The sequence below is a fragment of the Trachurus trachurus genome, assembly GCF_905171665.1.
Source record: "Trachurus trachurus genome assembly, chromosome: 10".
Classification (NCBI taxonomy): Eukaryota; Metazoa; Chordata; class Actinopteri; order Carangiformes; family Carangidae; genus Trachurus; species Trachurus trachurus.
This window is the reverse complement of record NC_139894.1, coordinates 1128699-1195571: the sequence shown is the minus strand read 5'-3', so window position 1 is coordinate 1195571 and position 66873 is coordinate 1128699. Positions and strand designations below refer to the sequence as shown.

The window sequence follows — 66873 nt, the reverse complement described above, 5'->3', positions numbered from 1 at the left end:
GTGTGTGTGTGTGTGTGTGTGTGTGTGTGTGTGTGTGTGTGTGTGTGTGCAGCCCATGAAGGTGCAGCCCGACTCGTTCGAGGAGCGCCCTGAGTCTCCAGACCTCCCTGAGCCGCTGTACGAGGAGGTGGGGGACTTCGGCCTGCAGGTCCTCAAGTCTCTGGAGACCAGCTTCCTGTCCAGCAGCGCCGCCGAGACCCAGGAGGTCCTCGACGACGACCCGCGGCTCCGACTGGTTCCCCTGGAAACGGACCATCTGGACGCCACGCTGGTCCGTAGTGACGACGATCAGACCGGCTGCAGCGCCGTGGAGACCGTGGAGCAGGGAGTCTGCACGCCGTCGTCGCAGGAGCTGCTGCTGCAGGAGCTGTCGTCCGCCTTCACCAAGAAGAGTCCGGGGGAGGGGGAGGGGGAGGGGGAGGGGGAGGAGAGGCCGTATGATGTCTGAGGCCCTGTTGACACGGCAACGGAGCTTCACCCAAAAGAAACCACCTTTTTCTTCCTGTAAACGTTCCAGAATGTGGGTTGTGCCGTAACGCTGCAGTACGTCCACCATAGATAACAGTATAGGACGAATCTCCTTGTTGTTTACAACTACTTCCTGGTAGAAAACCAGCATGAGAACAATAGTGACGGACGAGAGTTTCTCTATATATATCTAATTTTTCATGTCACTATATCACCGTTTAGACTAATCTGATGTTTGTAAAGTTTATAAAACCAATGATTGGACAAACATTACTATTTCTGTGTGCACATTTTTGTAATTAGTCATGGTTATCATAGATTAGCCGGGCTAACGGTTAGCTACCTGTTTAACTTTAATAACTCAGTGACTCAATAAACGCTCCATGAAAAAATATTTTCTCCAGCGGATATCTGAGTTCCAACATGACTGAGCTAACTGGAGTAGTTTCATGTCGTGTCCCACAACGGGAGGGTTTTAACAGCTGACGTCCTGCTGTTAGCTTAGCTACCGCCGTTAGCTTAGCTACCGTTAGCTTAGCTACCGTTAGCTGTCCCTGTCAGCTGCAGCCACTGATGCTTTCTAGACACCGTGATTCCCCCAAACTGAATAAATACAACACATAGCAACACAAAACACAAATAGTAATGTTTCTTCAATCATTTCAGATTTGTCTAAACGGTGATAGGGCGTGAAAAATATGATATATAGCTAAACTCTCGTTCGTTACTATTGATCTCATTCAAATTACAGCTGGTTTTCTACCCGGAAGTAGAATGTAAACAACAAGGAGATTCGGTCTATATACTGACTAGATGCCGCGCTCCCAGGCAGCTCTATTGAGTGGAATACGTCAACGTGGCGGCCATCTTGGTAGGGGGGAAGCCGTGTCTACTTCCTGCACTAGTCAACAGAGGCAGACGTCTATCAACCATTAAAGGGACAACAAGGAGTTTCTCCATCGGCAGAACGAAAAATTCCGCGACAATAAAAAAATACGTCTCATATTAACCCTTTAGGCAGCATGGTTGGATAAAACAGCCCATAGCTTTAAATCTACTGCCCTATATTGTTACTGCTTGGTACCACTAGGTGGCGAACACGTGCAGCTTCAATCCTGACGTCATTTGTGGGTGTGTTTTTCTACAAAATATCAGAGAAAAAAAAGTTTGATTGGTGCACAGGCGCTCCGGATGGGGGGGGGGGACTGTAAATGCTCCAATCAGACCCCTGTTCCTTTACTTTGAGGATTAGATGTCAATATTTTTTTTTTTCTGTGTAAATATGTTCAAAATTCAGTTTTACTGGAAGTCACGTAATCCAATGGGGCTGCCACCCGGTGACGTCACAATGTGCAAATTAGATGAGTACATTTACTCCCATCACAAACTTTAGGTCATTATGAATATTTTTCTCATTTACACCATAGATTTATCTCTCACCACTTAAAAGCTACAGCCTTGTGAAATCCTGAAATCCAAATTTAATATTTTCCTAAATAGGGCTCATAAATGTAGTGTGAAAACGCTTCGCTTTTCCAAAACTCCTGGTTGTCCCTTTAACATCACCATAACTCACTGAATATTCAACCGATTTTCAAGTCGTTTGGTTTATTATAGATGTCAGACACATATTATGATACAACAACATTTTTTTTTTTTTTATAATTTTTTATAATTTTCTTTTTATGTATTAAACATACACTTACATAGATTACTCAGACACACACACACATGCATAAATACACTGAAACTTGTTCTACGAGGGTCTGACCGGGTCTGACTGCTGGTCAGACGTTTATGTGTCTTTGGTCAGAAACCCCGGACCAAGATGGTGGCGCTATTGACGTACGCTGAGAAGCAGAAGGTGGCATCTAGTCAGTATATATAAATCTATGTACATCCACCAGGCCCGTGTGTGTGGCGCCGTAACGCTGCCACACATCAACACCAGAAACAGAGAAGAAGACAGAACGTTTTGGGCGTCTACACGTCGTCAACTCTGCAACAGCGTTTTCAGATTTTCCAGCTCTTCTGGGACCCGTTTCCAAAAAAAATACAGTTTTCACCTCCTGAAAACGCCGTTTCTGTCTGGACGAGACGCTGAAATTATAAAATACTTATGCACATTCCCCTAAACCCGTATCCCTATAGACCAGAGCGGCATTTTTATGCAAATGAGAATGACTGATGCATCCTGGGTAATTTAGGGGCAGCGCCCGGCATCCCTCCATTGAAAAGTTCAGCCTAACTGGCTTAACAAACTAACTAACAAAAAGTTGTCTATTAACAGGTTATTAACAGACAACACTGAGCCAAAACCTCCCGGTGATTCCACCAAATACGTGTAGATGTCTGGGTCAGACATTTCTGGCCACTGTGTGGAGTCATTGATCACTGTGGGAGGCTAAAGGAGCATACCGCTAGATTCATTCATTGTAGTTTTTCAAGATAGCGTGAACGGTGGGTTTCAAAGAGGGTGTCAAAATAATGATGAGACATAGTGCTACAAAAGAAACACAAAATAAAACATTCAAATTGATTGTTAGTTAGTCTACGCTCCATCAAAACACAAAAAGCCACTGAGTGCAATGTAAAAATGCCGGGCGCTGCCCCTAAATTACCCAGGATGCATCAGTCATTCTCATTTGCATAAAATGCCGCTCTGGTCTATCACAGTTGTTGGTTCTGAACTGGATCAAACTGGACTCAGGTGGATTTGGGGGAGGAGAAGGGAAGGGGGGGGGTTGTTGTATCAGTCATAACTCACATATCTGTGTAGCCACATGTACATACGATGATGTCACTGTGATGTCACTGTGACGTCACCGGACCAGTTTCTCTCTGTGACATCACTCATTTATTGATTATTAATACTTTTTGTTTCAGCTTCTTTATGTTAATTTATTTTAAAACAATTAATGTTTTGAAACTGTGATGTAACCATGGAGACCGGTCCAGTCCCCCCATAGCGCTGACTGGACCGGTCCTCATCTGAGTCTGGGTCAGACACTGATGATGATGATGATGATGATGATGATGATGATGATGATGATGATGATGATGATGATGATCATGTGTCAGTTATTTTGTTCTTCTGGAAGTTTTAATGTAAACGAAGGATGAAATTAAAATATATTTTCATTCATCTGTTTTTTGACCTAATTGTCTTTGTGAGTGAGAAACGCGTCGACTCGACTTCCTCTGGTTTGGGTTCTGTTCTGGTCAAATAAAAGGCTGCAATAAAAAACAAAAACCTCCTAAATCTGAATGAAAGGGAGCAGAAAGAAGAAGAAGAAGAATCGTATTTATTTATGCTGCGTTCAAAACAACTCGGAAGTCGGAAAAAAAACGAGCTCCGAGTTGTAAAAAATGAATTGAACGGCAACGTGGAACTGGTTCAGACCTGGTTCCAGTGGCGTAGATGACGTAGGGTTGGTGGGTTTTGTAAACCCATGGGCCCTCTTGTGGTGAAATCCTGCGGCCCCCCCCCCACACTGCCGAGGATTTTTTTTTTTTTTTGGTTTAAATCGGGGCGGGCTGGTCATAGGGAGGTTCGGGACGCGGTTGACCGCGGCTGCCTTCTGTCGCAGCGGCAGGTAGCACAGAGTGTAACATCAGACTGGGTCACTGCATTATGTTGCATATTAAGGGGGGATACGAGCGGGCGCGGCCCCTCCCAATTTGAGCTGATCCATGCGTCTATTACATCAAATTAAACAACAGAAGCTGGGCTACAACGTGTAAAAAACATGTTTTTATGACCCAAACACAGCCCAAACACTACTCAAATAAACAACTAAACATCAAACTTGGGGGGGGGGCGAATATTAATATGTATTTATTTATTTTTCCCGTGTGCCATCTTCATTTACTCTTCACCAGTAGGCTAACATATACTGAAATTTACACATCTCAGCAATTTCAGATGTTTTTCTAATCACTGTCATGGTTCATTCTTGATGCACTTTTTTTGGCTTTTTTTCTGTCCTCTATTTGTGTGTGCAATGTGGCCCGCTGCGCATGCGGGCCCCTTGGACCTCAAAACCCATGTGGAATACAGCCCAGCTACGCCACTGCCTGGTTCACATGGACATGACGGTCTGACTGGCTCGACACCGGAGAGAACAGAAGCGAAGCAGGAGGAAACACAACAGCAGGTTTCATAAGAACAGATTTAATCTTCATCAGTGTGGAGTAGGGATGTCACAATTACTTGTTTTCACAATTAATCGTGGTATTAAACGCCTCAATTAATTGATCGTAAAGATTCCTAAATACCGTCACTTTCCAAAAAAGATGATGTTGGAACCGTATCCAAGTAAAGGTAAATGCACTGATACTGGTCCATTTTTAAGTAACACTGAATTGGTTAAATGTTAGCGTGTCATTTATATTGTAAAAAAATTGTTAAAATAAACGTAAACATTTGGTATAGATGACAATTAAAGACTTGGATATTTCAAACACTTTCCCTGGCTGATTAATAACTGGTCCTTTATTAACTCATTGGGTCTCATTCATGAAACGTGAGCAGCACGGATTTGCGTGTAAACCCTGAGCAGCGCAAATTTACGTGGATTTCCGCATTCATCAATCTTTTAGTAGTGCTGATTTTTTCGTAGCTACTCACAAAATCTACACCTGCTCCGGACTGTGTGTAGCGCTTGTGTAAATGTAGGAATGCACATAAATACTGCTTGTCACTGTTGAAAATTACAATTTTAATCCGTATTACTCTCTCTCATGTTCAAAATACGCCGACGCCTTTGAAACACGTAATTTAAACATGACAAACAATTAGAAATATTTGGAGAGAGAGACGTTTTAGGGATCGGACACGCACAAACACGTCAAGGCTCCATCTTATGATGATAATAATCTGATATAAAACCGGAAAAAACTTTTTTGTGTTGCTACAGTATACGCTCGGTGGGCGCACACTTCACCCTGCGCAGCAGCGCAGTCAGCACCGGTTTGGATGGAGCTGTGACAGACGGCTGGTTCTGTAACAATATAACCTGCCTATATAACTTCATGTGTTGATACAACCATGTTCCTCTACAGCTGTGAAGAGCCTCCTCGTCGCTGCTGTAGCTCTGTAGTTATGTGTATTTTTTTTTTTTTTTTTTTTTTTCATGTTTCATATCAAACTATTCTGGCTTTACTTCTTAAACGGTTCTTTAATCAACCAAGGATAGGCCTACTTAATTCACTAAATCTGTTTCTTCCCTCCAAGCCTTTGACCTGTCCCAGTCACACCACCACTAACAGAAGAGAATTAAATATTTTTTCTGGACTCCACTTCACCCAAAATGACTTCGATCCGTGATCTCTCTTTTTTTTCTCTCTCTCTCCCTCTTTCCTCGTTTGCGTCATGGCCGCAGGTGAGCAGGATGCACCTACCTCCTTATATGGTGGTCAGGATCTCCTTATATGGCTATTCATGTATGGAGATCTATGCTAATTGCTGATCACCGGGGGCGTGTTGTTAGTTTACGATGGGTTGGCATTCATGAAGTTACACACGTGTTTACGATCAAATCTGAGTTTCCCGCACCGTTCATGAATCCGGAGTAGAGTTTTAGTAGAGTGAACTTTTATGTGCAAATCTACACACAGATTTACTCACGTTTCATGAATGAGACCCAGTGAGTGCCAACCACGTAATTTCTCGTTTTTCGTTCCCATGCGTTGAGTGCCAAAAACGAGATTTTACGTTTTTTGCTTTTTTTTTTTAATGATGAAGATAGACACTTTAACACACCTTTATGTGTAGAGCACCTTTCATTAAAGACGCTCTATCTCCTTTTCTAGAAAAAAAGGAGGGATTTTGGTGAAACCCAGCCATGTTTAGCTTGACTTTTCTCAGGAACGGAGGCACGTAGAAACAAACGGTTTGTGGTCATTTGAAGCATAAAGTTAAACCTTTCACTTGAGCTACAGTATGTGTTGGTGGCAATAATAATGAATACACTATGGCTCTACAAAAATCGTCAAAAATGGTCTAAATTGCCGGTACACTTGACTAAAACTTTGGAAAGGAGCGCGGCACTCAATGAGTTAAGAGATCAGTAATGTAATTATATTTTGACTATATTTGGTTTTACACATTCATAGTGTTGTGAAATTAATTGATGTATAATAATCGTGATAATCGTAATATCGTGATTATTTCTCTGACAATAATCGTACCAAGAAAATCTTTAGTCGTGACATCCCTAGTGTGGAGGTAGTGGACAGACGAGGTGTGTGTTAGGAGCGTTTACCAACAACAACAACAACAACAACATGAGCTGTTTAACATTTCACAACTAAGTTTTAATAGAAGTGTAGTCATGGAAACAAAAGGGACAACACTTTGTCTCTGGCTCCTTCATGTTGGTCCAATGAGACGATGCTGCGTCTGTGAACTAAACAGTGACGTAGTTTGATCAACTGTCTGTGTGAGAGATGCATTCTGGGATACCGTGTTCCGATGAGTACCCTTAGCAGTAGGCCTATACAGTACTTGAAGTTCCAGGCAACCCACTCGTGTTTCTCCGACCTGTTTTACCTGTGAAAGTCACTATAACGGCCACTCGTAACTTCCGACCCGTGAACTCGTACCAGATTGAACTGGTACCACTTCACAGGTCGGAAAAACACGAGTTACGAGTTGCCTTGAACGCACCATAACGTCTTGTCAGCAGATGGAGTTAGCAGCCCCCGCCCTCGTCATGGATCTATTGGTCCTCGTCCCTACGTCACCACATTCACGGCGTCCCTTGGCTGCACACACAGAGAGGACTGCCCCTTAATGCCGTTCTCTCTCCTCATTGGATAAAGGTTGTAGGATACAAGGAAAGTTTTCTCCTGGGCTCAGAGCAGAGCAGAGTGACTGAGAGACCCGTGTTTCAGACCAAACACTCTATAGAAGTGATTGCTGTCGGAAGATACAACTATTTAAGACTTATATTAACACAAAAATATCGCTTTAAGTTTACAAAAGTAAGTAAGTCTGCCATCCAGTCCTCCCATGAAGCTGCTCTGCTCTCCCTGCCTCCCTTGCCGTCCAGAAGCTTCCTCCTTCAGCTGTTGTTAACATTTGCATGTTTCTCACATTCTCTGTTATAAACAGTTTTCTTGTTTCTGTATACAACATCTCTGTCCCGACTGTCCGTCCTGGGTGATGATCCCTCCTCTGTTGCTCACCCTGAGCTTTCTCCTGGTTTTCCCTGTTAAAAGGGTTTTCCATGGAGTTTTTCCTCAGTCGATGTGAGGGTCTAAGGACAGAGGATGTTGCTACGATGCCATGTAAAGCCCTTTGAGACAAACTGTTTGTAAAAACGGGCTATACAAATAAAATTGCCTTGCCTTGCCTTGCCTCCTCTGTTGCTCACCCTGAGCTTTCTCCTGGTTTTCCCTGTGAAAAGGGTTTTCTACAGGGCCGGTTCTAGGCGGCATATCTGAGGGGGCAGTCAGAAATGTGAAGGGGGCATCATGTGAACACATCAAGCTCCAGCACTTTTTTTTCTCCATGCTTATAGTAACTTCATTGAATTGGGTTGTTGACTATGTGTCCAACCCCAACCTGGAGAAGTGGATTGCACTTTGTCAGGCCTCTACCTTCAGACCTGTCCAACTAGGGGCCGGGGGGGCCAACCAGGGTCTTAGGCCTCTACCTTCAGACCTGTCCAACTAGGGGCCGGGGGGGCCAACCAGGGTCTTAGGCCTCTACCTTCAGACCTGTCTAACTAGGGGCCGGGGGGGCCAACCAGGGTCTTAGGCCTCTACCTTCAGACCTGTCTAACTAGGGGCCGGGGGGCCAACCAGGGTCTTAGGCCTCTACCTTCAGACCTGTCCAACTAGGGGCCGGGGGGCCAACCAGGGTCTTAGGCCTCTACCTTCAGACCTGTCCAACTAGGGGCCGGGGGGGCCAACCAGGGTCTTAGGCCTCTACCTTCAGACCTGTCCAACTAGGGGCCGGGGGGGCCAACCAGGGTCTTAGGCCTCTACCTTCAGACCTGTCCAACTAGGGGCCGGGGGGGCCAACCAGGGTCTTGGGCCTCTACCTTCAGACCTGTCCAACTAGGGGCCGGGGGGGCCAACCAGGGTCTTAGGCCTCTACCTTCAGACCTGTCCAACTAGGGGCCGGGGGGCCAACCAGGGTCTTAGGCCTCTACCTTCAGACCTGTCCAACTAGGGGCCGGGGGGGCCAACCAGGGTCTCAGAGCCCAAATTTGTTACTGTCGTAATGCAAAGAGCCACATTATATGGGGGGGGGGGGGGGGGGGGGTAGGGGTGCATGTACCTAAAGATGCATTGCAAACCCAGAGGGGGTGAAAAAGGTGAGTAGCTAAATCCCTGTAGGGGGGTCTGGGGGCATCCCCCCCCAGAAATCTTTTGTGATTTTAAAATGTGAGGGAAGCATTCTGGTGTACTCTGAGCAGAGATGGGGGGGGGGGGGGGGGGGGGGGGGGGTCTACTATGGTCAAGATTTACAAAACTGAAAGGTAGTCAGTAGGTGGATTTTTGTGCTACTGCAGATCATTTTGTCAACTTGTAATATACACATTTTTGAGTATATTAAAATGTGCTTTCTCAACTTCTAAAATTTGGATTTGAGGGGGCAAGACATTTATTTGAGGGGGGGCTGCCCCCTCTTGCCCCTGCGTAGAGCCGGCCCTGGTTTTCTATGGAGTTTTTTCTCAGTGGATGTGAGGGTCTAAGGACAGAGGATGTTGTTATGATGCCATGTAAAGCCCTTTGAGACAAACTGTTGGTAAAAACCAGCTATACAAATAAAATTGCCTTGCCTTGCCTACACTTCCAAGTAGGCTATACTGCCTCAGTTTTAGTATAAAATGAGTATTGTACACTTTAATAAAGTACTTGTTGCTAAGGGCAGACAGAACGGGACGACTTCAGGTGTCCTGAATGTGGACAGAACCTCCTTGTTCCGTCCTCTGGCTGGACACGGACAGCAGAGTGACCTTTGACCTCAGGCCCGAGGAGGACGAGGCGTAGGACACCTTGTTTCCCAGGGCGGAGGAGTCACTGTTGCCCCCGGAGACGCCGCCATCACCACGGCGACACCGCAGGATGCTCACGGCCTTTTCCCTGAACTCCACCGACACGTAGTAGTAGATGAAGGGGTCGATGACGCTGTTGAAGGTGCTAACGGCTAAGCTAACCATGTAGGGGACGTACAGGTCCTCGCCGTCGCCGTCCGTCAGGGCGTCGGCGTAGGTGAGGAGGAGGAGGAGGTTGCTAGGCAGCAGGCAGCCGACGAAGACCAGCAGCACCAGCGCCGTCACCCGGACGGCGTGGCGGTAGCGCTTCCCCTCGGCCAGCAGCGTGCGCAGGACGGCGCCGTGGCAGAACAGGACGGCGGCCAGCGGCAGCAGGAAGCAGGCGGCGAACAGCGTGGCGAAGTACGGCAGGAAGTAGTTCTGCTGCTCCTCCTCCGGCAGCGCGTCGTGGCACGTGGTGATGCGCGGCTCGTCCAGCGCGTACGTCTGCCGCGACGCCAGCAGCGGCAGCGCGGCGGCCAGCACCGCCGTCCACACCGCCGCCGTCATGTACAGCGACGTCCGCCGGCCGCGCAGCGTCTTGGCGCCGAACGGGTGAACCAGCGCGACGTAGCGGTCCAGAGCCACGAGCGCCAGGCACAGCACCGAGCCGTACGTGTTGCCGTAGAACACCGCCATGACCACGCGGCAGAACGGCTCGCCCAGCCGCCAGTCGTTGCCGTTGAAGTGGTAGGCGATGCGGAAGGGCAGCGCCAGCAGCAGCAGCGTGTCGGCCACCGTGAGGTTGATGAGCAGCACGGTGGAGGGCAGCGGCGCCGTGCGGAACAGCAGGATGAACAGCGCCAGCAGGTTGGAGGGCAGACCCAGGACCAGCGCCGCCGTGTACAGCGCCGGCACCAGCACCGTGGTGGTCGCAGCCTGGAGCTCATTCAGCTGCTTCTCCTTCAGCGTCACCCTGGTGAAGTTACAGCTGGCCGTCAGCTTGAAGGCCCGCAGACCTGCACAGACCACAACACAGACCAGAACAGAGACTTTAGACCGGGAGCGTACTTATGTTCCCCGGGTCCTTATGTTCACTGCAAAAACTCAAATTTTTCCCAGAATATTTGTCTTATTTCTTGTCAAAATGTCTCATTTCTAGTCTAAACTAATCTCTTTCTGCTTAAAATAAGACTCATCACCTAAAAATGAACTTGTTTTTAGATCATTTTCACTTGTTTCAAACTAATTTTCACTTGAAATAAGTAGAAAAATCTGCCAGTGAAAGTAAGTTCTTTGTGCTTGTAATAAGAAAGAAAAACTTGCTCCACTATCAGATTTTTCTACTTATTTCAAGTGAAAATCTGCTTGAAAGAAGTAAAAAGTGTCTAAAAACAAGCTGCTTTTAATGTGATGAGTCTTATTTTGAGTAGGCTATAATTTGATTTGTTTTGACTAGAAATAAGACAAATATTCTTGGTAAGACTTTGAGTTTTTGCAGTGCATTAGACCTGCAGAGACCTGGACCTGTCAGGCAGGAACATCATTCTGGTTTCTGGTCTAAACACAAGAAAAAAAGAACTTACACATACACATTAATATGACCATCCATGTTATTATGTAGAAATAAATATGATAGTTTGTTTTGGGAGGCTAAACTTAAAGAATGTATCATGGAGGCTGCATGTAAACTACTGTCTACTGATCAGTAAAGTTGTAGAGTAGTTATTTACTATGAAACTAATTTGTAATGAATGAGGAGCTAACTATTAATTAATGGTGAGTACTTCAGTAACTCCTAATCAAATTACTGAGGAACTAACTATTACTCAATCATCAGTTAGTTACCCTTTCTGTGTAAAGTGAGACATCAGAATGAGGTAGGTAGGTACTAAACAGGAAGTAAATATTTAGAACAGTCGGGCCACCACAGCTGCCCCACCACGGGTTTGATGCTAAATATTGCTTTTATTTGTCACGTCCCCTGTGTGAAAGGGCCTTTAGACCCACAGAGACCAGAACATGTTAGAGCCTCTGGTTAACAAATCATCTTGACACATCAACCATGATTCTGAGCTGTAATAATGACAGAGAGAGACAATTTAACATATTACACAGACTCCACTATACACCTCTGATGACAGGCAGCTCGGTTTCACTTCCTAGGTCCATATCAACTAAAACAACCCGGTTCAAAAACAGCTTTTGTCCCACTGCCATCAGGTCACTGAACTCCACTCATCTCCAAACTCCATCTATATTAAGTGTATTATAGTCTGTATGTAAAATGTGTGATGTTGATGTAGCTGATGTATGTTAGATGTACAGTATGTGTGTGTAGTGTTTGATGATGTTTGGTGCCACTATGCTGTGCCGAAAGCAAATTCTGTTGTAATGTAATACTGTTCTGTAATACTTGTTGTGCAGTCCTTAAAGGGATAGTAGCATTTTTTTTAAAGTGGGGTTGTATGATCTACAAATAGCCCCTAAGTACTTTAATTGCAGTAGAAGACTCTCTGTACTCCTCCCGTTAGCAACGCCAGCCCATAATAGTCCTGCCCAGAGATTTACAACATACAGTGTTGTGAACAGACCCAAAGAAACGGCCTATTTTCACGGCCTAAAAGAGGTTTTACCTGGAAAATAATACACAGTTCCATTGTTCACTATAATATAATTTTTTCCAGCCCTTCAAAGTGCAGGAAAAACACAGTTTTTATTTGGACCTAACCAACTCACGTATCCCTCCGCCCAGGGTTAGCGCCCGCCGATCAGCAGTTGGTTAGGTCCAAATAAAAACTGTGTTTTTCCTGAACTTTGAAGGGCTGGAAAAAATTATATTATAGTGAACAATGGAACTGTGTATTATTTTTCAGGTAAAACCTCTTTTAGGCCGTGAAAATAGGCCGTTTCTTTGGGTCTGTTCACAACACTGTATGTTGTAAATCTCTGGGCAGGGCTATTATGGGCTGGCGTTGCTAACGGGAGGAGTGCAGAGAGTCTTCTACTGCAATTAAAGTACTTAGGGGCTATTTGTAGATCATACAACCCCACTTTAAAAAAATGCTACTATCCCTTTAATAAATGAACTGAAATGAACAGACCATAGATCTAGATTGATTATGTTCATTTTGTCTTCTCGTATATTGGTCGGCTGGTCGGTACCGGCCAGCTGATAAATGACACGTCAGCAGCACGTCGATGAGGCTTCTGATGAAGACTGGAGTCACAGTCCAAACTGTCAAGCAGGAAACTCAAATCATTCTGGTTTTTTGTCTGAACACAATAAAAAAAAAAGAACTTACACATGCACATTAATTTGACCATCCATGTTATTATGTAGAAATAAATATGATAGTTTGTTTTGGTCGGCTAAACTTAAAGAATGTATCATGGGGGCTGCATGTAAACTACTGTATACTGATCAGTAAAGTTGTAGAGTAGTTATTTACTATGAAACTAATTTGTAATGAATGAGGAACTAACTATTAGTTAAAGGGATAGTTCAACATTTTGGCAAATTGGCCCATTGCCATAATCCCTATAGTCATAGCAGTAGGTTCGTTACCTTTAATTGTCGGTGCAAGCTGTTTTTAGAACGGCGGAGCAGAGCCGTGAGCTGCTCAGAGCTACGCTACGGAGGCTAAGGGAATTTCTTGGTTTCCCTCATCAAACTCATCAAATACACAACCCAACAACTCCACAACGCTCTGGTGGACAAGTTGTGAGCTGCACATTCACCACGCTATGAGATAATAACACAACGTTACCACACAGAGTTGTTTTAGAGGGAAATTCATGTAAAACCACTGATGCACGTTGCCTTCAGGGACAGTTTTTCATCATCAGTCTCTGTATTTCCCTCTAAAACAACTCTGTCTGGTAACGTTGTGTTATTATCTCATAGCGTGGTGAATGTGCAGGTCACAACTTGTCCACCAGAGCGTTGTGGAGTTGTTGGATTGTGTATTTGATGAGTTTGATGAGGGAAACCAAGAAATCCCATAATGAGCCTCCGTAGCGTAGCTCTGAGCAGCTCACGGCTCTGCTCCGCCGTTCTAAAAACAGCTTGCACCGACAATTAAAGGAAACAAACCTACTGCTATGACTATAGGGATTATGGCAATGGGCCAATTTGCTATCCCTGTGTGAACTATCCCTTTAACGGTGAGTACTTCAGTAACTCCTAATCAAATTACTGAGGAACTAACTATTACTCAATCATCAGTTAGTTACCCTGTCTGTACCCTACAGTAAAGTGAGACATCAGAATGAGGTAGGTACTAAACAGGAAGTAAATATTTAGGACAGTCGGGCCACCACAGCTGCCCCACCACGGTTTTGATGCTAAATATTGCTTTTATTTGTCACGTCCGCTGTGTGAAAGGGCCTTTAGACCCACAGAGACCAGAACATGTTAGAGCCTCTGGTTAACAAATCATCTTGACACATCAACCATGATTCTGAGCTGTAATAATGACAGAGAGAGACAATTTAACACATTACACAGACTCCACTATACACCTCTGATGACAGGCAGCTCGGTTTCACTTCCTCTAACTGTAATAAATGTGGCAGAGAAATTGGTACCAATGCACATGGGAAATGCTCGAAGATACAAATGTTTTGGAATGAGGTAAAGAATGAACTGGACGCTTTGACTGGACATGACTTGGACCTATCACCTCTCCAGTGTGTTCTGGCAGCCAAGGTTTCGAGCGCAAGGGACAATCACAACGGAAAACGTTTGTATATGGCAAGAAAAACTATTCTTAAGTTCTGGATTCATAAAGACATTCCATTGGATGATTGGTACAAGGAGGTAATGAGTATAGAGTTCCTTTGGAAAAATTGACTTATAGCCTTCAAGATAACATGGAGGGTTTTACATGGGTATGGCAACCAGTTTTAGATGCTGTGGATTCCTCTAGAGTAGACTGAGCTACATATCCCTCACTGAGTGACATAACATGGATGATTCTGGTGGTGAATTTGTGTGTTTATGTATGTTTGTACACTGCAAAAACTTAAAATCTTTCCAAGAATATTTGTCTTATTTCTTGTCAAAATGTCTCATTTCTAGTCAAAACTAATCGCTTTTCTCTTAAAATAAGACTCATCACCTAAAAATGAACTTGTTTTGAGATCATTTTCATTTGTTTCAAACTAATTTTCACTTGAAATAAGTAGAAAAATCTGCCAGTGAAAGCAGTTTTTTGTGCTTGTAAAAGAAAAACTTGCTCCACTATCAGATTTTTCTACTTATTTCAAGTGAAAATCTGCTTGAAAGAAGTAAAAAGTGTCTAAAAACAAGCTGCTTTTTAATGTGATGAATCTTATTTTAAGTAGAATGAGATAAGTTTTGACCAGAAATGACATTTTGACTAGAAATAAGACAAATATTCTTGGTAAGATTTTGAGTTTTTGCAGTGTAAGCTGTGTTACTCGTAACTTTGTTATGTTTATTCATAAAAGGTAAAAATGCATGGTTCTGTGGAAATGATATGTAAAGGATAATATGTGGTCTGCTTGAACCTTAATAAAAAGAGAGAGAAAAAAAAAACAAAAAAACAAATCATCTTGAAGAGAACGGGGGTTCTCACAAGGAAGATAAATGTGAATACACATACACTGCAAAAACTCAAAATCTTACCAAGAATATTTGTCTTATTTCTAGTCAAAACTAATCTCATTCTACTTAAAATAAGACTCATCACATTAAAAGCAGCTTGTTTTTAGACACTTTTTACTTCTTTCAAACAGATTTTCACTTGAAATAAGTAGAAAAATCTGATAGTGGAGCAAGTTTTTCTTCCTTATTACAAGCACAAAAAACTTACTTTCACTGGCAGATTTTTCTACTTATTTCAAGTGAAAATTAGTTTGAAAGAAGTGAAAATGATCTAAAAACAAGTTAATTTTTAGGTGATGAGTCTTATTTTAAGTGGAAAGAGATTAGTTTTGACTAGAAATGAGACATTTTGACAAGAAATAAGACAAATATTCTTGGAAAGATGTAGAGTTTTTGCAGTGTACAATCTAACAGGTTGACCAATAAAAACCTTGATGTGACCTGTCTGTATAGCGACCTTGGTTATTATTGTTAGTCTCAGACTTACGGACGGACATGCCGGAGCATTCCTGAGGCGTCTGGGCCGAGTTAGAGACGCTGCAGCCGGCCGACAGCAGGAAGACCAGGACCAACGTCCAGGGGAATTCCTTCATCTTCATCTGTTGTTCCTTCTTTCTTTCTTTCTGTTTCTGTCCAACACCTTCGTCCCGTCACTGAGCGCCCGCGTCTCTCCTTCTTTGTCTTCTTGTGGCTTCACAACTGACCTCAGAGCTGTGAGTGGAGTCTTGGCTGCCTCTGATGTGAGCCAGATGTGTGTGTATGTGTGTGTGTGTGTGTGTGTGTGTGTGTGTGTGTGTGTGTGTGTGAGGACCCGGTGAATGCAGTGTGTCCTCTGACGTGTGGAAGTTCCACTTTGGATGGAAAAGTTAGAAGAGGAGCGTCATCCAACAGGAAGTATGAGCAACGCTGATCTTTACATTGATTGATGAACAGACAGCGTGTGGAGGAGTGGGGCCCCTTCCTGTCTGCGCTGCAGCTGATAAACAGCTTCCCCTTCCTGAACCAACCAATCAACTGACGGGTACTATTGCCATGACAACAGAAACAGACGGGACAGGAAAGGAAAGGAAGCTCCTGACTGATGGAGTGATCAAACCGAGGTCGGGTCATTATTATTTATGTAGCTAAATGATTTATATCTGGTTTCAAAAAGCATGTACAGTTTTTGGTCAATTTTGCTGATGATACGAATATGTTTATGTCGAATCGAAGTTATGAAGATCTAATTACTCAAACAAATGCTGAACTTACAAAAGTTAATCTCTGGTTCCAAAAAAATAAATGATCTCTAAATATTAAAAAAAAAACATACTACATACATGTTCAGGGCCGTTGCTAGGAATTCTGGGCCCCCTGAAAGAATACTAAAGTGGGCCCCTCCCCCTAACTTTTCCTTTTTTTTTCTTAGACTACGTATGTATTATCATTTTTTATTTAGCCTACTTTGTTTTGATGCTAATGCAGCATTACTATGAGTATTAGTCAGGGTCTTACGCAGAATAAATCAGTCATACAAAGATTAGACTACTGGGGTTTTTGTGGGCCCCACTGGGCGCTGGGCCCCTAGAGTTATCATCACCTTTCTCCCCTATCCACCACTTTATTTTCCCATGATCCATTGCGTCACACCACAACGGAAGTCGGTTTTAGTAGCATTCTAGCGAGCGGCTAACTGGTAGCGTTAGCGGCTAACTGGTAGCGTTAGCCACCGGTGTAACTAGTAGGGCTGTCACTTTTTATTCGACATTCGAATATTTGTTCGAATGTGGGGGGAAAAGTTCGTATTGGAGCAGTAATGACCTGCTCGATATGCAGGCTGCAGCAAAGATACTCTATTTACCGTCTTTGGCTGCAGTGCCCGGTGCCTGCATAGCGCCGCGGAACGTCCACCGGACGCGGAAGGGCCGCGAACAGCCGAGAAACGGAGCCAGTTTACTTTCTGTGCCCATATTAACCGCTGGTGTGGTGTCGCGGCGTGCACCTCCGCGGCCGGCTCGCGCCGTGCAGCGTCTGGTCTATTTTGTGTGAGAGCCGCGAGCAATCGCGTCAAGCTGGGCAGGAAGTCAAACATGAAACAACGAGAGTATCCGGTCAATTTTCAAAATAAAACACCGCGACTGTGTGTGCTGTGGCTGCGGCGGCGGCGGGGGGGGGGGGGGGGTCATTCAATAATCGTTCGAACCTCATTTTTCTAAAAACTGACAGCCCTAGTAACTAGGCACCAAATGTGGGGGCTCCGGGCTGCCAAAACCGTTGTGACTAAATCTGATGTTTGTTAAGTCTAGAAAACGAATTATTGAACAAACATTATTATTTCTGTGTGCACGTTATTGTAATTAGTCATTGTTGTCGTAGTTGTTAGCTTTGCTGCTGCTGACAGCTAACAGCAGTAGCTAAGCTAACAGCAGGACGTCAGCTGTTAAAACCCTCCCGTTGTGGGACACGACATGAAACTACTCCAGTTAGCTCAGTCATGTTGGAACTAGGATATCCGCTGGAGAAAATATTTTTTTCATGGGCCGTTTATTGAGTTATTGTTTATTGACACTGCTAACGGCTAACAGCTAACGGTTAGCCCAGTTAATCTAAAATGTTTGTTCAACAATTTGTTTTATAGACTTCATAAACATCAGAGTAGTCACAACGGTGATATAGTGACGTGAAAATGTGACATAAAGCTAAAACCTCGTCCGTATTGTTCTCATTAAAATTACATGATGATTATAAATAAAGTCACGGCTGATGTCTATCAACCAGTCTATGCTATCAACAATACAGTAACAGTGGAATGGAGTGTTGTCATGGCAACACCCAGCGTCATTCTCCTGAAAGTGGTGGATACAACGGCCCTGTACATGTTAGTCGTACCAAAAAATAAGAAAAAGATTCCTTATGATAAAGATGTCTATATATCCAATCATTCTCTTGTTAGAGTGCAACATGACAAGTTTTTGGGTATTTATATTGATGAAAAATTAAATTGGAAAAAACATATCATTCATCTGTAACAAAGTTGCCAAGAACATTGGTGTCATCAGCAGGATAAGACATGTTTTACCCAGAAAAATCCTTATATCACTTTATTATACTTTAATATATCCTTTTCTCACTTACTGCAATCTTGTATGGGCAAACAACCTCAAACACCTTGTTACATTACAGAAACGATTTGTTAGAATGGTTACATACTCTGCCTCAGGTGGAGGAGTTTAAGTATCTTGGGGTCTTGTTCACGAGTGAGGGGAGAACGGAGCGCGAGATTGACAGGCGGATCGGTGCGGCGGCCGCAGTAATGCGGTCATTGTATCGGTCCGTCGTGGTGAAGAAGGAGCTGAGCCGAAAGGCAAAGCTCTCGATTTACCGGTCGATCTACGTTCCCACCCTCACCTATGGTCATGAACTCTGGGTCATGACCGAAAGGACAGGATCCCGGATACAAGCGGCCGAAATGAGTTTCCTCCGCAGGGTGGCGGGGCGCTCCCTTAGAGATAGGGTGAGGAGCTCTGTCACCCGGGAGGAGCTCGGAGTAGAGCCGCTGCTCCTCCACATCGAGAGGAGTCAGCTGAGGTGGCTCGGGCACCTGTATCGGATGCCCCCTGGACGCCTCCCTCGTGAGGTGTTCCGGGCATGTCCCACCGGGAGGAGGCCCCGAGGAAGACCCAGGACACGCTGGGGTGACTACGTCACTCGGCTGGCCTGGGAACGCCTTGGGGTCCCCCCGGAAGAGCTGGAGGAAGTGTCCGGGAAGAGGGAAGTCTGGGGATCCCTGCTCCGACTGCTGCCCCCGCGACCCGGACTCGGATAATGCGGCGGACAATGGATGGATGGATGGATGAGTTACATACTCTGAGCCACTTGCAAGTTCAGGTCCTCTGTTTCAAAAAGTCAATTTCTTAAATGTTTATGATATCAATGTGTATCAGATCTGTTTATTTGTGTTTCAGCATAAAATGAATATTTTACCTCGTAGTTTCTCTCGTATATTTATGTCCAACAACCAAGTCCATAGCTACCAGACACCAAACCTTCTTTACAACTGCTCTTTATATATATATATATATTTTTTTTTATTACTTTTAATTTTTTATCTTATTATTTACCCGGCCCCCCTGGGGCTTGGCGGGACCTTGGACGGGGGCGGCTGGGGCAGAGTGGTGGAACCCTATCTTTCCCCCTTTTATCAAAATATAAATAAATTAAGAAATATAATGAAAATTACAAATTAGGGCAGGATTGGAGGGAAGAGGGCAGGGAAGAGAAGGGGAAGAAGAAAAAATAAATAATAAAAAATAAATAAATAAAGCCTCCCCTTAGTGGGCAGACCCCCTCCCAAGGGCCTGGGAGTTGCCTTGACTGGGATAGGCTCAGTGAAGATATGCAGTGGACCGGCACCCACCTCTGGGTTTGGCTGCGGTCCAGGGCACGATCATCACCCAAATTGAAATCAAAGATGGGGGGAAAAGAGGGGAAAGAGAGAGGAAGGTGAATAGAGGAAAAATAAGGGGAGGGGAAGGGGGAGGAGAGATGGGAGATCCTCTCACTGCTGCCCTGTGGGTCTCCTACTGGGGTTCCCGGCTGGGCTCCGGGGCGGGACGGGGCGGGCCCCTGCTTGCCCTCCTTCCGGCAGCACGACCTGACCTCACCTCTCATTGCAACTTATCACTATCATGAACATTATTCTACACAAAGGAAAATGATTACATGCATCTTTTTTTTTTTTTTTTTTACAAATTATAATATATATATATATATATATTTTTTTTTTTTTTCTCTTTTTTTTTTTTTTTTTTGTCCCTTTATTTTCAAAGTCTTATTTCATTATTATATACATGTATCGCTCCTTTCTCTTATTATCTATTCATTATCCCTAATATTATCATTATTTGTTTCTTTTCTTTCCTTTATTATTATTACTGTCACTATTACCGTATTATATAGGTACCATATTGTATACAAGTAATAGCACTCCACTAACCTCTCATCCACGCACACGCACGCACACACACATACACCTAACACCACATTCATGTATCAACGTGGCATGTCTTTTCCTGTTGTTGTCTGTACTTATGTCAATTGTTCGTATGTTTGTCTATGTGGTTATATGTGCTTATAACGTTTTTGTCCCTCACGTCACCTTGTCTATCACTTCACCAATAAAAAAATAAAATAAAATAAAAAAAGAACTGCTCTTGGGCAATTTTCAATTCGTTATCAAGGTCCATGTCTCTGGAATCAGCTACCTGGCTATCTGAAAAAAATTATTCATTTAACATCATTTCATTATTTTTGTTTTGTATTATTCATTTATGTATGTATTTTTTTCCAGCTTATATTCACTGTTAAAGGGACAACGAGGAGTTTCTATGTGGTTATAAAAAAGTCTGATATTAATGTGGATGAATCTCCGTTACCACTTGTTAATGGTCCATTTTAGATAAATCTATGGTTTTGTCTCTATGGTTATTTTGTTATTATTAGTGGTGGTGGAAATGCTGGGCGAGCCGACCAGCGTTTCTTTACTTTCGGTTTCGTGGCGAGTCATGAGAATAACGCCGCCGAATCTCCGTTTATGGTGGGAACTACGACGGTATGTGATCGTCTTCCAACCTCTGACTTTAATTCTTGATGAATGAAAACATGAGTCTGTCTTGCACCGAATTTCACGGTGCGGAGGCTCATAAATGTAGTGTGAAAACACTTCACTTTAACAAAACTCCTCATTGTCTCTTTAAATCACTTACTTTTCTACTCATTTTTCATTATTGTTTAATTATTTCCCTATGTTATTGTTTTTAAACCGTGACAAATTTGATCTTTGAATATGTGGGTGAGGTTTTCATATCAGCCCTTTTGGGTTTCATACCTCCCCTTTGCACATCCCAGTCATGTTGATTGTTCATGTTGTTTTTTGTATGATATTGTTTGTGCTAGAAAAAAAGAAAAAAGAAAAAAGAAGAGGCCTGTTGGCGGGGAGGGGAGGGGGGTCTGCAGTTACAACCTGGTCCAGCAGGTGTCAGTGGCGACCAGTCAGACTCCATGTACCTGACGAACAGAGTCAGATGTCTGCATAGGGAGAAATAATGTAAAGTTGATAACATCCATATATATAAATATATGACATGCATCCTGGAAAATCTGGAAAACCTGGAAAACATTTGACCAATTTTCCAGTCATGAAAAACACATGGAAAATGAGGAAAAACAAGTCAAATGTCCTGGAAAAGCTTAAGTTGCCCTGGAAAATGATTTATCACATCATGACATCAGCTACCAGAGCTCTGTTTGACTTTTTCAGACCCTGCTAAGGATTTCGTTTCCAAAAAAATACATGTCTGTGCTGTTCTATGATACATTTTAAATTAGAGCCATAGACTGCACATCTTTAAATCAGACTTCTGGGAGAGAGAGAATGAGAGAGAGTAATACACATAGAAAAAAATGGTCACATTTACAAAATAAGGTACCATTGACGAAAAGAACACAGTGTATGCCGTCTGTCAAACTGTAGCAGCTAAAAAAGTCCCGGAAAACGATTTCAAGAGAAGAGTGGGAACCCTGATAAATATATAACATCCTTATATATAAGTATATAACATCCATATATATAAATATATAACATCCATATTGTGTTCAGCTCCTGAGGATGATTCAGGCTGGAAGAAGCTGAAGATCCTTTTGGACCAGAAGAGAAACTGACATGAAGTCCATCCTCCCCCAACACCAGCTCTTCATCATAACTCATTAATAACTCATTAATAACTCATGAATGTGCTCATCTTGTAAACCCTGACTGTGTGAGAGTGTGGGCATCTCTGGGTTTGTCTTACTGTACAATGTGGTGACTATCAAAAACAAAAACGTATTCGTCACCTGATGGTGGCTCGAGGAAGAACTTTACTCGAGTTCAGAGGGAAAAAGAAAAGAAAAAATAAGGTTGTGCCAGGTTGGTCTCTTTGGGTGATATTCCCATTTATTGCAACAAAAAAATGTGATGTGGATTGGAGCAAACAAAAGAAAAAGGTAGGCTACTGCACCCTGGTGGTCAAAATAAAACTTACACCAGACACTAACTAAAGAGTGGCTCCTACAGTACAATGTGTCTGTAGTATTTAACACACGTGTTGTTTATTCTTTAGCTTCTGTGTCCCACTTCACATTATAAAAATACATAACTTCATGTTTCTCACACTTGGTTTTTACATTGATTATATGTGAATAAAAATAAATGAATGAAATAATAACTCATTAATAATTCATTAATAACTGGTTGTACACTAATTTAGAGGTACTACCTGATTGAATTACCGTTGTATATTTAGGGCCACGGGCCATCGCACCGGGCACTGGTCCCAACAGCTATGAAATAGCTGCAGGGACCAGTGCCCGGGCCTAGTGTTCTTCTGTTCGGCCATTTTCTTCCACCTTTTTACGGTGTTCTTCTAGTCCTTCATACTTTGTGCTATTTCAACAATTCATACATCAAATCGTGCAGCTTTTTCTGGACATTATCGGAATTACTTTTCTCTTTTCAAATATTCATACTTTTTGCAATATTCAACTATTTCTGATTTTTTTTTCCCCCATAGAGAATACTACACTACTACATTAGACATTACAGTACATTACACATTATACATTACGGTGGATGAAACTGTAAATGGGTAGGACTGCTGTCTTTTACCATTATTAGTGTGAATGCTTTCAGCATTCACACTAATAATGGTTCACACTATTGTTCTTCTGTTCGGCCATTTTCTTCCGCCTTTTTACGGTCTTCTTCTAGTCCTTCATGCTTTGTGCTATTTCAACAATTCATATATCAAAACGTGCAGCTTTTTCTGGACTTTATCGGATGTATTCAAATTTTTCATACTTTTTATACTTTTTCAAATATTTAACTTTTTCTGATTTTTCCCCCCCATAGAGAATGCATTGGAACAGTCTTCAAACTCTTCAAATCTTCTTACTTCTTTCAGCCACTAAAGCTTCACCATACTTTCTGCTAGAGACTTCATTCAAATTCTAAGCTGTAGACAAACTTTTTAAGTGTTCCTCTATGACTCAGCTTATTGATATCTTCAACAGTTTCTGATATTTGGCAGTTTTAAAATCATTAAGTTTTTTGACAAAATCCAGCTTTATAATGGGTGTGTGTTGCGTCTAACGAGCAGAGCTAGAGTGGTGACATCGTCAGCCAGAGTGGAGAGAGGCAAAAAAACATTCTAGAGTTTTTCTGGCTAAACTGTCAGCACGGCCACAAATTAAACTCTAGACACATTATTTTCTCCAGTTTTGTAGCCACACTTGTCTTCTGGCTATTCTAGTCAAAAATGCAAAGAGACTTAGATAATAATTTAAAATATTTTTTAAATGCAGCCAGGGAGCTCTCTGCTCTCATTCAGCCCAATGCATTTTTTTCACAGCAGCAGGAGAAGGAGCTCAACTTTGTAACTTGCTGTTAAGTGCTTTTTAATTAGTTTTAATTCACCAAAAAATAGTCACAGGTCACAAAAAAGTCCTCTTCTTACTTGGTGTGGCTAATTTCTGCACTTTCCTTGCTTTTTTTTTTTTAACTCATTGAGTGCCGCGCTCCTTTTGGATTCGATTCCTACCTTGGTCAAACATTTGTATGGTGATCACTGCTTGCACTATTTGCTAATTCTGCAATTGCTTTCAGCATTCACACCCATTTCCATCAGGAAATGCTACTTTATCTAGTTTCATCATGTTAGCTGTCTCTTATCAGTGGTCATATGTGATCAATCAGATCAATGTTTTTCTGGCCTAACTGTGCAGCATGTATGCATGTATTTAAATTCCCAAAACAAAGTTGCAAACCTGCAAACAGGAATTGAGCAGTATTGTATTGTACAGAATAAAGGTAATGTCATACTATGGGAAACATGAGTTGACGTTATAAATCAGTGCAGTAAACCCCATAACTTGGTTTATCCCACACATGGAAACATGGACGTAGTGCACCTTTCTATTTATCATGTGAGACCTAATGTCTTCATTTGATTGTTATTATGTAATATATTCCAACACAACACAGTTGTTGCCAAAAAAGAGTTTTTATTGGACATGTCTTTTTAAAAAAATTCATATCATCAATGGCTGTGATTGACATTTAATCAACAAATCACCCTCTTCATAAATGTCATACAGGTTAGGTCAGCATGTTTGTGTCTGAGCATTAAATCTACAGTTCACAAGTCATAACGTCTACCTGCCCGTTAACACTAAGCTCTGTGGTTTCCCAGTCGAAAACATTTCCTCTGGGCACCCTCTTCAGAGCGTACATGTCCTGGATGGTGCTGGCTGGGAGGACAGAGTCCCACATATTGATGTCAGAGATCTCCCCAACATAACTCTGCTTGGCATCATAATCCCCCATGAATCTGTCTGGATCTTGTCCAATTATAACCTTGCCTCCGGACCCCAAAACGTGACCCTTCTTGTAAATTTTGGTCAAGCTTTTCCTCCCATTCATGAAGAGGGCGGCCGCACCTGAACTGGAATCCCAGGTGACACACAGGTGGGTCTCCAAGGCCCCGAGCTGAGGGACTTCAAAGAAAACACCCTCTCCACTCAGGTAAAAGCTCAATCTAAACACACACAGATATGAAAATAAGTGGCATGCATCTTTCAAAACAGAGTCTCTGACAGTTTAACAATAGAAAATATAGATTTATAATAGGGAATATTAAGCCTGATGCCTGTAAATAGCAAAGTATTGGTAGAAAAAAGTATTTGTCATAGGGGTGGTAGTTTCAGACACATTTTTCATGAAAATGGAAACATTTAATAGAATATGGTTTCAAAATATAACTTCTTAAATCCATGCCTCTATGCTGGAGGCCCTCAAAGTGATCATCATGTATGGATCAAGAATAATATCATAATAATAATAACAGTCTACCTGCCGTCCAGTTCACGCCACACATTCAGCTCGTCGTAGTCTTGTGTGCGGTAGGCGAAGAAGATGACCTCTCGCTCCCCGCTGAGCTCCGTGGCCACACGCATGCACAGGGTGAATGCCCTCAGGTTCATGGGCTTCAGAGGGACCATCTCAACATAACTGGTGCTCGTCTCAGTGGGAAACACCAAAGTCTTTATGGTTACACTCCCTAAGAGACACAAGGTTTGTCAAGAGTTATAAAAATAATTCTACTACAAGACCAATACGTTAAATAAAAAAAGTCCAGGCAATAAAATAATCAGTTGCTGGTCAATTTTCTCTCATGTTAAATATATACTGGAAAGGCACAATATTAAGTCCAGGTACCAGTTGTGGTTGCAGTGGTGCCCAATTAGGGAGCTAGTTTCAGACCATTGGATACCATTGTACACAGTGTGCACGGTAGGCTATGTGTACACACAACCTGCATTGAAACCAGTTGCCAGTCTAAATTTTGTGGCTGATTGGTGTATACTTGTATGCATGCACAAAGAATGCATATAAAGATGCTTAGGAAGGGTTGGAAATTACCAGCCATCGCCACAGAGATGGCAACAAGAAAATGCACGACTGGGGGTCTCATGATGTCAAACCCTGGAGAGGCAAGAGAGACAATTCATTCATTAAGTCATGTCACTTACTTTAGCTTTTCTTTTGGACAACAGTAATGGGTGTCATTCCATTGCCACTATGTTATTCAACCAGCATTTAGTTCATGATGATAAGTTCAAACAAAAATTGATTATCGTTATTTTAATCTGCAGAATATACAGTTTTATATTTGCAGGAAATGTTATATAATGGATGATGTGTACTTACTATGCTGCTGTGAAGTCCTGGTATAGACAGTCTGGAGGGGTTTTTATGCTGTGATCCCCCAGACTCCTCCCTGTTACAAAACTAATGTACAAGAAATATCTCAAATCCTTCTTATGTAATGAATGTGTGTAAACAAGACTGAACTTTATCAGGGTTCAGAGGGTCGCAAACTGATCTAAGTAAGCAGCAGGTGAGTTTGAGCCTGCGTTGAGGACTGTAGCCTCTACATGGGGCAGCCGCCCCACAAAACTAGCCTATTAACAGTTTTCTTAGCAGGCATTGCTTCAGAAGTAAGGGAAAAACTGAAATAGCCACAGCTATTCCACAGCATTGTCACCTTGATCATAACCTGAAGACAAAAAGAAGAATACTTTTCTCTACTACATCAAAGATCCACACTACATTAGACATTACAGTATGTTACACATTATACATTACAGTGGATGAAACTGTAAATGGGTAGGACTGCTGTCTTTTACCATTATTGGTTTTACCATTATTAGAAAATGGCCGAACAGAAGAACAATAGTGTGAATGCTGAAAGCATTCACACTATTGTTCTTCTGTTCAGCCATTTTCTTCCGCCTTTTTACGGTCTTCTTCTAGTCCTTCATACTTTGTGCTATTTCAACAATTCATATATCAAAGCGTGCAGCTTTTTCTGGACTTTATCGGATGTATTCAAATTTTTCATACTTTTTATACTTTTTCAAATATTTAACTATTTCTGATTTTTTCCCCCCCCCATAGAGAATTCATTGGAACAGTCTTCAAACTCTTCAAATCTTCTTACTTCTTTCAGCCACTAAAGCTTCACCATACTTTCTGCTAGAGACTTCATTCAAATTCTGAGCTGTAGACAAACTTCTAATGTATTCATCCTGTGTGTACAACTTTTTCATAGCTTGTACCGTTTTTGAGATAAATCCTTTAAAAGCACATGAGGATTTCTGACAAATTTTACACTTTTCAATGAGTGTGTATGGGGTTGGGTCAGAGTGGGTGACGTCATCGTAGAGTGCAGCAGATCCAAAAAAGCGACTGGAACTTTTCTTCTGAAACTGCCAGCAAAGCTACAAATGACACTCTACACTCATGATTTTGGAAACAGTTTGTAGCCACGCTTGTCTTAGGTCTCACAATGCCGTCAAAAATGCACAGAGACTCAGATAATAATTTTAAATATTTTTTAAATGCAGCCTGGGTGCTCTCTCTCTGCCATTCAGCCCAATGCAATTTTTTTCAGAGCAGAGTAGCAGGAGCTCAACTTTTAAATCCGCTGGAATGGGCATTATACTTTGTTTGATTTCATCAAAAAATAGTCACAAGTCACAAAAAGGTCCTCTACTTACTTGTTGTGGCTCATTTCTACTCTTTTCTTCTTTTTTTTAAGCATCATTGAAAAATCTCACATTCATCAAAGTCTCAACCTCTCTTCTCCACAACTCCACTGTAGTGTAGTGGGTAAGGTGGCTGCTTGCCAACCCCAAGGTCACTGGTTCGAATCCAAGGGAAGCACTCTTGTTATGTTATGTTGAATTCTGCTCCCCTCCCCCACCCTCAATTGGTTACAGGTGTTCGTTAAGAGACTCATTAATTGCTTGTGCCACAGTTTGCAGCATTACAATCAATGACAACATGCTTATGTGTGTGCTCTCTGTGGCAAAGCGGCAGAGTAAAAGTTTATTGGTCATGAGTTCATGGGTGCGATTCCTGCCTCATTCATGTCGTACTTTCTGCTAGAGACTTCATTCAAATTCTCATCTGTAGACAAACTAATGGCACATTTATACTCTTTTTTTTTTTAAGCATCATTGAAAAATCTCACATTCATCAAAGTCTCAACCTCTCTTCAGAAGTCAGTGAGCCTCTTATACAGGGATTTCTTTTACCCTTCTCTCATTGAATGTAACTATGGTGAAGTGGTTAGATCACTGGGCTGAAGGTTGCAGGTTCAAATCCAGCCCGATCACTTTGTTAGTGAATCATTCCCCCAGTCTTTCTCTGTTGATTTCTGATAACTTGCTCCTTGTTTAAACTGTGTAAACTACAGCTGCATTGGACAGTGTTTGATTTATCACGGTATAAAATTCTGCATGTTTTATCTCCCTCTGTGGTTGAGAGGTTAGTTTGCTGGGCTGCCAATCATGAGGTCCAGGGTTGTGGACATGTTTCTTGTTTATACTACTGCTCTAAGATTTAAATGCACTGGAGCAGCAGAGAAAAGCAAAGCTCTTGAATGATTTGTATCCATCATTTCTTGTCCTGCGCTGCCCACTATGGGACATCACTGGCAGAATTAACCTCCCCTCCCCCGCCTTCAATTGGTTACAGGTGTTTGTTATCTCCTTGATTACTCGTATCAGTTTGCAGCACATCATCACATTACAATGAATAACAACAGTCTTGAAAGCAGTGTGTTCTCTGTAGCCGAGTGGCAGAGTAAAGGTTTAGTGATCATGAGGTCATGGGTTTGATTCCTGCCTCAGTCATTTCACATCATTGCTTGACTTTTGATTCCAATTATTCAGCTGTCATTGGACAGTCTTTGATTCCTCATAGTATAAAGGTCATTGTAACTCAGGTTCTCTGTGGCCATATGGTTAGTGTGTTAGGATACCAGTCATGGAGTTGTGGGTTCAATTTCTTCCTTGGACATGTTTCTTGTATGCCATTCCGCATGTCTTTGTCAATTTATTCTGCTAATTCAGCATGGTTCAGCAATGGCTTTCAGCATTCACACGCATGTTCCGTTGCTGTTTCTAGATATTATTATTATTGTATAGGCTACAACTACAACTACAATCCTAATAAAACATACTAATTCAGTACCAAAGAGACTGATATTTCAAAATGTAGCTACATTCAAATTTAGTTCCTTCTGTCAACCAAAGTATCAAATACACTCATTTCTATCAATATTTATCTCTAATATCTCCTCCAAAGCTGCCTGTCATAGATTAAATTCACCAACAAATCCTTGTGTGATGATAAAATAGATTATAAACTTCAGCCGAAAATACGACCAACAACTGATATATTTACCACTGTCTTTCAACAGAGGTGAATGCATATGCAGACAAAGGTGTTAACAAGACATTTAATAAATGGTAAGGGCCGCTGGAAAATGACTTTCATCTCTAGACCACAGTCCACATCTACTGGAGGCTTTTTTTTTTTCTTTTTTTTTTATAATTTATTAAACAATTATTGATATACTATTTTTTTTAAAATTCAGTAAAATTAATACTTTTATTCTGCACCCCTCTAGACATTCTGTGGATGCATTACTTACTACTTTTTTTTAAAAAATGAATCTTTTTGATGAAAAAGTTGTAGCTATAACCGTTAAATTCATTTAGAAAAAATTATAGTAATTCATTAATGTGAAAAATAAGAAATGTAGCCTACTCTTACTCTGTCCATCTCTGTCTAAGAGGATGGTGTGAGATATCGTGTCGAAGGCGGCACTGAGGTCTAGGAGTATGAGGATGGTGAGTAGGCCAGAATCTGCCGCTAAAAGAAGGTCATTTGTAATTTGAATGAGAGCTGTTTCTGTGCTGTGGTTGGGATGGAAACCAGACTGGAAGGGCTCAAAGAGGGTATTGTTTGATAGATGGTCTTGGAGTTGGCAGGCTACTGTACGTTCAATGATTTTGAGAAGTTAAGAATTTGTGATCTGACAATGTGAGTTCTGTACCGGAGAGATGAAATGGGACAATATGGTCTAAAATATAAACTAAAGGCTGGGAGAAGTTTCAGAGTCCTCCGTGGCTTCTCTGAGTTACAGCGGGGCTCCGTGCAGCACTGCATGTCCATATGACGGTTGAGAACGGAGCTCACTTTTCTTCGTCCAAAAAGACACACCAACAAACATCCAAATACCTCCATAGTGCTCGTCTGTAATGTCCCTCTTCCTGGTCCGTCGCGAGATTTGCGCCGGTGTCAATGCAAATCGCGCAAGATTTGGACCAGGAAGAGCAGAGTGCTGGGAGCTAACACCTTCCTGCCAATGGGACAAGACATGGAAACCAGCCATTTGGCCATAATCCCATTCATACTTACATTCTAAATGTCCATCAACATGAAATTGAAATTTTGTCCTCTGGTGTGTGTTGTGTCCTCTGCTGCACTGCAAAAACTCTAAATCTTACCAAGAATATTTGTCTTATTTCTAGTCAAAACAAATCTCATTCTACCTAAAATAAAACTCATCACATTAAAAGCAGCTTGTTTTTAGACACTTTTTACTTCTTTCAAGCAGATTTTCACTTGAAATAAGTAGAAAAATCTGATAGTGGAGCAAGTTTTTCTTTCTTATTACAAACACAAAAAACTGGCAGATTTTTCTACTTATTTCAAGTGAAAATTATCTAAAAACAAGTTAATTTTTAGGTGATGAGTCTTATTTTAAGAGAAGGGAGATTAGTTTTGACTAGAAATGAGACATTTTGACAAGAAATACGACAAATATTCTTGGACAGACTGTGAGTTTTTGCAGTGTGGAGCCTAGAGCTCATCCCTGTCAGTGCAGGTGGACAGACTCTCGGCAGGTACCGCGATACTTGGTGTTAATCTCGTGCTACCTAAACAGGAAGGTATCATCACACACACACAGCCCTGTCTGCCCCCCTCTCTACCCCTCTACCCCCCTCCCCAGTGCCACGGCTGTGAGCGCATGCGCAGTGCGTCCTGACGCGGCTCTGCCTCCGCACCGCGCAGCGCAGCAGCGACACAGAGAGACACCGAGACAGAAGAGACCGAGACAGGGATTTAAACCCGGATCTAGATCCAGCACCAGCACCAACACCGAGCTCCGCTGCAGCTGCAACTGCAACATCCAGAACCAGAACTGGACCAGAACCAGAACCAGAAGCGGAGCGGACGGACAGCGCAGCGGGGGTCGGCGCACCGGGGAGGCCGCCTGTGTGTCCGCTGCAGACGGGGAGACAAAGCAGGCAGAGCCGCGATGAGGCCCCGCGGAGATCCAGACCAGCTGTGACCGAGTAGAGCCGAGCCGAGCCGAGCCGAGCCAGGTCCAGGTCCAGGTCCAGATGTGGGCCTGCTGCTGCTGCTGCTGATGTCCTCACGGTCTGTCTGTCCTCCACCTGGGGCGCAGCGACGACAGCGACCACATCCACATGCTGGTGGGACACACACAGGCTGAAGAAGAAGGAGAAAGAAGAGGAAGAGGAAGAGGACACACAGAGACATCAATAATAAATAAAACATCCGCGGGACAAACAGAACAGAACAGAACAGAAGACGCTCTGACTGACTGACTGGGACACAACAGGACATTAAAGGTACAAAAAAACAAAAAACAAAACTGTATTAGACATGAAAAATAAATCAAAAAAGGACAAAAAGACAAAGAGCAGAAGTGGACAGACTCATGTGGGCCTTTTAAAAGCCCTGTGTAGGCGCTAAAGACAGGAGGACATGGACTAACGGTGTGAATAGTGGTAGACAAAGACACAGACACAGGAGGACACGTGATATCTGACTGAACTGAAGGACATTTAATAAACACAGGACACAGACACAGCGTTTTATCTGATCATCTGAAGACATAAAACCAAGACAACAAAGACAAACGTTGAGGAAGACATGAAGACACTCTGTGCATGGGGATGTAAAGAGACAAGAAGACATTTTTGGGCATTTGATGTAGCTGAGACAAACAGGACGTAAATGAGACATTAAAGCAGAAGTAAGGTGAATGTTTGTGTTAATATAAGTCTTAAATAGTTGTATCTTCCGACAGCAATCACTTCTATAGAGTGTTTGGTCTGAAACACGGGTCTGTCAGTCCCTCTGCTCTGCTCTGAGCCCAGGAGAAAACTTTCCTTGTATCCTACAACCTTTATCCAATGAGGAGAGAGAACGGCATAAAGGGGCAGTCCTCTCTGTGTGTGCAGCCAAGGGATGCGCCTGAATGTGGTGACGTAGCGACGAGGACCAATAGATCCATGACGAGGGCGGGGGCTGCTAACTCCATCTGCTGACAAGACGTTATGGTGCGTTCAAGGCAACTCGTAACTCGTGTTTTTCCGACCTGTGAAGTCGTACCAGTTCGATCTGGTACGAGTTCACGGGTCAGAAGTTACGAGTGGCCGTTATAGTGACTTTCACCGGTAAAACAGGTCGGAGAAACATGAGTGGGTTGCCTGGAACGCTACAAAGTCGTAAGTCGTGACTTGAAGCTGTAATTTACGGTTTCAAAAGCCTGCCTGGAACGCAGCATTAGCCTAAACCACCGGATCGCTTACTTCTGCTTTAAATGTCCACAAAGGACATTAAGACATCTCTGTCTTTAAAACAAAGATCCTGGCAGGACATGCAGAGAGACACATGAGGACATTTTCATGATTAGTATTTTCAGAATAGACAGTGGACAAAGGACAGTAGACACCAAAGAGACAGATTAATAAACATGGACGCACAAAACGGAGACAAAATGACGACATGAGGACAAATCAGACAGTGACTAAATGATGTCTAATGTCCACAAAAACCCTGTGTAGGTGCTAAAGACAGGAGGACATGGACTAACGGTGTGAATAGTGGTAGACAGAGACACAGACAGAGGTGGACACGTGATATCTGATTGAACTGAAGGACATTTAATAAACACAGGACACAGACACAGCGTTTTATCTGATAATCTGAAGACATAAACGTTGAGGAAGACATGAAGACACTCTGTGCATGGGGATGTAAAGAGACAAGAAGACATTTTGGGGCATTTGATGTAGCTGAGACAAACAGGACGTAACATTAAAGCAGAAGTAAGCGATCCGGTCGTTTTGGCTAATGCTGCGTTCGAGGCAGGCTTTTGAAACCGTAAATTACAGCTTCAAGTCACAACTTACGACTTTGTAGCGTTCCAGGCAACCCACTCGTGTTTCTCCGACCTGTTTTACCTGTGAAAGTCACTATAACGGCCACTCGTAACTTCTGACCCGTGAACTCGTACCAGATCGAACTGGTACCACTTCACAGGTCGGAAAAACACGAGTTACGGGTTTCCTTGAACGCACCATAACAGTCCTCGTCCCTACGTCACCACATTCACGGCGTTCCTTGGCTGCACACACAGAGAGGACCGCCCCTTTATGTCGTTCTCTCTCCTCATTGGATAAAGGTTGTAGGATACAAGGAAAGTTTTCTCCTGGGCTCAGAGCAGAGCAGAGTGACTGACAGACCCGTGTTTCAGACCAAACACTCTATAGAAGTGATTGCTGTCGGAAGATACAACTATTTAAGACTTATATTAACACAAACATTCACCTTACTTCTGCTTTAAGATAAAGAACTGATTTTAAGTACAACGACAGATTAATAAACATGGACAGACGCACAAAACAGAGACAAATAGTGACTAAATGATGTCTATAATGTCCTTTTGTCCCATGTCCATTTTACCACAGATGTTTTAGAAGAGGGGACTCGTTGTTGAGACGTGTCGAGGACGCCGGTGGTCTGGACTCGTTCTGGCGTAAAGGAGTCCTCTGTTTCCTGACGCTTTGGATGTGAAGACGACCGAGGGGACGACATGACCTCCCTGAAGTGGACTTGTCTCCCCGTGTCTTCGGTAGTCCCGGTCCTGGTCCTGCTGCAGGTCCAGGTCCAGGTCCAGGTGCTGGTCCTGACCTCCCTCGGCGGCGGCTCGGTGTCGGCGGCCCGGTCCGACAGGAACGCCGTGTCGGAGGAGTATGTGGGCGCCACGGTGAACGCCACGGTGCTGGACGGACGGGGACACGCCGTCCACACCATGAGCAGCGACGACGGCACGTACGGACAGAACTCACCCAAAGTCGACACGCGGGGACTCGTCATCGCACCGGCACCGCACCACGGAGGTACAGAGGACACACAACACAACACAACACAACACAACACACAGCAGAGGACACAACACACAACACAACACAACACACAGCAGAGGACACACAACACAACACACAGCAGAGGACACAACACAACACAACACAACACACAGCAGAGGACACAACACAACACACAGCAGAGGACACAACACAACACAACACACAGCAGAGGACACAACACAACACACAGCAGAGGACACAACACAACACAACACACAGCAGAGGACACAACACAACACAACACAACACACAGCAGAGGACACAACACAACACAACACAACACAACACAACACACAGCAGAGGACACGACACAACACAACACTGTAAAAACTCAAAATCTCTCCAAGAATATTTGTCTTATTTCTTGTCAAAATGTCTCATTTCTAGTCAAAACTAATCTCTTTCCACTTAAAATAAGACTCATCACCTAAAAATGAACATGTTTTTAGATCATTTTCACTTGTTTCAAACTAATTTTCACTTGAAATAAGTAGAAAAATCTGCCAGTTTTTTGTGCTTGTAATAAGGAAGAAAAACTTGCTCCACTATCAGATTTTTCTACTTATTTCAAGTGAAAATCTGTTTGAAAAAAGTAAAAAGTGTCTAAAAACAAGCTGCTTTTATAAAATGTGATGAGTCTTATTTTAGGTAGAATGAGATTTGTTTTGACTAGAAATGACATTTAGAGTTTTTGCAGTGCAGAGGACACAACACAACACACACCAGGGGACAAAATTCAATTTCATGTTGATGGACATTTAGAATGTAAATATGAATGGGATTATGGCCAAATGGCTGGTTTCCATGTCTTGCCCCATTGGCAGGAAGGTGTTAGGTAGAAAAACAAGACAAAGCTTTACCAATAAGAGAAAACAAAGGGACTGTGAGTTGGGACCACATGAGATCAATTAGCAAAATGTTGGTTCCTGTTGCAGAATGCTGTACAACATGCTTAAACCTGCAGCACAACTCTGTTCTAACATGCTCTTTATAAAGGGCTGGGTTGTGTTGCACAAACACACACCCGAGGACACAACACACACCTGAGGACACACTACTCTGTGCAGTGTTTCCTTAGTATTATCAGTGTCTTTAGTAGTGAAGTCTCCTATAGTATCTCTGAGGTCTTGTAGTGTGTCTTTGTGGTAATTTAGTGTGTCTTTGTTGTCTTGTGTCTTTTTGTCACAGTGTAGTGTCTCTTTGTTGTATTGTCGTGTCCTTATTTAACAGTGTAGTGTCTATTTGTAGTAGTGTAGTGTCTCTTTGTAGTATTGTAGTGTCTCTTTGTAGTGTTGTAGTGTCTCTTTGTAGTATTGTAGTGTCTCTTTGTAGTGTTGTAGTGTCTCTTTGTAGTATTGTAGTGTCTCTTTGTAGTGTTGTAGTGTCTCTTTGTAGTGTTGTAGTGTCTCTTTGTAGTGTTGTAGTGTCCTTATTTAGTAGTGTAGTGTCTCTTTGTAGTGTTGTAGTGTCTCTTTGTAGTGTTGTAGTGTCCTTATTTAGTAGTGTAGTGTCTCTTTGTAGTGTTGTAGTGTCTCTTTGTAGTGTTGTAGTGTCCTTATTTAGTAGTGTAGTGTCTCTTTGTAGTGTTGTAGTGTCTCTTTGTAGTGTTGTAGTGTCTCTTTGTAGTGTTGTAGTGTCCTTATTTAGTAGTGTAGTGTCTCTTTGTAGTGTTGTAGTGTCTCTTTGTAGTGTTGTAGTGTCCTTATTTAGTAGTGTAGTGTCTCTTTGTAGTACTGTAGTGTCTCTTTGTAGTACTGTAGTGTCTCTTTGTAGTGTTGTAGTGTCTCTTTGTAGTACTGTAGTGTCTCTTTGTAGTGTTGTAGTGTCTCTTTGTAGTGTTGTAGTGTCTCTTTGTAATGTTGTAGTGTCTCTTTGTAGTGTTGTAGTGTCCTTATTTAGTAGTGTAGTGTCTCTTTGTAGTATCGTATTGTCTCTTTGTAGTATTGTTGTGTGTCTTTGTAGTGTTGACCTCTGGCTAAGCCCCGCCCCCTCCACTCACTCGGACAAACAGTCAACGTTCGGTGACAGTTGCTATGGCAACAGCTGTCACAGTAGAGACATTTCACAGGAGACAGAAAGATTAAATATCATGTTGAAGTCACTAAAACTTCACTTAACTTTACTGCTATGGCTGTCGGTTGCAGCGAAACGACGATAGCAACGGGCTAACTTCTGTTAGCCTGTCTATGGGGTTTTACATTATACGTTAGCATTAAGCTAGCGGACTTTATGCTTAGCTGTGATACTGGCTACATCTAAACATCTCTGACAATATGTTGCCTCAAATACGTTGTTGACTTAACTTAGAACAGATGTAGACATCCTTGTTAAGTTTATCCAGGTTTAGTTGGTGTTGTGGTCTACTGCATAACTTTATCCAGAGCAGACACTTCTCTCGGTTGAGATGTGGTTTAGGAAAAGGTTAAAAAAAATCCCCCCTGTGGCCTCTCAGGATACCTAGTGTCAGAGTTGCATGTGCCCCATGAACACCGTTTGACCACTTTAAACTTAAAATGTCAAGAAAAAACATATAAAAACGAATGAAAACTGACTAACTGCAATGCATTTCAATGGACGTGGAAGCAGAGAATGTCCGAGTGTATGGGCTAGCTATGCGCACTGTGATTGGCTCATCGTGTTTGGGGGCGGGGCTTAGCCATAGGTCAATTGTAGTGTCTCTTTGTGGTATTGTTTTTTTCTAGTATTGTTGTGTGTCTTTGTAGTATCGTAGTGTCTCTTTGTAGTATTGTTGTGTCCTTATTTAGTATTGTTGTGTGTCTGTAGCGGTGCCCCTGCGCTGCCCTGTCTCAGTGTGAGTGTTGTGTTGAGACACTGCAGAGGTCCAGGTTGTGTTGTGTTGTGCTGCGTTCAGGCTGCTGAAGGTCGCAGTGTCTCTGCTCTCGAGTGTCAGATTACAGTCAGACGGTCCAAGGACACTGCAGCTGCTGGACGGACGGTCGGTCGGTCGGCAGCGTCTGATTGGTCCACGGAGACAGAGCTTCACTCTCTGGTTATCGGACACAGTGAGACCACCGGTCCACCAACACTGACCCAGAAACCCAGGGACAGACTCAGTCACCGTTGACCTGACCCCAGGACAAAGCACATTTTACCCACAATCCCTCCTGTTAACACATTTTTACATCCAATCAACACGCAGCTTTTCCTACGGGTTAAAATGGAATTTGGAATTTTAGTTTCAGTTTATTTTGAAATCTGAAATCTCCTTTTTTAGACGATCTAATTGATTGATAAGTGGCCTGGGCAGAGCAAAGCATGCTGGGACACTGAGGTCCAGATCCAGTAGCCTAGAGTGCACTGCAAAAATTCAAAATCTTTCCAAGAATATTTGTTGTAGTTCTTGTCAAAATGTCTTATTTCTGGTCAAAACTAATCTAAGACTCATCACCTAACTAAAAATTAACTTGTTTTTAGATCATTTTCATTTGTTTCAAACTAATTTTCACCTGAAATTAGTAGAAAAATCTGCCAGTGAAAGCAAGTTTTTTGTGTTTGTAATAAGAAAGAAAAACTTGCTCCACTATCAGATTTTTCTACTTATTTCAAGTGAAAATCAGCTTGAAAGAAGTAAAAAGTGTCTAAAAACAAGCTACTTTTAATGTGATGAGTCTTATTTTAAGTATAATGAGATTTGTTTTGACTAAGACAAATATTCTTGGTAAGATTTAGAGTTTTTGCAGTGTGGGTCAGGATTCTGTCCTCTCGACTCGCCGTGACTCTGACCATGTGACCTCTTCTCCTTCAGTCACTGATTATGAATTATTGATTATTGATGCGGCCGGTAAAGGGATCGAGCTGGACTCTAGTTGCATCATCCTGTATATGAAGGCTTCAGGGACCGATGTGGTAACCATGGTAACTGTGTGTCTCCTCAGTGGTGGACCGGCAGGGCTGCGACCCCAACACTCGCTTCCTGGTCCCTCCCCGGACCGTCCACTGGGTGGCGCTGCTGCAGAGAGGGAACTGCACCTTCAAAGAGAAGATCCTGAAGGCGGCGGCGTTCAACGCCACGGCCGTCCTCATCTACAACAACTCCACCGACAAGACGGTCAAGATGGGACACGAAGGTGGGGGACGCTAACACACACACCCGTTCACCCGTTCACCTGTTCACCCACTAACCCGTTCACCCGTTCATGTTTATCGTTTAGCTTCTATTATTTTCACATAACATCTGTTCCTGTAAAGGTTGTGACAGAGGAGGAGGAGGAAGGAGGTGTGTGTGTGTGTGTGTGTGTGTGTGTGTGTGTGTGTGTGTGTGTGTGTGTGTGTGTGTGTGTGTGTGTGTGTGTGTGTGTGTGTGTGTGTGTGTGTGTGTGTGTGTGTGTGTGTGTGTGTGTGTGTGTGTGTGTGTGTGTGTGTGTGTGTGTGTGTGTGTGTGTGTGTGTGTGTAACAGTAACTTCCTGCCGATCGATGTCAACTTCTAAATATAGTGAGGAATGTGTCATTAATTGATGAGGTCACAGTGACCTCACACTGTGTAGGGATTGTCGTGTGTGTGTGTGTGTCTGTGTGTGCGACATGAGCTCAGAATGAAATAATGAGGAATGAAACTGAATGGACTGAATTGTAAAACAAGCATCTGTGTGTTCGTACTACAGTAGCCTACTGTGTTGATGCTGTAGCACGCTGCATCATGTTTTACCGTTGCTCTGATGTTACACAGTTATTACAGTGAAGCCCCTGTATCCACCTTTTACCCAACGTCAAAAACGTAAGCCTGTTTTGCCGGTTTTGCTCTTCCGGTGGAATTTTATGTTTACATTTCCATGGTTTCGGTAGTCGCGGTAAATGCATGGATTTCTTTTTTTTTCTTTTTCAATGAAAATCTGTAAAACAGAAGCCAGTTTTGCCCATAGATGACGTTCGGAAACTTGTGGATAGAACGAATCTCCTTGTTGTTTACAACTACTTCCGGGTAGAAAACCAGCATGAGAACAATAGTGACGGACGAGAGTTTCGCTATATATATGTATCATTTTTCATATCAATATATCGCCGTTTAGACTAATCTGATGTTTAAAGTTTATAAAACCAGTGATTGGACAAACATTACTATTTCTGTGTGCACATGTTTGTAATTAGTCATGGTTATCATAGATTAGCCGGGCTAACGGTTAGCTACCTGTTTAACTTTAATAACTCAGTGACTCAATAAACGCTCCATGAAAAATATTTTCTCCAGCGGATATCTGAGTTCCAACATGACTGAGCTAACTGGAGTAGTTTCATGTCGTGTCCCACAACGGGAGGGTTTTAACAGCTGACGTCCTGGTGTTAGCTTAGCTACCGCCGTTAGCTTAGCTGCTGCCATTAGCTTAGCTACCGCTGTTAGCTTAGCTACCGCTGTTAGCTTAGCTACCGCTGTTAGCTTAGCTACCGTTAGCTGTCCCTGTCAGCTGAGCCACTGATGCTTTCTAGACACTGTGATTCCCCCAAACTGAATAAATACAACACATAGCAACACAAAACACACACACAGAAATAGTAATGTTTCTTCAATCATTTCAGATTTGTCTAAACGGTGATAGGGCGTGAAAAATATGATATATAGCTAAACTCTCGTTCGTTACTATTGATCTCATTCAGATTACGTGCTGGTTTTCTACCCGGAAGTAGAATGTAAACAACAAGGAGATTCGGTCTATTAGTGCTGATCCTGGTCCTGGTCCTGGTCCTGGTCCTGGTCCTGGTCCTGGTCCTGGTCCTGGTCCTGGTCCTGGTGCTGATCCTGGTCCTGGTCCTGGTCCTGGTCCTGGTCCTGGTTCTGATCCTGGTTCTGTGTGCAGGTACCGGTGACACGGTGGCGGTGATGATCACAGAGGCGTACGGGAAAGAGATCCTGGCTCACCTGGAGAGAAACTTGACGGTCCTGGTCTCTCTGGTGGTGGGTCAACGAGGTCCCACCAAAAACATCAACAGAGGCTCGTTGGTCTTCGTCTCCATCTCCTTCATCGTCCTCATGATCATCTCCTCAGCCTGGCTCATCTTCTACTTCATCCAGAAGATCCGCTACACCAGCGCCAGGGACCGCAGCCAGGTAACACACTGACATGGTCGTGTAAATAAAGGGCTAAATGCTAAAGCACAGATTTGATTTGATTTGATTTACAGCTACATACTGTCATAGTAATATAAAGCTAAAGGGCTAAATGCTAACACAGCGTCATATCTGAAAGGCTAAATGCTAACACACAGCTACATCCTATCACAGTAATATAAAGTTAAAGGGCTAAATGCTAACACACAGCTACATACTAATATCTGAAAGGCTAAATGCTAACACACAGTATACTATCATAGTAATTTATAGCTTAAAGGCTAAATGCTAACATACAGCTACATACTATCATAAAGTTAAAGGGCTATATGCTAACACACAGCTACATACTAATATCTGAAAGGCTAAATGCTAACACACAGCTACATACTATCACAGTAATATTAAGCTAAAGGGCTAAATGCTAACATACAGCTACATACTGTCATAGTAATTTAGCTTAAAGGCTAAATGCTAACACACAGCTACATACTATCATAGTTATATAAAGCTAAAGGGCTAACATGCTAAATTTCAGCTTCAAACTTCAAAACTTTAAAATCATTTATTAGTCTCCTGTGGGAAAAATGTATCTCGGACAAGAGCAGTGCTGCTTCACAACAAGACAAAACAGTACAAAAGAACAGCTGCAAGAAGTACTAACTGTACCGACACACAAGCATTCATACACATCATCACACAAGCTGCTCAAATAAGAAGCTCATAGCATTGTTCATCACTGTTACTGACCTCTGACCTTTGTGTCTCAGCGTCGTCTTGGTGACGCAGCAAAGAAAGCCATTGGGAAGTTGACGACAAGGACAGTGAAGAAGGGCGACAAGGTAAACACATCATCTTCATCATTCATCTGTCTTTAGCTTCATTAGCCTCATTAGCTCTAAGAGCTAGTGCAGCGGGACCCAGACTCAGAGGTTAACGGTCACTGGAGGATGAGGAGTTGATGAAGAGTTGAAGAAGAGTTGAAGAAGAGTTGAAGAGTTGAAGAAGAATTGATGAACAGTTGAAGAGTTGGAGAAGAGTTGAAGAAGAATTGATGAACAGTTAAAGAGTTGATGAAGAGCTGATGAAGAGTTGATGAAGGGTTGAAGAAGAATTAACGAAAAGTTGAAGAAGAATTGATGGAGAGTTGAAGAAGAGTTGATGGAGAGTTGAAGAAGAGTTGATGAAGAGTTGGAGAAGGGTTGAAGAAGAATTGATGAAGAGTTGAAGAAGAATTGATGAAGAGCTGATGAAGGGTTGAAGAAGAATTAACGAAGAGTTGAAGAAGAGTTGATGAAGAGTTGAAGAAGAGTTGATGGAGAGTTGAAGAAGAGTTGATGAAGAGTTGATGAGCTGATGAAGGGTTGAAGAAGAATTAACGAAGAGTTGAAGAAGAATTGATGGAGAGTTGAAGAAGAGCTGATGAAGAGTTAAATAAGAATTAACGAAGAGTTGATGAAGAATTGATGGAGAGTTGTTGAAGAGTTAAAGAAGAATTGATGAAGAGTTGAAGAAGAGTAGATGGAGAGTTGAAGAAGAGTTGAAGAAGAGTTGATGAAGGGTTGAAGAAGAATTAATGAAGAGTTGGAGAAGAGTTGATGAAGAGTTGAAGAGTTGGAGAAGAGTTGAAGAAGAATTGATGAAGAAGAGTTGAAGAGTTGGAGAAGAGTTGAAGAAGAATTGATGAAGAGTTGAAGAAGAATTGATGAAGAGTTGAAGATGAGTTGATGAAGAGTTGAAGAAGAGCTGACGAAGAGTTGAAGAAGTATTGATGAAGAGTTGAATAAGAATTAATGAAGTGTTGAAGTAGAGTTGATGAAGAGTTGAAGAAGAGTTGAGGAATTGATGAAGTGTTGAAGAGGAATTGATGAAGAGTTGAAGAAGAATTGATGAAGAGTTGATGAAGAGCTGATGAAGATTTAAAGAAGAATTAACGAAGAGTTGAAGAAGAGCTGATGAAGAGTTAAAGAAGAATTAACGAAGAGTTGATGAAGAATTGATGGAGAGTTGTTGAAGAGCTGATCAAGAGTTGAAGAAGAGTTGATGGAGAGTTGAAGAAGAGTTGATGGAGAGTTGAAGAAGAATTGATGGAGAGTTGAAGAAGAGTTGATGAAGTGTTGAAGAAGAGTTGATGAAGAATTGATGAAGAGTTGAAGAAGAATTGATGGAGAGTTGAAGAAGAGTTGATGGAGAGTTGAAGAAGAGTTGATGAAGTGTTGAAGAAGAGTTGATGAAGAATTGATGAAGAGTTGAAGAAGAATTGATGGAGAGTTGAAGAAGAGTTGATGGAGAGTTGAAGAAGAGTTGATGAAGAGTTGAAGAAGAGTTGATGAAGTGTTGAAGAAGAGTTGATGAAGAATTGATGAAGAGTTGAAGAAGAATTGATGGAGAGTTGAAGAAGAGTTGATGGAGAGTTGAAGAAGAGTTGATGAAGAGTTGATGAAGAGTTGAAGAAGAGTTGATGGAGAGTTGAAGAAGAGTTGAAGAAGAATTGATGGAGAGTTGAAGAAGAGTTGAAGAGGAATTGATGAAGAGTTGAAGAAGAATTGATGAAGAGTTGATGGAGAGTTGAAGAAGAGTTGATGAAGAGTTGAAGAAGTTTTGATGAAGAGTTGAAGAGGAATTGATGAAGAGTTAAAGAAGAATTAACGAAGAGTTGAAGATGAGTTGATGAAGAGTTAAAGAAGAATTAACAAAGAGTTGAAGAGGAATTGATGAAGAGTTGTTGAAGAGCTGATGAAGAGTTGTTGAAGAGGCCCCAGACTGTGTGTTGATATGTTGTTGTGTGTGTGTCACAGGAAACGGACCCGGACTTCAACCACTGTGCCGTTTGTATCGAATCTTATCAGCTCAACGACGTCGTTCGCATCCTGCCCTGCAAGTGAGTCACTGTCTCCACATGGTTCTCATCCTGTACTTCTGATCCTGGTCCTGGTCTACACTGCAAAAACTCAAAATCTTACCAAGAATATTTGTCTTATTTCTAGTCAAAACAAATCTCATTCTACTTAAAATAAGACAAATCACAAAAGTATCTTGTTTTAAGACACTTTTTACTTCTTTCAAGCTGATTTTTACTTGAAATAAGTAGAAAAATCTGATAGTGGAGCAAGTTTTTCTTTCTTATTACAAGCACAAAAAACTATCACAGTAATATTAAGCTAAAGGGCTAAATGCTAACACACAGCTACATACTATCATAGTAATTCACACAGCTACATACTAATATCTGAAAGGTCAAAGAATTTCACGGTGCGCAGAGGCTCATAAATGTAGTGTGAAAACACTTCGCTTTTCCAAAACTCCTCGTTGTCCCTTTAAGTGAAAAGAGATTAGTTTTGACTAGAAATTAGACATTTTGACAAGTTTTTGCAGTGTAGTCTTAGCTCTGGACATGGACCTGGTTCTGGACCAGACTCAGGTCCTGGTCCTGGTCCTGGTCCTGGTTGCTGACCACTTGCTGCCTGTCTCTGCAGACATGTCTTCCATAAGGTGTGTGTGGACCCGTGGCTGAACGAGCACTGCACCTGTCCCATGTGTAAACTCAACATCCTCAAAGCGCTCGGCATCATGGTCAGTCACCGCCGCTCTCGCCTGTTAAAGCCCCGCCCCCTTCCTGTGTGATGCCTGTTAAAGCTCCGCCCCCTGTCTGTCCTCTGTCCTCTGTCCTCAGACCAGTCTTCCCTGCGTGGACAGCGTGGTGCTGGACGTGGAGCGTCTGGGCGTCAGTCAGGCGTCGGGCAGCCAGAGGGCGCCGCTGGGCGACAGCAACCAGCCGTCCATCAGCCTGGAGCCGCTCAGCCCCCCCCACCCCGAGGCCACGCCCAGAACGCCTGCTGACATCACCATCGCTGTGACCAGTAAGAATGCAGCACCACATGACACCGCAGCATTTCAAAATAAAATGCTGGATAGACTACAACATGGAACATAGAACAGAACATGGGTTGTGTCCGAAATCCCTCCCTCATTCCATACTCACTATATAGTGAATTCAATATAGTGGACTATATAGTGGACACTACTACGCCGCACAGTTAATGACGTATTACGTCGCGTAATTAAAACGTTCCGACCGCGATTGTAACGGCCGGTGTAGGTACCATGGATACAACCATGGTAACGGCCGGTGTAGCATAGAAAAGAGGAGTAAAGCAATATATTAAGCTGTAATATATATATTTAAGCATCAAAGATGTTCAATCAAACCCACATAGTTTGAAACAACGTGTCACAACTAAGCATAAAGTCCACTAGCTTAATGCTAACGTATAATGTAAAACACCATAGATGGGCTAACAGAAATGAGCCTCACTATCCAGAGTCTGTGGTCAGTTTATAACGCTTGTTAGGAAATTTGCTCCTTCGTTTGTTGTGGGAGTCTGTGGAAGCCGCGACCGGACAACTCTGGCAGCTGGACACATTTATTGAGGCTGCTGCACTACTGCATTTATTTGGTAGCTACACCGGTCGCTACTGCATTTATTTGGTAGCTACACCGGTCACTACTGCATTTATTTGGTAGCTACACCGGTCACTACTGCATTTATTTGGTAGCTACACCGGTCGCTACTGCATTTATTTGGTAGCTACACCGGTCGCTACTGCATTTATTTGGTAGCTACACCGGTCGCTACTTGCATTTATTTGGTAGCTACACCGGTCGCTACTGCATTTATTTGGTAGCTACACCGGTCGCTACTGCATTTATTTGGTAGCTACACCGGTCGCTACTGCATTTATTTGGTAGCTACACCGGTCACTACTTCATTTATTTGGTAGCTACACCGGTCACTACTTGCATTTATTTGGTAGCTACACCGGTCACTACTTGCATTTATTTGGTAGCTACACCGGTCACTACTGCATTTATCTGGTAGCTACACCGGTCACTACTGCATTTATTTGGTAGCTACACCGGTCACTACTGCATTTATTTGGTAGCTACACCGGTCACTACTTGCATTTATTTGGTAGCTACACCGGTCACTACTGCATTTATTTGGTAGCTACACCGGTCACTACTGCATTTATTTGGTAGCTACACCGGTCACTACTGCATTTATTTGGTAGCTACACCGGTCGCTACTTGCATTTATTTGGTAGCTACACCGGTCGCTACTTGCATTTATTTGGTAGCTACACCGGTCGCTCTGGGCTGCTGTGGTAACGGCCATCCGTGACCGCAATGCATGATGGGATATCTTGCTCCGGTTAGTGACCATCAGATGTTCACTACATTTGGCGGTGAATTGTGGGATAGATTCAGTCACTATATAGTGAACATTAATACTCACTAAACATTCAGACACCACTACAACAACTGGTCACTATGTAGTGAGTAGGAGGGATTTCAGACACAGACATAGACTACAACATACAAGTTGGTTGCACAGACGTTCTTCTGCATTGTCTCAGATTGTCCACCAGGTGGAGCCAGATGATATCAACATGTGATGTCATCAGATGAACCTGATTCAGTTCAGCTCTGTTCAGTTCAGTTCAGAAAACTTTATTTATCCCATACGGGCAATTCAGTTTACAGCTCCCAGCAACACATCCAACAATCATTCACTGGACAGACGACTCAACACTCAACTCAACAATCAGTTCAACTCATGGTTTCCCAACAGCGATGTCATGTACATGTGCAGATATGCAAGAGTATTCCAGAGTATTCCAATACGGAAAAGAATGAATAAATAGGATAAAGTAAATAAATAAACGACAAAAATTGGCATTCATCAACCTAATAACGATGATTGAGATTGTAATATGAAGAGATAAAATACTGTAATGTGAGTAGTGACTCCTCTGACCTCATCTCATCACTCTGACCTCTGACCTCTGACCTCGTCCAAACATAAAGACAGACCAGACCAGTGTAGTAAATGTAAATGTTTGTAGCAGCAGCTGTTTCCCATGATGCATTTGGTGAATAAGGTGTCACCCAGACCTCATGAAGGGGTCGCCGCCACGAGCCAGAAGGTTTTAATCGTTCTGATAGGATCAACCAATCGATGTATATAAAATATTACCTCATTCTTTTCTGTTGGTTGATTATAGATCATAGAGAGTCTGATCACATCCTGATCGTCCCTCTAAACCTGAACAGGTCTGGGCTGATGTGGATCTGGTCTTTCTTTTCTTTCTTTTCTTTATTAGGATCCACATTAACACCTGCAGCAGCATCGGCTATTCTTCCTGGGGTCCGACACACACACAACATACACATAAACATTCACATATACACATTAGAAACACACATTTATACATGACACAACAAGAACAAACAACAAGGCTCCCTAATAATGAACAAACCACAGAAAAAATCTGACAGACATTTGACAGACAACACAACACAGACATCATCATGTCTCTACTCAGATTCCATTCTATACTTCAATACCTTGAGTACACCCGCAAAGTAAATAAATAAAAATAGATAAATCACATAATAAGCAGTGACTGTCTGAAGTGACTGTGACCATGCACTTCAACTACTCATACACATACACTGCAAGAAAAAGGGTACAACCCCAACTGTAACCAGTCCTCTTCATAACCTCAATATATTAAATCATATTTAATATAGATAGAGAAGAGAAACTGTTTTAACAGCAATTTAAACCGATCTTTGTTACTTTCATGAGCAATATGAACTGGTAGAGAGTTCCAGGCAACCATAGCTCTGTACTGAACTGTTCTCTGAATTCTACCTGTTCTCACTCTCTGCAATATGAACCTCCCTTCTGATGGACTTCTTGTTCCATAACTATGTTGGGAAAAATGGGAGTGTAGTTTGTCATACAATAATTATCTGATCTGGACCTGGTCTGACGTGGACCTGGTCTGACGTGGACCTGGTCTCAGGAGCTGCTGACTGACTGACTGACTGTTTGTTTGTTTGTTTGTTGTGTTTCCTCTGCAGGCGGCGGCCACTTCTTCAACAGGAACTCCATGTCTCCTCGCAGCGTCGTCTGTGAGATGGAGCTGCCAGACATTCAGGCCTCGCTGGACCTTTATGACGACAACAAGTCCTGAGGACTGTTGTCATGGTTACAGCCCCCCCCCCTCCCCCCTCCCCAATACCAACACCAACACCACCACCACTGTCTCCTCTCAGTCTGCTGATGGAGGGAGGAGGAAGTGTTTCCTTTAATGACAGGCTGGACGGACTGTTGAGCATTTATACCATTGAATATCTTCAGACTGAACGTGGTCTCTAGAGAGTCCTGGTCCTGGTCTGAGAACTAAACTCCTTAGCTGGACACTCACGTCTTGTATTTTACCTAGAAGAAGTGGAACTGGAGAAACAACTAGAACTGGTGGACAGGTTCAAATCCTCCAGATTCTGGACAGGAACCAGAACTTACACTGCAAAAACTCAACATCTTTCCAAGAATATTTGTCTTATTTCTTGTCAAAATGTCTCATTTCTAGTCAAAACTAATCTCTTTCCACTTAAAATAAGACTCATCACCTAAAAATGAACTTATTTTTAGATCATTTTCACTTGTTTCAAACTAATTCTCACTTGAAATAAGTAGAAAAATCTGTTTTTTGTGCTTGTAATAAGAAAGAAAAACTTGCTCCATTGTCAGATTTTTCAACTTATTTCAAGTGAAAATCAGCTTGAAATAAGTTTTAAAAAAGTGTCTAAAAACAAGCTTCTTTTTAATGTATAACTATGTATGTATATGTATAAATATACTTATTTTAGGTATAATGAGATTTGTTTTGACTAGAAATACGACAAATATTCTTGGTAAGATGTAGAGTTTTTGCAGTGTGAACTAGAGGTGTTGAAGTCATTTATTCTGAACAAGGTTACAGGGTTTTGTTTAAAGGGTTCTTCCAACGTCTTCTGGGTTGTGAAGAGGATTCCTGACAAAGCGTGAGAGTTCCTGAAGGTGTTTCCATCGTGTGCCCGAGCTCCTCTAAAGATTTCCTGAAACATTTATTGGATCCTGAAAGGGCTCGTGGGTTCTTTTGAAAACTTTCTGGAAAAGTTTTTTTTTTTTTAGATCCTGAAAATGTTCCTAGAGATGTTTCTGAGTGCCTAAAAAAATGGTTGTTGGGTCCAGAGAGAACTGGTCAGTAGGATTTAGGAATCTGAGCAGATTTAAGAATCTTTAACTCTTTCGCGACCACACTCACATCCGCTCAGGACCACATGTTTTTGGCTATTTGTTTACCTTTTTTCTCACGTCGAAGCGAACTCTGTACATCACCTAGAAACAAACGGTTTTCACGTGATTGAAGAGTGACTTTCCAACGTGCTCCTCGAAAAAACGGCGAGTTTTTCCGCCGTTTCGTTTGTGAGTACGAAGGAGAAGAAGAGAGCTGGGTTTCTCCAAAAACGGAGCTCCCGCTCTAGTTTCAGAGAAAAATGCACCTTTGTGTCAAGTGGCAATCTGCTCATTTTACCGCTACTCTGCAGTGTGGCGTCTCCCAAAGTTTTACATATCAGAGGACCTGAGAGTGTCTATTATCATCATCTGTAAAAAAAAAAACGGTTTTGACGAGTTATATCGTCAATGGTCGCGAAAGAGTTAATGAGGTCTTTCCTGTTCGGGTCTTAAAAGGAATAGTATCATTTTTTTAAAATGGGGTTGTATGATCTACAAATAGCCCCTAAGTACTTTAATTGCAGTAGAAGACTCTCTGCACTCCTCCCGTTAGCAACGCCAGCCCATAATAGCCCTGCCCAGAGATTTACAACATACAGTGTTGTGAACAGACCCAAAGAAACGGCCTATTTTCACGGCCTAAAAGAAGTTTTACCTGAAAAAAAATACACAGTTCCATTGTTCGCTATAATATAATTTTTTCCAGCCCTTCAAAGTGCAGGAAAAACACAGTTTTTATTTGGACCGAACCAACTCACGTATCCCTCCGCCCAGGGTTAGCGCCCGTCGATCAGCAGTTGGTTAGGTCCAAATAAAAACTGTGTTTTTCCTGCACTTTGAAGGGCTGGAAAAAATTATATTATAGTGAACAATGGAACTGTGTATTTTTTTCAGGTAAAACCTCTTTTAGGCCGTGAAAATAGGCCGTTTCTTTGGGTCTGTTCACAACACTGTATGTTGTAAATCTCTGGGCAGGGCTATTATGGGCTGGCGTTGCTAACGGGAGGAGTGCAGAGAGTCTTCTACTGCAATTAAAGTACTTAGGGGCTATTTGTAGATCATACAACACCACTTTAAAAAAAATGCTACTATCCCTTTAACCCAGGTCTCTAGAAATGGCTGTTGTCTTCCAACCCCACAGCTGTTAGACCAGAACCAGAACCAGAACCAGAACCAGAACCAGAACCAGAACCAGAACCCAAGTTACTGTGAGTGTTCCCTGTAACCGGGCCTCCTGATTGGCCGACGCGACGGACAGTTCCTTCCCTCTCCGACACTCGTGGATTTAAGTCACAATCTGGATGAGTCTGAAGACCTGGACTGTAACGCCTGTCTGACGACTAGAGAGTCTGGACCAGGACCAGGACCAGGACCAGGACCAGGACCTGGACCAGGACCAGGACCAGGACCAGGACCTGGACCAGGACCAGGACCAGGACCAGGACCAGGAGGATGATACAACCATGTGAACTTTAACAGTGTTATCTCCTTCCCCCTCCTCTTCTTCCCTGTAGCAGGAACTTGTTTCTCTGTTGAACAAAGAGTTGTTGTTGTTAGATTTAAAGGAGCAGTCCAACTTTTCAGGGACCCTCTCCCTCCCTCCCGACCGCCCGCTCCAGACCGGGACCGGGACCGGGACCGGGACCGCCGCCTCAGAAACCAGATCAGGACTTGAACCTGAGTGAGACAGAAATGGGAAAAAAAGGTGAAAGGAGTCAAATCATCTGACAACTGAAGAGTCTTCTTTCCTTCCCTTTTCCCCTTCCTTCTTTCCTTCCTTCCTTGAATGAATCTGTTCCCTCCCTCCATCTTTCTTTCTTTCCTTCTTTCCACAATCCTTATTCCCTTCCTTCCTTATTTCCCTTCTTCTTCCTTCCTTGAACGAATCTGTTCCCTCCTTCCATCTTTCTTTCCTTCCTTTGTCCTTTCCTTCTTTCCACAATCCTTTTTTCTTCCCTTCCTTTCGTCCTTACTTCTTCCTTCCTTTTTCACCCAATCTGTTCCCTCCCTGCATCTATCTTTCCTTCCTTCTTCTCTTACATCTTTCCCTTCGTCCTTCCTTCCTTCCTTCCTTCCTTCCTTCCTTCCTTCCTTCCTTCCTCCCAGGAGAAAACAGGAGGGTTAAACTCATTAAGTGGAAAATCAGATGTGGAATTGCGACTTTAATAAGATCAGATAAGTCTTTTTGGCCTGAATGTGACACCGTACTTTTCTCTTTCTCTTCGCCGGATGAAACTATTTAAACTCTAGGACAAACTATACTGTAGTAGTAGTAGTCTGTAGGACCTGCTATAACATTCATTCAGAGATCTGAGGGTCCCTGAAGTGGCGTGCTGCTCCTTTAAAGTGTATTAAAACAGCTTCTTGAACTACTCAGCGTGTAATAATCAGATATTTAATGCATTATACAATCTATAACCTGATCGATCAATATTATCTCTGAAGTGGCCTGATGGGGTCTCTCGGTGTCGACTCGCGTGGCGCCGACGACGGTGATGAAGACGATGAGGCGACGAGACGAAGGAGGAGGACGAGTGCGACGCTTCGGTTCGGTGTCTCCGCTGCCTCGGCGTTAAATGTCAAAGCCTCATAACCGTCAGTCATGTAATTAAACGTCATTCATGTAATTAAGCGTCATTGATGTCATTAAACGTCATTATTGCCTTTAACAGCGACTCTGTATTCATCACTGTTGCACATCAATTACACAAATATCATAGGTGCTGAGATGACATTGCAAAAACTCAAATATCTTACCAAGAATATTTGTCTTATTTCTAGTCAAAACAAATCTCATTCTACTTAAAATAAGACTCATCACATTAAAAGTAGCTTGTTTTTAGACACTTTTTACTTCTTTCAAGCAGATTTTCACTTAAAATAATCTGATAGTGGAGCAAGTTTTTCTTCCTTATTACAAACACAAAAAACTTGCTTTCACTGGCAGATTTTTCTACTTATTTCAAGTGAAAATTAGTTTGAAACAAATGAAAATGATCTAAAAACAAGTTAATTTTTAGGTGATGAGTCTTATTTTAAGTGGAAAGAGTTTAGTTTTGACTAGAAATGAGACATTTTGACAAGAAATGAGACAAATATTCTTGGAAAGATTTTGAGTTTTTGCAGTGTAGCAAGGGAAATAACACAAACAATAAATACATTTTAAAAAAAAAACTTATTTCTTTTGGCCTTTAGGTAGCTTTAATACCCTTTATACAACATAGCATAGTTGTTGTTTATTTCATTTTCTTTTTATTGAGCATCAACAATATGGTACATAGATACACATACAGAAGAATCACAATGCTCCTAGAAAAAAAGTGTTAATTGAATGGAATAAAAAAAAGAAAGGATATATAAAGCATATACCTAAGTTCACCAACACTGAAGCTGTGCACAAAACAAGACAAGGTTCACATGGATTTGATCACAATCACAAATACAAATGCAAGATGGCTGCTAAGTGGCCCTTAATTGGGCAGAGTTTTAAGTTTAGAGGACTTTGGCATGTTTGGACTTGATACATTTTAGGAACTTAAAGGAGCATTATTGCAAATTACAATTCTTTGTTCGGCCACTAGATGGGGCCGGTGGTGCAGCGTATCTGAAGTAAACGTCCTACATAGCGAGCCGTTCAGGAGCGGCCGGCTTGTCTCATAACAAAAAGAGATTCTGCATTTGCTCCACAGACACTGTTGGCTATATTTTGTATACATATAGTTATGGCTCCCCTCGACCTATTTATTGCATATTTCAGTTTGTTTTATTGCTATTACTGCTGTATTTGCGATAATGCTCCTTTAATATAGATATGTAATTCATTAAAGAAGCATGTGAAGATGGGTGGAGTTTTTAGATATTTGGCTTTGTGAATAAAGAATTTGGCTAAAGGATTAGTAAGACATTTATCGTTAAATCCAATTGTAGTCTAAGTCTGGCATTGTTGGGTTTTTTCTTTTCAACCCGTCTGTAAATCATTTCCAGAGCAGCTGGTTTTTAGAGCATGTTGTAATAAAGAGCTGCTATAATATCATCTTTACAGAAAACACACAAGTTACTTTCAAATCCAAATCTTAGTGCTAAAAATTCACTAGATGGATAGAAATGATTCATTATTTTGTAATGTATTTCTTTTGTTTTGGGTGGAACAGGGTATTTTAAAAAATTACTCTTAATTTGTTTGTTTTTTAACTTTATTTAAAGTTGTAGCAACAACAACATTTCAGTCTTTCCAGCTCACATTCCTTACAACATAACAATAAAGTTACAATTATGACATTATAACAAAGGTTAAGAAAAAGAAAAGAAAACAATCAAGTTAACAATAAAGGAAAATAAATTTTGGTGCCAGACCTCGTACCCCATGAAAATTATAATTATAGTTATTTGTGACAGATTATTCATTAAACATTTCTGAATGTATGTTCATTATTGATATACATTTAAATAATAATCAACTTCAATTAAAAACAACTTAAACGATGGTGAAGAATTCTGAAATTTACATTTATGGATATGAAACTTCCCCAATTAAATATAAAGGTTTACTATAGTAGCCTTCATAGTTTCTTTTCTTTGAAATCAAAATAGATAATGTTCTTCCCCTCAATGTTGATTTTGTGTTTTGTTTTACATAATATATAATTCTTCTCAAGTTCTTTCCAAAATGTAGGCTACTGCTATATGAACAACCATAAAACAAATGTCGTGAACAAGTTGATTTTTTTTTTTAATTAATTATTTTTTTTTAATAATATTTATTTATCATCAAATAACATCACCAATTGAACAAGGAACAAAAAAACAAAGCGACAGACATTCCAAGACATGACAAAGACAAACATTATCAAAACATTTACAGAACTAATATATAGTAGATAAATAATATAAGAAATATAGAGATGATAAAACAATAAGTAAATAAATAAATATGTCTAATTAAAGAAATAAATTGTAAAAAAAAAGACCTTAAAAAATGAAATTAAAGACATAGAACAAGTTATAAAGGCAGACAAGATTACTTCATATAATTTGAGTAAAATTCAATCGCTGATATACAGTACATTTCTTGTTTGATTCAACATGTAATACAGACTCAAAATACATTTTTAATTGGACTGAAAATAATGGGAATGATGGGGTTGTATTAGACATTTTGGCTTTATGAATATGGAATTTACCTAGTAATATGAAAAGATTAATTATGTTAAATTTATTATTGTGAGAGGAGGAGCCGAAAACAATAATTTTCTCATCAAAGTGATACCTAATAACTGTGGTTTTAGCTAAAAGAACATTTTCCAAATCTTTCCAAAAAGATATATACAAAATGGACACTTATAAAATAAATGAATGATACTTTCTCTATTGTATTTACAAAAGGTACAGCTTAAGCGTGAACAAGTTGAAACGTTGTTGTGTTGCTCTGGTCTGTTGCGTCATGACGCAGAGGGCGTGTCCTGCTGCGTCAGCGTCAGACCCGGAAGTGATGTGCAGTCATCTGACGGGTGAAAACAACAGCAGCTCCGTGTTTGTCTGAACCGTTTGGGAGCTTTGTCCCGCGGTGTTTCCCAGCGGGGGGGTTAGTTAACCCTAGTGGGGGGAGGAGGAGGAGGAGGAGCAGCAGGAGCAGCAGCAGCAGCCATGTGGGTCCACGCGGAGGAGGTGCTGCTGGCCGGAGCGCTGTGGGTGTCCGAGCGGGCCAACCCGTTCTTCATCCTGCAGCGGCGGAGGGGGCACGGCCGCGGGGGGGGGCTGTCCGGTGAGTACAGGGGGGGGGGGGGGGGGGGGGGGGGCTGTGTGTGTGTGGGGGGGGGGGGGGGGGGTCAGGGTCTGTATGGCCCACTACAGTCCACGTCAGTCGGACTCGACCCCCCCCCCCCCTCTCCTCTCCTCAAACAATCATCACAGTTTTTATAAGTGGGCGGAGTCAGTGTCGTTGTCATGGGGATGATGAGTGACGTGACGTCCCACAGTCCACTAACTAACGCATCATTGATAGATCGATGACGTCATTGTTAAAGGGACAACCAGGAGTTTTCTCCGTCGTCGGCAGAACGAACGAAAAATTCCACGACAATAAAAATGGGATGTCACGATTATAGATTTTCTCTGTACGATTATTGTCAGAGAAATAATCACAGTGTTACGATTATTATGCATTAATTGATTTCACAACACTATGAATATGTAAAATCAAACATAGTTTACGCAAAATATTTAAAGGGACAATCAGGAGTTTCTCCAGCAGCAGAACGAAAAATTCCTCGACAATAAAAAAAAGTCTGATATTAATGTGGATGAATCTCCGTTACCACTTGTTAATGGTCCATTTTAGATAAATCTATGGTTTTGTCTCTATGGTTATTTTGTTATTATTAGTGGTGGTGGAAATGCTGGGCGAGCCGACCAGCGTTTCTTTACTTTCGGTTTCGTGGCGAGTCATGAGAATAACGCCGCCGAATCTCCGTTTATGGTGGGAACTACGACGGTATGTGATCGTCTTCCAACCTCTGACTTTAATTCTTGATGAATGAAAACATGAGTCTGTCTTGCGCCGGTCAAAGAATTTCACGGTGCGGAGGCTCATAAATGTAGTGTGGAAACACTTCGCTCGTTGTCCCTTTAACCGGTCCCGGTCCAGTCCAGCTGTTCAGTAACGTCTCAGTCTTGGTTAAAGGTGCAGTGTGTAACTTATTTGGCTTTTTTTTAATATCAAAAATCAAACCTGTCTTTCATAAATCCGTATTTGACTGAAGGTGAATCACAGCCGCATACCAATGAAAGCTTTCTGGTTCCTTAGAATGAGTTGTTACAAGTCGTTACAAATACATAAGTGGGCGACGCACCGAACCGAGGCGGCCATGTTGCATCGTGACCGTAGGTAACCACGGAAACGGCCTGTTAAAACTGTCACCACTGTGTAGTGTGAGGAAGGACGGAGGCACTGGTGTTGCATTCAGGTGCATTCAGGCAGACGGCCGTCGGCAAACCAACCGGATGTCATTTTACTAAAACAATACCACATCACCATGACAACATGTTGTCACAATACCACATCACCATGACAACATGTTGTCAGACCACTTGTTTATCCTGTTACATGCAGCGTCTGTTGTCTGTCTGACGTCTGCCCCATTTCACCTGAATGCAACATCAAGAATACGTTCAGATATGCAACCGCACTGCTAGATGGAGGGAATTCATACGTACTGGGGCTTTAAAGGTGCAGTCTGTGACAACAGGCTGGTGGAGATGAAGGCGGTGACACCCGGTCATCCTGTTAGCATCCTGTTAGCATCCTGTTAGCATCCTGTTAGCATCCTGTTAGCATCCTGTTAGCTCCACCGGTAGCATCCTGTTAGCATCCTGTTAGCATCCTGTTAGCTCCACCGCTAGCGACCTGTTAGCATCCTGTTAGCATCCTGTTAGCTCCACCGGTAGCGACCTGTTAGCATCCTGTTAGCTCCACCGCTAGCGACCTGTTAGCATCCTGTTAGCTCCACCGGTAGCGACCTGTAGTCTGAAGACACGTTGGGACACGGCTGGAGAAGTTCTCTCCCCTTTTTGTTTTAGTCTTCCCTGTAAAGGCCCCTCCCCCTCCATCACCCCGACAACCAGCCGGCGGCCTTTATCTGCCGACTGCGTCCGACGCGAGGCAGCGGAGTCGGCAGAAAGGAAGCAGTGAAACATTCACAACATATGATTCATGTAATCCAGCGTCAAATATAACAATTACATAACAACACGTGGTGTTTGTAGCCGCAGCCCCCGAGCCAATCAGCTCTTTGCTCAGGCGACAGCCCGGCGTTTCCCATCATGCATTGCCCTGGGAGTGAGCGCTGTGATCTAGAATCTGAACGCTGGACGTGACGGTTTTACCAACATTTTACAGACTGCACCTTTAACGTCCAGTTCTTATTTCATGTAATGCGTTTTATAACGCTGAGGTTTCACACTCTGCCGTCTGACCCTGAACGCACCACCACTCATCCTTCACATTGACCGACGACGGAGAGTAATAGAGTATCTTAGAGTAATAGAGTAACTATCTTAGAGTAATAGAGTAACTATCTTAGAGTAATAGAGTATCTTAGAGTAATAGAGTATCTTAGAGTAATAGAGTAACTATCTTAGAGTAATAGAGTATCTTAGAGTAATAGAGTATCTTAGAGTAATAGAGTAACTATCTTAGAGTAATAGAGTAACTATCTTAGAGTAATAGAGTATCTCCTGCTGCTCCCTGGTCAGTCGTTGAGCCGTGACCTTTGACCCTGATTCGTCCCGTTGATAAAAGCTGCTGGTTACCATAGTAACAGTCTGTTGGTTATGTGGATCAACATGATTCATGTCAGTCCCACTGTCTCCTAGCAACACCAGCTCCTTTCTGCAGAGTCGACGACATCGTCATGACAACGTCTGTTAGAGACCATGGAACTCTCATAATATATAATAATATATAATAGTATTATAAACTATAACTCGGCTGTTGTTGTGATGCTGCACTGGTTAACATTGTTTATTTGTTAAAGGGCAACTTCGGTTTTTTTCAACCTGGGCCCTGTTTTCATATGTTTTTCTGTATATGTGAGTGATGGATAATAGTTTTATTGAGGTGGCTGCAGTATTGAGCCGGGCAGGCAGCCTGCAGCCCATAATACTCTACCACGGGGCAGGCAGCCTGCAGCCCATAACGCTCTACCACGGGGCCAGTGGCTCACGTCAAAGTTCAACCTATAAACCTGCATTTTTTTCACACTGACAGGCTCAGATAGTTACAATGAGTGTCCAAAGTGGTCACAGCAGACCCTGTGGTCGGCACGGCGACGGCGCAGTGCATCCACAGGAGTGTCAGCATCCATTTGTAGCACCGCTAACTGTTAGCCCTCACTTGCGAAGAGCAGCCCAACATTTTGCTGTTACAATTTGTAAATTCTCCGGTCGTCTGTCTTCACCTCGGTCAGGTAACAGTAGCCTAGCTATTCCCCACCGGTGTTTTGCCGCGAGTTATCGCGAGATTTCAGAACGAGATTTCTGGCGTGGTGAGATTTGGACACAGATCACAGCAAACAGCGACCTGCAGCTAAAGGTAGAGACTATTACGTTCATTTCTCCTTTCTAGTATGTTGTGGGACTCTCATTGTAACTATCTGAGCCTCAGTGTAAAAAAAATGCCCGTTTATCCACAAGTTTCCGACATCATCTATGGACAAAACCGGAAGTCAGTTTTGCCGGTTTGGTGGAATTGTACGTTTACGTTTCCATGGTTTTCAGTCGTTGTCATAGTTGCGGTAAACGCATGGATCTATTAACGCTGGCTTTAACACGGATGTCAATTTGTGTGATATCCACTGTTAAAAGCTGCTGTGATGATCCATGCGTTTTACAGATTGTCATTGGGGGAAAAAAAAAATCCATGCATTTACCGCGACTACCGAAACCATGGAAACATAAACATAAAATTCCACCGGAAGAGCAAAACCGGCACAACAGGCTACGTTGTTGACGTTTGGAAAAAGGTGGATAGGTTGAACTTTGACGGGAGCCTCTTGCCCCGTGGTAGAGCGTTATGGGCTGCAGGCTGCCTGCCCCGTTGAAGAGCATTATGGGCTGCAGGCTGCCTGCCCGGTTCAATACTGCAGCCACCTCAATAAAACTATTATCCAGAAAAACATATGAAGACAGGGCCCAGGTTGAAAAAACCGAAGTTGCCCTTTAACACACACACACAAAGTGCTCTAACTCTGTCTGTGTCCTGCAGGTCTGCTGGTCGGGACTCTGGACGTGGTTCTGGACTCGAGTGCCAGAGTGGCTCCGTACAGGATCCTGCTGCAGACGGCCGACTCTCAGATCTACTGGAACATCGCATGTGGTGAGTGGACCGGACCGGACTAGACCGGACTAGACTGGACTGGACTGGACTGGACTGGACCAAACTGGACCGAACTGGACCGAACTGGACCGAACTGGACTGGACCGAACTGGACCGAACTGGACCGAACTGGACCGAACTGGACCGAACTGGACTGGACCGAACTGGACCGAACTGGACCGAACTGGACTGGACCAGACTAGACTGGACTAGACTGAACCAGACTGGACCGGACTAGACTGGACTGGACTGAGCCGAGCTGAGCCGGTTGACCCTGAGCTGTGTCTTGCAGGCTCGTCCAGGAAGGAGATCACGGAGCACTGGGATTGGCTGGAGACCAACCTGCTGACGACCATCTCCATCTTCGACAACGACGAAGACGTCACCACCTTCGTCAAGGGGAAGATCTCCGTACGTCACTTCCTGTGTGTCTTCCCTCCTCTGACTTCCTGTCGTGTGCCTGTTGAGCGTGATGTCGCTGAGTGATGATGTCATTTCCCGCCTCACAGGGCCTGATAGCGGAGGAGAACCGGCTGAAGCAGGGCGAGGAGCAGGAGGAGGACTGTGGGAAGTTCCGGGAGGCGGAGCTAAAGATGCGGCGTCTGTTCGGGATGCCCGACGAGGAGAAGCTGGTCAACTACTACTCCTGCAGCTACTGGAAGGGACGAGTCCCGCGGCAAGGCTGGCTCTACCTGTCCGTCAACCACCTGTGCTTCTACTCCTTCCTCCTGGGGAAGGAAGGTAACACACACACACACACACACACACACACACACACACACACACACACACACACACACACACACACACACACACACACACACACACACACACACACACACACACACAGCTGCCACTCAGTGTGTTTAAAGGGATACACCAACAATTTTTTTTTCGTGTCTTGCCTCACTCCCGAGTCCATGACCAGCAGATAGACACCATCCTTTCCACTGTGCGTGCAGTAACAAGGGAGATACGGGCAGAGCTTGCGCACCGCTAATTAGCTTAGCTCAAACACTGGAAGTGTATGGGTAGTGTTAGCCTGCCTCCACCTAAAGTCGCTAATTAGCTTAGCTCAAACACTGGAAGTGTATGGGTAGTGTTAGCCTGCCTCCACCTAAAGTCGCTAATTAGCTTAGCTCAAACACTGGAAGTGTATGGGTAGTGTTAGCCTGCCTCCACCTAAAGTCGCTAATTAGCTTAGCTCAAACACTGGAAGTGTATGGGTAGTGTTAGCCTGCCTCCTACCCGAGCTGAAATCAGCAGTCAGAAGCTGATTTCATTTTAGCTCTAAACTCTGTAAATATATCACTTTATCCACATTTCAAACATGTTTAGGTGAGAAAGTAGCCGTTTAGATCAGCAGTGTGTCGTTAATTTGTCTAAATACCAGCTGTTTACAATTTTGTTGGGACGAATTTGGCGCTACTCAAGCTAGCCGTTGTGACCAACGCACTTCCGGTTACTTTCACAAAATAAAACACCCGTTGCCCTTTACATACAGAACGATAGAATTTGTGCTTTTACTTTGAAATAGGAAGCTAACCTACCCTCGATGTAGCTAGCTTGAACCAAAATAAAGCGTCTTAGCTTGAACCCTCCGTTTTGACCGATCTCGTCCCGTTAGCGGCATTTGACCGCTCAAGATGCCTTACCGGAGAGTTTTGTCAGCTCTGAGACCAAGATCGGCCCACCGGTTTCCGTTTAGAGTTGCTGAAGAGTTTCTCTGATGACTTTAGGTGGAGGCAGGCTAACACTACCTATACACTTCCAGTGTTTGAGCTAAGCTAATTAGCGACTTTAGGTGGAGGCAGGCTAACACTACCTATACACTTCCAGTGTTTGAGCTAAGCTAATTAGCGACTTTAGGTGGAGGCAGGCTAACACTACCCATACACTTCCAGCGTTTGAGCTAAGCTAATTAGCGACTTTAGGTGGAGGCAGGCTAACACTACCTATACACTTCCAGTGTTTGAGCTAAGCTAATTAGCGACTTTAGGTGGAGGCAGGCTAACACTACCCATACACTTCCAGTGTTTGAGCTAAGCTAATTAGCGACTAATTAGCGACTCCCTTGTTACTGCACGCACAGTTGAAAGGATGGTGTCTATCTGCTGGTCATGGACTCGGGAGTGAGGCAAGACACGAAAAAAAATGTTGGCGTATCCCTTTAAGGCCATAATTCTTTTTTTATGGACTCCTTCATGTCAGCTGTACCTCTGTGTATTTCAGTGACTCTGGTGGTGCAGTGGACGGAGGTGACTCAGCTGGAGAAGAACGCCACGCTGGTGTTTCCAGAGAGCGTCCGCGTCAGCACTCGCCACACCGAACACTTCTTCTCCATGTTCCTGAACATCAACGACACCTTCAAGCTGATGGAGCAGCTCGCCAACATCGCCATGCGCCAGCTGCTCGACAACGAGGCCTTCGCCGCCGACCGCTCGCTGCCCAAACCCTGCAAGACTCTGAAGAACGTCTCCGCGCTCAAGAGGTCGAGGCCAAAACACACACACGCACACACACACACACACACACACACACACACACACACACACACGCAGGGTTCAAAATTAGCGGTCGCCAGTCGCGAAGTGAAAAAAAATCCAACTACTTCGTTGTTGTTACTGTTCCTCCCGCCCCAGCTGTGACGCTTGGGTTGTGAGCCGGCGTCGTGCAGATCTTCAAGCTCACAACATGCCGTATAGCAATGATTTGTGACCGATTACAACGCTCGCGGCGCACGTGTGTATTTAACATGGATAATACGTCCATGTATTTAACGGCAAAAAAAAAGATCGCTCCAATTTTTTCTTTTTCTTTTTGCCGTTAAATACACAAAGTGCAGCCAAACACCAGACTGAAGAGAGAGGAACAGCAGCTTCTCTGACAGCTCCTCTGTGGAGCTACAGGAGACCTGTGACGTCTTTTTTTTTTTTTTTTGCAGCGCAGTTATTACAGGTGATGCACATCTATGTCCGTGTAGGCTACATTTATTGTCTCATCTTCCTTCATGGTGCACAGTGTCAGTCCTCCTGTGAAACTTTTAGCTACTAAATATGACTGAAGGCAGTGGAAGTCTGCACGTGTCGACACGCCCCCATGAGTTGACGACATAAGGAGCTAATAAAAAAAAAAATCTAAATAACTGTCACATCTCCACAATTCATCCCATTTAATGCTGTAATACTTAAAAAAAGAGAAGAGACCTTAGAGAACCAATAACAATGCTTTAATTTATCACATGACTTCCAAGAAGCCACTGAAACCCTTTTCTGCAGACTTTTTCAAAGGAAACAGGTTTGCCACTTTGCTCCACTAAAACGGTCTGAAAACATACAGGAACTTCCTGGCCCTTTTTCATCTGGAAAAAAATATATTTACACTAATAGATTAGTAAAGTTTAATTTTTAATAGTTCCATGCAATTTATTTATTTATTAAATAATGGAAACTTGTTAAAATGCACCTGTTGCCCCAAAGCAACAACATACCATTATAGAAAATTGCAGTGTTGCCTTGAGGCGACAGTGGACCATTATGGAATCAATATTGCATTATGAGACTATGGTAGTGTGTGTTTAGGTGTATATATAATGTTCAAAAACATATAATTCATCATCATTTTGTTTTTTATCCTTAATAAATTTGATTTTGGAGTCTATTTTGAGACATAAAAACACTCCAAAGATGTTTTCCCCCCACTGGCATCATAATGGCCAGTGAGCAAAAAAGTTCAGTTTGAACCCTGCTTACACACGCAGTCGTTTTCATTCAGTAGCAGCAGCGATGATGACCTTGTTGTCTGTGTCTGTTGTCTGTCCTCTCCTCGCCGCAGGGACCTGGACGCCCGCGCCAAGAACGAGCGCTACCGCATGATGTTCCGCCTGACGCAGGACGAGCGCCTGGACGGACACACGGACTGCACGCTGTGGACGCCGTTCGCCAAGATGCACGTGGTCGGACAGCTGTTCATCTCCAACAACTACATCTGCTTCAACAGCAGAGAGGAGGATCTGTGTCAGCTCATCATCCCGCTCAGAGAGGTAAACATCCCATAATAGTCACACTCAGAGAGGTGAATTGATCGATTGATTGTTTTATTAAAATTATTTTTGAGCAAGTGTGAGTGACTCTGAGAAATGTGTTTTTGTTATTGAGGGGCAGCGTGGTGAGATAGCAGGTTGCACAGTTACAGGAGAATGGATTCAATGATGCTGAAGGGTTCGATGGACAATGATCTGAGTAAATCGTCTCTGCGCTTGTAAAACGTGTTTCACATTTAGTAAACTTGGTTTTGCACTGAGAGAAGTTGTTTAGTGGTTGTGGACGAACAGGAAGTGAGTGATGCTGAGTCATGGAGGACGTGACCACGCAGAGGAAACAGGAACCCACCCAAGTGGTTGAGAAAGAAAGACAAAACAAGAGAAACAACATAGTCATTCCATATGTGTGTGGAGTATCAGAAAAACTCAGGAGGATCTTTAAAGGGATAGTTCAACATTTTGGCAAATTGGCCCATTGCCATAATCCCTATAGTCATAGCAGTAGGTTCGTTACCTTTATTTGTCGGTGTAAGCTATTTTTAGAACGGAGGAGTGGAGCGGCAGGCTGTTCAGAGCTACACTATGGAGGCTAATGGAATTTCTTGGTTTCCCTCATCAAACTCATCAAATACAAAATCCCAAAACTCCAAAACGCTTTCGTGGACAAGTTGTGAGCTGCACAATCACCACGCTATGAGATAATAATAGAACGTTACCACACAGAGTTGTTTTAGAGGTAAATTCATGCAAAACCGCTGATGCGCGTTGCCTTCAGGGACAGTTTTTCAGCAAGCAGACTCTGTATTTACCTCGAAAACGGCTCCGTTTCGTAACGTTCCATTATTATCTCATAGCGTGGTGATTGTGCAGGTCACAACTTGTCCACCAGAGCGTTTTGGAGTTTTGGGATTTTGTATTTGATGAGTTTGATGAGGGAAACCAAGAAATTCCATTAGCCTCCATAGTGTAGCTCTGAACAGCCTGCCGCTCCACTCCTCCGTTCTAAAAATAGCTTACACCGACAAATAAAGGTAACGAACCTACTGCTATGACTATAGGGATTATGGCAATGGGCCAATTTGCCAAAATGTTGAACTATCCCTTTAACAAACACCGTATCCCTGTGTATTTCAAACCCAGCAACACACTCAGACAGAGGGCTCTACTTTCGTAAACTAGCGCAGGCGCAGCGGATCAGGCCTGCGCTCCGCGTTCGCTTCGCCAACGAGGCGTGTCCAGGAGCAGTTTGCAATTTTCCTTCGAAGCGCAGCGGGGCGCATCCCGCCTACTTCCCTCCCACCGGAGCAAATGGCATAGAGGGAGGAGAGAAGGCGTGGAGTGGGTTTGACACAGCCGAGTCAGATCTTCACCAATCAAATGAGCTCCTCTCCTCGCCTTTAAATCCGCCGCGCGCGCGAGGCGGACGTTTGATTTCACCGTGGAAGAGGGGTGCCGTTCCACGTGTTCGTTCGACGGGGGGGGGGGGGGGGGGGGGGGGGGGGGGGCGGCGTATGAGTATCGCTTTTACCGTGCCCTGCTGTCATGCATGCGCGCTTCTCTCTCTCTCTCTCTCTCTCTCTCTCTCTCTCTGTGTGTCAGGGCTAATAACAGAGAAAGAGCGCTATGATCAATGAACAGAACGCTATTGCGTTGCCGAAAGCCGAAAAATCCATTCATGGCGGACGTAATTCACCGGACGTCTTAGTGAACACCTCGTCGGGCTGTAACATACAGTAACAGGGCTGGCGTCGGCAGCGTCACAGCCACAACACCAGCTAAACGTGTTTCCTCAGATTTGAGGCGGAGTGGCCACCCTGTTTACCACAGAGATTTTATGTGCGGTCATATGACTACCTGGCTCCGTCTGATTGGACGTCGCCAGTGGCTGCATTTGATTGGTGAAACACTGTCATATGACAGAGTATCTGTTGGAAGCAGCAAGCCAAGCGGCTTCATTAAAACAAAACAAACAGATTGCGCATTAGATCAATAAAAAAGTAGCGAGTATGTGTATGTGTGTGTGTGTGTAAAATCGCCAAGAAAACAAAACATCGCAGCTCGTCCTTCCAATCGCCGATAGACGATTGGATCGCCAATCGGCACAACCCTAGTTTTCAGTTTTATTTGTTATGGTCGCGTGACGATGCGGCGCTGGCCCCTAATAAATCAATAAGTAAATAAATAAATAAATAGCTACCCGGTCAATCAGGCCATCTCCACATTTAAAGATATTAGTATCCACTGTACTTTTTGTGAACAGGAGGAGGAAAATATTTGTCATCTTTTTTTTTTTTGAATGTCGTTAACACCCATTTGTTTTGGATGGAACTAGAAGACATGTTTAAATGTTTGACAGGCATCAAGATTAAACTAAAAAAAAAAAAGATATAATTCTCACTTATGATGAAACAAATCTTAAAGCAGAAGTAAGCGATCCGGTCGTTTTGGCTAATGCTGCGTTCCAAAGTCACTATAACGGCCACTCGTAACTTCTGACCCGTGAACTCGTACCAGATCGGACTGGTACCACTTCACAGCTCGGAAAAACACGAGTTACGAGTTGCCTTGAACGCACCATAACGTCTTGTCAGCCGATGGAGTTAGCAGCCCCCGCCCTCATCATGGATCTATTGGTCCTCGTCGCTACGTCACCACATTCAGGCGCATCCCTTGGCTGCACACACAGAGAGGACTGCCCCTTTATGCCGTTCTCTCTCCTCATTGGATAAAGGTTGTAGGATACAAGGAAAGTTTTCTCCTGGGCTCAGAGCAGAGCAGAGTGACTGACAGACCCGTGTTTCAGACCAAACACTCTATAGAAGTGATTGCTGTCGGAAGATACAACTATTTAAGACTTTGATTAACACAAACATTCACCTTACTTCTGCTTTAAACTAAAAAAAAAAGATATAATTCTCACTTATGATGAAAAAAAACTTAAGGGAAAGGAATTGTTTTTGTTGAATCTTTTTATTTTACAAGGAAAATATTATATCCATAAATGTAAATGGTATAAAAACCTTGGAATATTATAAATGATTACAAACAACTATATGATTTAATAATAGCTCATTTTTTACCCATGATGCTCTCTGCTCCTCAGGTGTCCATCGTGGAGAAGGCGGACAGCAGCAGCGTCCTGCCGTGTCCCGTGTCCATCAGCACCAAGAACAAGATGAACTTCCTGTTCGCCAACCTCAAGGACAGAGACTTCCTGGTCCAGCGCATCTCCGACTTCCTGCAGCGGACGCCCGACAGCTCGTGGGGCGACACCAGCCCGCTCGCTCTGATTGGCCAATCGGTACGTCATCATCGCCGTGACGATCAGATCATGGAGGTTATTCACTGAGAGTGTTTTACTGCCACACGGTGGCCGAGTGCTGCAACTGCCACCAGAATGTTTCATAGGTCACTTAGTTATAACTGCACATGTTTAAAGGGACATTGTGTAACTTCTCCTGTTATCTATTCAGGAAAATTGATTATTTAGTTGGGGAAATATGTTTAATTTGTATCATTATTTACTGTATAAAGTCTATGGTGCTGACAACAATACACCCCTATGGAGCGTAAAGGTATTGTTGTCGGCACCATAGACTTTAAAGTCTATGGTGCCGACAACAATACCTGTATAAACTGTATAAAGTTTATACAGTAAATAATGATGAGAATTAAACATATTTCCCCAACTAGGATTTCTTAGGACTTTTAGTATGTTGCTCTAGACACCTCATAGAAATGATGTATGGTGAAAAACCTTCTGTGACAATTAGTTCTATTTTCGGGTCCAAAATGAGCTAAATTGCCTGGACTATTGTGCGTATTCTTTCCCTCTTTTCTCTTTCATCATACGACGCTGCAGCTGGAACCAAAATGTCTTGAAGTCAAGAGCTTAATAACGTGTTAATCATCTCTCTCTCTGTCCGTTCTGACGCCGTGTGTCCTCAGGCGTCCTCCTCCTCCAGCGCTCCGTCCTCCTCGGCTGCAGGGTCCGAGTCGGCCAGCAGGGGGCGCCACTACCACGCCGGGCTGCCCACGGCCTCTCAGGGTCTGCTGCAGCTGTACCAGCGCGACGCTCCGGAGGACCTGGGGCCCAAAGCCGTGAGTTCAAGTCACTCTAAACTGGCAAAAATATCATATCACGGTTTTTTAAAAATGAAGTCACGATTTAGATTTCATCACGATCTTAAATCGAAAAAATAAAAACAGACAATTTAGGCCAAAGAACCTTTCTGAACAGATTTTAATCTAAATAGTTGCAGTTTTGCCAACATGTGCAAACAACGTAAACATAGTAAAAGGTAAACAACAACACTCTGATAAAGTGGACTCTTGCAACAGAAAAGGTAGCTTTCAATAAACATGAAAGTAAAATATTAATGAAGACATTACTGTTTGTTTTATTCAACACAGTCATTTTAACAGGATTTTAAGTGAATCAAACAGGGTTCTTACGGATCCTTCAAAAGTCTTAAAAGGCATTGAATTCATTCATCTAAAAACAAGGCCTTAGTTGGCATTAAAATGTCTTAAAGCAATTTTTCAAACGTCTTAAAAATGTTAACACATGGTAAGTGGTATTTTATGATTGTAATTAGTCTCAAACATTCTGACATAGAGAAGTTAGTGGCGGCCGTCAACGCTAAATTTCTCACCGTCACCAGCTCCCGAGTCAGTGTTTTGTTTTTTCGGACTTTTTATGCATTTATTTTGAAAGGACAGCTGGAAAGAGACACAATCCAATGTTCATGTAGCAGTCACTTTACCTTGGATCACATAGGAAAGTGGGTAAAATTGTCCCTAACCCTATGTAATTGATGTGGTGTTTTTTTTCTTTTTTCTGCATTTGTGTTTATTGTGAAGTCGGTCTTAAATTTCATTTCAAGTGGCTTTAAAAAAGTCTTAAAAAGTCTTAAATTTAACTTGGCTTAAGCTGTAGGAACCCTGATCAAAACACTAAATAGCTGATTGAAAAGGGTCAAATAAAAATACAAACTAAAG

General features: G+C 42.8%; 5 protein-coding genes across 5 annotated transcripts in view; 3 read left to right on the top strand and 2 right to left on the bottom strand.

The window, feature by feature from the left end:
• The window catches only part of arap3 (ArfGAP with RhoGAP domain, ankyrin repeat and PH domain 3), a gene marked incomplete at its 3' end in the record, with an annotated part of 56340 nt that extends 55892 nt beyond the window's left edge, over positions 1 to 448 (top strand). The window contains exon 35 of the mRNA XM_083980439.1: positions 53 to 448. Within this exon, the coding sequence (XP_083836565.1) occupies positions 53 to 448 (396 nt within the window). The remainder of the gene's footprint in view (positions 1 to 52) is intronic.
• Positions 449 to 9361: 8913 nt separating this feature from the next.
• Positions 9362 to 15806, bottom strand: LOC310992386 (proteinase-activated receptor 4). The gene is made up of 2 exons (XM_083980424.1): positions 15578 to 15806; positions 9362 to 10477 (listed from the first exon to the last, which is right to left on the bottom strand). The coding sequence occupies exons 1-2, from the start codon at positions 15687 to 15689 to the stop codon at positions 9372 to 9374; spliced, it is 1218 nt and encodes a 405-aa protein (XP_083836550.1). The 5' UTR covers positions 15690 to 15806; the 3' UTR covers positions 9362 to 9371.
• An 8342-nt stretch (positions 15807 to 24148) lies between these two features.
• LOC310992842 (C-reactive protein-like) lies at positions 24149 to 26025 on the bottom strand. The gene is made up of 4 exons (XM_083981064.1): positions 25874 to 26025; positions 25586 to 25648; positions 25016 to 25223; positions 24149 to 24701 (listed from the first exon to the last, which is right to left on the bottom strand). The coding sequence occupies exons 2-4, from the start codon at positions 25635 to 25637 to the stop codon at positions 24296 to 24298; spliced, it is 666 nt and encodes a 221-aa protein (XP_083837190.1). The 5' UTR covers positions 25638 to 25648; positions 25874 to 26025; the 3' UTR covers positions 24149 to 24295.
• A 4555-nt stretch (positions 26026 to 30580) lies between these two features.
• On the top strand, positions 30581 to 46980 carry rnf130 (ring finger protein 130). Its single transcript, XM_083980418.1, has 9 exons — positions 30581 to 31179; positions 33307 to 33738; positions 37662 to 37853; positions 39577 to 39827; positions 40598 to 40669; positions 42626 to 42708; positions 43304 to 43400; positions 43501 to 43687; positions 46759 to 46980. The coding sequence occupies exons 2-9, from the start codon at positions 33432 to 33434 to the stop codon at positions 46869 to 46871; spliced, it is 1302 nt and encodes a 433-aa protein (XP_083836544.1). The 5' UTR covers positions 30581 to 31179; positions 33307 to 33431; the 3' UTR covers positions 46872 to 46980.
• Positions 46981 to 53456: 6476 nt separating this feature from the next.
• tbc1d9b (TBC1 domain family member 9b) overlaps positions 53457 to 66873 on the top strand; it is a 32220-nt gene continuing 18803 nt past the window's right edge. Inside the window, exons 1-8 of the mRNA XM_083980398.1 lie at positions 53457 to 53720; positions 57720 to 57830; positions 58123 to 58241; positions 58340 to 58571; positions 60063 to 60321; positions 61665 to 61872; positions 64976 to 65173; positions 65821 to 65973. Coding sequence (XP_083836524.1) covers positions 53603 to 53720; positions 57720 to 57830; positions 58123 to 58241; positions 58340 to 58571; positions 60063 to 60321; positions 61665 to 61872; positions 64976 to 65173; positions 65821 to 65973 — 1398 coding nt within the window. The 5' untranslated portion in view covers positions 53457 to 53602. The remainder of the gene's footprint in view (positions 53721 to 57719; positions 57831 to 58122; positions 58242 to 58339; positions 58572 to 60062; positions 60322 to 61664; positions 61873 to 64975; positions 65174 to 65820; positions 65974 to 66873) is intronic.

What these genes read in the sequence shown, in the direction of transcription:
- LOC310992386 (XM_083980424.1), bottom strand. Translation starts at nt 15,689, where the DNA reads ATGAAGATGAAGGAATTCCCCTGGACGTTGGTCCTGGTCTTCCTGCTG. An exon ending in ATGCTCCGGCATGTCCGTCC is followed by an intron (nt 10,478 to 15,577) that starts GTAAGTCTGAGA and finishes TGGTCTGTGCAG; the next exon opens with GTCTGCGGGCCTTCAAGCTG.
- LOC310992842 (XM_083981064.1), bottom strand. Translation starts at nt 25,637, where the DNA reads ATGAGACCCCCAGTCGTGCATTTTCTTGTTGCCATCTCTGTGGCGATG. An exon ending in CATCTCTGTGGCGATGGCTG is followed by an intron (nt 25,224 to 25,585) that starts GTAATTTCCAAC and finishes TGTGTCTCTTAG; the next exon opens with GGAGTGTAACCATAAAGACT. An exon ending in TGGCGTGAACTGGACGGCAG is followed by an intron (nt 24,702 to 25,015) that starts GTAGACTGTTAT and finishes GTGTGTGTTTAG; the next exon opens with ATTGAGCTTTTACCTGAGTG.
- rnf130 (XM_083980418.1), top strand. Translation starts at nt 33,432, where the DNA reads ATGACCTCCCTGAAGTGGACTTGTCTCCCCGTGTCTTCGGTAGTCCCG. An exon ending in GCGCCAGGGACCGCAGCCAG is followed by an intron (nt 39,828 to 40,597) that starts GTAACACACTGA and finishes TTTGTGTCTCAG; the next exon opens with CGTCGTCTTGGTGACGCAGC. An exon ending in CATCACCATCGCTGTGACCA is followed by an intron (nt 43,688 to 46,758) that starts GTAAGAATGCAG and finishes TTTCCTCTGCAG; the next exon opens with GCGGCGGCCACTTCTTCAAC.